This window comes from Castor canadensis, chromosome 11 (genome assembly GCF_047511655.1).
Source record: "Castor canadensis chromosome 11, mCasCan1.hap1v2, whole genome shotgun sequence".
In the NCBI taxonomy this organism is placed as follows: Eukaryota; Metazoa; Chordata; class Mammalia; order Rodentia; family Castoridae; genus Castor; species Castor canadensis.
This window is the reverse complement of record NC_133396.1, coordinates 103891569-103963657: the sequence shown is the minus strand read 5'-3', so window position 1 is coordinate 103963657 and position 72089 is coordinate 103891569. Positions and strand designations below refer to the sequence as shown.

At 41.0% G+C, this 72089-nt stretch overlaps 1 protein-coding gene across 1 annotated transcript; it reads left to right on the top strand.

The window, feature by feature from the left end:
- Positions 1-26775: 26775 nt before the first annotated feature.
- On the top strand, positions 26776-40858 carry LOC141413895 (SLAM family member 9-like). Its single transcript, XM_074047784.1, has 6 exons — positions 26776-26971; positions 32976-33344; positions 34863-35159; positions 36409-36546; positions 36751-36842; positions 37127-40858. The coding sequence occupies exons 1-6, from the start codon at positions 26902-26904 to the stop codon at positions 37217-37219; spliced, it is 1059 nt and encodes a 352-aa protein (XP_073903885.1). The 5' UTR covers positions 26776-26901; the 3' UTR covers positions 37220-40858.
- The last annotated feature ends 31231 nt before the right edge of the window (positions 40859-72089 follow it).

The following is a 72089-nucleotide window of genomic DNA, read 5'->3' as shown; positions in this document are numbered from 1 at the left end:
GCATGGAAACAATGCTAGGAATCTCTCTGTATAGCTATCCTTATCTCAACTAGGAAAAATGCTTTCTCTTTCTTATGTCTTCTCTTCAACAAAATTGGAGAAAAGGGCAGAACAGGTTCTGTCTGGAAGCAAGAGAGGGTGGAGAGGAGAAGGAGGGGGCCAGGGACGGGGGAGAAATGGCCCAAACAATATATGCACAAATGAAAAAATGAAAAAAAAAGATTTTACCTCACCCTGGTTAAACGGCTATTACCAGGAACACAAAAAACAACAAATTTTGGCAAGGATGCAGTGAAATAGGAACCCTTATACAATGTTGATGGGAATGTAAACTGGCACAATCCCTATGGGAAGCAGTATGGAGTTTCCTCCAAAAATTAAAAATGTAACTGCCATACAATCCAATAATACCACTCCTTGACATTTATCTGATGGAAAATAAGTCAGGACACAATAGAGACACACATATATCCATGTTTGTTCTAGCACTATTCACAATAGCCAAGCTGTATAAATAGCCCAGATGCCCTACAACTGAGGAATGGACTGAGAAAATGTTGTATAAAACACAATGGAGCATTAACTATAAAAAAGGATGAAATTATACTGTTTGCAGGTAAGTGGATAGAACTGGAGATTATCATGTTAAGTGAAGTAGGCCAGGTTCAGAAAGACAAAGGTTGCATCTTTTCTTTCATGTGTGGAGAATAGATCCAAAAGATAAACACATACACAAATACAAATACAATCATATGTACACATACATTTAGAACATGTGTGTAGTAGTAGATTTGTTTGAGGGGACGAGGAGGAGGGGTAGAAGAAAACAGAATTATAGTCACCAATACTGACATACATTGCTTATGTGTAGGAAGATGGTATAATAAACACAGTGCAAGTTGTTGAATAATAGAGGGTAGAGAGGCAAGAAGGGTAAGTGAGAGTAATAAAGGTTTTCACCATGGTGTCCTTTGAACAATGAACATGAAGTTAACAAATGAAGGACAGAATGTAAAACAGATCCTGTTAGGGGGTAGAATTGGGGGAGTGTGAATAGAGAGGTAAAGGAAAGTGAATATTGTTGATGTACTTATACAAAAATAGAACAAGGAAATTTGTTAACTTTGTTTTACATAGTGGAGAGGGGGCTGAGGGAGAGTGAGGGTACATTGTAAGCACATATGGAAAAGTCACAGTGAAACCCCTCCCTATGCAACAAATATATTCTAATAAAATGTTAAATTAAAACCTTGCAAAAGAACTCTATGTACAAATAAGTTCACTGCAGCAAGTTTTTGTAATTAGAAACAATCTAAATGCCTAGCAATAGGAAATGTTTACAGATTTCAAGAAACATAAAAAAGAAGAAAAACAGTCATTGTAAAGAAATGTGAGTAACTCTAGGTGAATCATTAGATTAAGATGTTCAAGATACCTTTGCTGCTGGTTTAGTTTAACTAAACACCTGACTTGCCAGAAGAGCATTGGTTGTTTTCTGGAGTTTATCTTTAAGTAATGCTGAAGCCCAGATAGTCATGATCTGATTCTCCCTCAATCAGTAATTGATCTTTTGGGTGTCACCAATTTCCAGAGGAGAAGGAGCTCTGGTCCTTATCACAGTCCTGACTGCACCATCCTCACCCTCCAGATGAAATCTCCAGCAGCAGGCAAGCCTCAGGGCTATAGGGAAGTTTCCTTTGCTCACCCGAGTCCAGGATACCCAGCCAATCTGCATCTGTGCCCTCACCATAGCCCTTCCTGGACTTCCCTCCCCTTGGTAATTAGGGTACAGTGGGACCACATGATTGCCACCATGGGGCTGTACATCTGCAGCAGATTTCCTTTCATATTTTTATTCTTAATGTGTAATAATTATAGGCTAAAAAATAAAATGATGCAAAGTAGCAGTCCCTGAGCTGACCTTCTCCATTTTCCAGACTGACTCTCCAGCAACAGTCACTGTCAACTGTTTCTTCTGGTATTTGCCTCCAAGCTTACGCTTGTGGTACTGTTTTCCAGTCAATTTTACATTAACTATTGCCTTCTTATCAGAATAAATGAGGTTTTCCTCTCTCACACCTTTCCTTCCCCTCCCTCCATCCAATTACCAAAGATATGTGGCATTTTTGGTTTAAATTAAGAGAATATATAATCTACCATTTTCTAACTAGCTAACATTATTTACCACTTATTATGGGCCACATGCTATTCTGAGAACCTTTCACACAATCACTAATTTAACATGCGGTTTATCTTATCACATATCATACTATAATTATCTGCATTTCGCAGATGAGGAAATGACATGCCTCCTGGTGATCTGTCCAAACTCCTGAAACTAGGAAAAATCCAAACTGGGCTCTGAATCCATGGGATTGGATTCTGAGCCATGGGAATGGATTCAGCCACTAGGCAAGCCTACCTCTAAAAACTGCTTATTGTTTTCAGTGCTAGCCATGCTAAAGCAAATGAGGTAGATAATTCCCAGCTCCCATGAACTTGAATTTTAGGAGGACATGGGCAATTATTGAATATCAGAGTAGGTATATAAGGCTAAGTAGAGGCAGGTGGGAAAAGAGGAACAAGCAGAGTGAGGCAGAAGAGCTGCTAGTTTAGATGGCCAATCATAACAGTCTTTTCGGGGAAATGGCATTTCGGTAGGTTGGAGGTCATACTTGAAGTTGTCTTTGAGAGGCACTGAGACCTCCAGCTGGGACTGAAAGTAAGCAATTGCACACATGAATCTAAGGTTTAGGGGGAAAGTAGGGTTTGGGGGGCAGAGTTCCAGGGATTAAGGCAAGACTCAGAATGGTCAGGAAGGAGGCGACTTAAAAGGAGCCACCAGTGAGGTAGGAGAACATTCAGGAGTCTCTGGTGTCCAGGAATCCAGGTAAAGTGGGTGTTTGTTGATGAAAGGTGTGAGGAATTGTGCCAAAGGTTGCTGAGAGTCAAGTGTGGTAACACTCAGAGTGGCCCACCAGTCTTGGTCAGGTGGAGCTCACAGTGACTCCTTACAGCCAGCCGAGTCTGTAGACTTCACAAACATATTTAGAAGGGAATGAAAGTGGTTAAAATAAAAATATTAAAGGTATTGTCATTTGTCCTCCCAAATATGGAAAAGGCAAACATAATGAGTGTGATTTTTTAAAAAAGACTGGATTATCTCAGTAATTGTTGTCACATTTCAGCTATTACTGTAAAGGTTTTTTGATGAAAACAATCAAGATCAAAACAGGACAAAAGTGAGTGCTCTGGGCATGAATCCTTAATTTCTTTTATCTTCCTGAGAGTTTGGACAAGTCACTTTACTTCTCTCAGCCTTACTTTGTCATCTGCAAGCTGGATATTATGACCATGCTTGCCTCGTAAAAGTTCTTTGAGGGTTAATGAGATAATTCATGTCAAGGGTTGAGCCTCAGCACTAGAACATAGGCAGTGCTCATAAATGTTGACTGCCTGATATAGGCAACAGAGCACCAGGCCATGAGGAAGCACTAGGGCAGATGCCTGAGGTCTGCAAGGCTTATTGGATGCCTATAAGTATTTTGTCATAAGAGAGTTTGACTTTTGGGAGGAGAGCTCTAGGGGATGGATTTAAGCTGTTTCAAATAGGAATAGTTTGACTTCTTCCTTTCCTATTTGAATTCTTTTTATTTCTTCTTCCTGTCTTATTGCTCTAGCTAGGTAAATCAAGACGATACTGAACAAGAGTGGAGGGAGTGAACATCCTTTCCTTGCTCCTAACTTCAGAGGAAATGGTTTCAGTTTTTTCACACTCAGTGTGGTGTTGGCTATGGGCTTGTAACATATTGCCTGTATTTTATTGAGATATGTTCCCTCAATTCCTAGTTTCATCAGAGCTTTTATCATGAAAGGATATTGAATTTTCTTGAAGGCCTTTTCTTTATCTATTGAGATGATCATGTGGTTTTGTCTTTGCTTCTGTTAATACTGTGTGTATGACACTTAATGATTTGCTTATGTTGGACCATCGCTGCATCCCTGGGATGAAATCAACTTGATTGTGGTGTATGATCTTTTGATATGTTGTTGAAGTTGGTTTGTCAGTATTTTACTGAGGATTTTTGCATCCATGTTCATTAAAGAGATTTGCCTCTAATTCTCTTTTGTTTGTGTGTGTGTCCTTGTCTGGTTCTAGGATTATTTTCAGCAAAGTAGCAGGATACAAAATCAATTTGCAATAATCAGTGTCCTTTTTATGCAACAACAATGAACCAACTGAGAAAGAATACAGGAAAGAAATTCCATTTACAATAGCATCGAAAAAAAATACCTAGGAATGAACTTAACAAAGGAAGTGAAAGACCTCTACAATTAAAACTATAAACCACTGAGGAAAGAAATAGAAGACTTACTGAAGATGGAAAGATCTCCTGTGCTTATATGCTACCAAAACAATCTACATGTACAATGGACGCTTCATCAAAATTCCAATGACATTCATCACAGACATTGAAAAATCAGTCCTAAAAGTTCATTTGGAAGCACAAAAGACCACAAAAGCCAAGGCAATACTGAGCAAAAAGAGAAATGCTGGAGGTATTACAATACCTGAATTCAAACTATGCTACAAAGCCATAGCAATAAAAACAGCATGGTACTGGCACAGAAACAGACATGAATACTAGTGGTACAAAATAGAAGACCAAGATATGAATCCACCCAGTTATGCTCACCTTATTTTTGACAAAAGTATCCAAAACATATGATGGAGAAATAACAGCCTCTTTAACAAATGCTGCTGGGAAAATTGGATATCTGCATGTAGAAATCCAAACTTAGATCCATGCCTTTCAGCTTCTATAAGTATCAACTCAAAGTAGATTAAGAACCTTAATATAAGACCTGCAGCTTTGAAGCTAGTGCAGAAAAGATCAGGGAATGCACTGGAATTTATAGACATAAGCAATAATGTCCTAAATACAACAGAAATGGTTCAGCAACTAATAGAAAGGATTGACAAATAGGACTACTTGATACTAAAATCTTCTGCACAACAAAAGAAATGGTTACCATATTGAAGAAGCAGCCCACACAATGGGAAAAAAATCTTTGCAAGCTACACATCAAGTCAAGGGATTAATAACCAGAATATACAGGGGGCTCAAAAAATTAGCTTCCAAAAAATCAATGAAAGGGGCAAATGAACTGAACAGAACTTTTTCTTTTTCCCTTTTATTTTATTGTATTGTGCTGGGGAGGGGTACATATGGCATTTACAAAGGGTCTTACAATATATCAAATATATCATACTTGAATTCATCCCTTCCACCATTCTTCTTTATCCTCCTCTCCCCCCATTCCTGGAATAGATTCAACAGGTATCTTTTTTGCATTTACATTCATGTGTACACAGTATTTGCACCATATTCACCATCCTGCACCTTTTCCCCATCTCCTCCCTCCTCCCACTGGTATGAATCCCTCAAGGCAGGACCTGTTACTCCCACCTGTTCTCCAGTTTTGTGAAAGAAATGACATTATTCTGTTTATTTAATAGCTACATAGGGAATTTCCTTGTGGCACTCCCATGAATATATGTACTATTGCCTGATTTTGCTCGTTTCCTCTATTATACTTCTTTAGTCCCTTTTTTATGGCTGCTTCAACCACTTTAAAAGTTCAATATTCATTCTTGTATTGAGAGTACATCAACCATATTCACCTTAACTTCCTTTTTTTGACCTCCCTCTCTCATATATGACCTCCCATTAGCATTTCCTGTTTTTATAATATTGCTACATTTGTATTAGGTCAGTCTTTGTATATGAGAAAAAAATTGAGGCTTTTGGCCTTCTGAACCTGGCTAACTTCACATAAGATGAGGTTCTCCACTTCCATCCATTCACTTGCAAATGACAAAATTCCATTCTTCTTAATGGCTGAGTAGAATTCCATTATATATAAGTACCATGTTTTCTTAATCCATTCATCAGCAGTGGGGCATCTAGGCTCTTTCCATAGCTTAGCTATAGTTAATAATGCTGCAATACAAATGAGTGTGTATGTATGTTCATTGGAACCTGACTTACATTCTTTCAGGTATATCCCTAGAAGAGGAATTGTGGGATCATATGGCAGTTATATTTTAGTCTTTTGAGGAGGATCCCTACTGTTTTCCATAGTGGCTGTACTCATTTACATTCCCACCTTGAGTATATGAGAGTTCCTTTTTCTCCACATCCTCACCAATATTTGTTGTTGTTTGTGTTCTTGATGGTAGCCATTCTAATAGGAGTAAGGTGGAAACTTAATGTGGTTTTGATTTCCATTTTTTTTATGTCCAGGGATGTTGAACATTTCTTCCTTTTTAGCCATTTGGATTTATTTCTTTGAGAAAGTTCTGTTCAGTTCTTTTGCCCATCTCTTCATTGGGTCATTGGATATTTGGGAGTTTAGTTTTTTGAGCTCCCTGAATATTTTGGTTATCAAACCCTTGTTAGATTTATAGCTGGCAAAGAGTTTTTCCCATTCTGTGGGCAGCCTCTTCAATTTAGAGACCTATTTTTTGTTGTGCAGAAGCATTTTAATTTCATATAGTCCTATTTGTCAATACTTTCTTTTAGTTGCTGAGCCATTTGAGTTCTATTGAGGAAGTCATTGTCTATGCCTATTAATTCCAGTGTATTCCCTGCTCTTTCCTGCACCATCTTCAAAGTTGCAGTTCTTATATTGAGGTCCTTAATCCAAGTTTATACAAGCTGAAAGACATGGATCTAGTTTGAGTTTTCTGCATGCAGCTATCCAGTTTTCCCAGCAGCATTTGTTAAAGAGGCTGTCTTTTCTCCATCGTATGTTTTTACACCTTTGTCAAAAATCAATTGATTGGTGGATTCATATCTGGGTCTTCTATTCTGTTCCAGTAGTCTTCATGTTTAGTTTTGGGCCAGTACTATGCTGTTTTCATTGCTATGGCTCTGTAGTATGTTTGAAGTTGAGTATTGTGATGCCTCCAGCATTTCTCGTTTTCCTCAGTATTGCCTTGGCTCTTTGCGTTCTTTTTTGCTTCCAAATGAAGTTTAGGGTTAATATTTCAATGTCTGTGATGAATGCCATTGGAATTTTTATGGGAATCTCATTAAACATGTAGTTTGCTTTTGGTAATATAGCCATTTTCACTACATTGGTTCTACCAATCCATGTGCATAGGAGGTCATTCCATATTCTGTAGTCTACTTTGATTTCTTTCTTCAATAGTTTATTGTTTTCCTTGTAGAGATCTTTCACATGCTTTGCTAAGTTCATTCCTACATATTTTTTGAGGCTATCATAAATGGAATTATTTTGCTATATTCTTTCTCAATCTGTTCATTGTTGGTGATAGTAAAACTACTGATTTTTGTGGCTTGATTTTGTATCCTGCAACTTTGCTGAAACTTTGTGATGTCTAGGCGTTTTTTGGTGGAGTTTTTGGGCCTTTTAGGTATAAGATCATGTCATCTGCAAATGGGAATAGTTTGACCATTTCCTTTCCAATTTATATTCTTTTTATTTCTTATTCTGTTCTTATTGCTCTGGCCAGGAATTCCAAGACTTTGTTGAATAAGAGTAGAGAGAGTAGATACCCTTAAATTATTCCTAACATTAGATGAATGTTCTCAGTTTTTACCCATTTATTATCATGTTGGCTATAGGTTTGTCATATATAGCTTTTATTATGATGAAGTACATACCTTCTGTTCCCAGTTTCAATAGTGCTTTTATCAGGAAAGGATTTTGAATTTTATTGAAGGCTTTTTTCTGCATCTAGGGAAATGATAGTGTTGTTTTTGTCCTTGCTCTGTTAATATACTATATTACATTTAATGATTTGTGTATGTTGAATCACTCCTGCATCCCTGGGATGAAATCTACTTGATAGTGGTGTGTCAGAGCCAGCAGTGGGAACTTGCCTGTGTGAGTCAGCATCTGGCCTTGTGACAAAGCTCCAAGGAACTGGGGCAAAAGTCTCAGACCAAACTGTGCCTGTGTGAGTGTCAGCATCTGGCCTTGTGAGAAAGCTCCAAAGAACTGGGGCACAAGTCTCAGACCAGACCTTGCCTATATGAGTTGATATCTGGCCTTGTGAGAAAGCCAGAGGTTCAGAAAAACAGTGTTCAAGGTTTCCAGATGGCTTCGTGTCCTTCGGATGTAAATAAGAAAGTTATGTTGACCATGTGCTTCTCCTGCTTCTCTGTTCCCATTTTAAAGGAGACATAACAAAGAGTTAATTTTAACTGTGATTCCTTGTACTAATGTAACCTTGACACTTGGCATGCTTTTTCTGACCAAATGCTCTCTGTGTAAAAGGAGTTTATAAAAAGCAATGTATACTTCATAAAAGTGACTATTGAGCAGGACTCAGTAGTCCTCTCATCTTTTTACAGCTTCAGTCACCCAGGTTCCTCTGGTAAACGGAATTACAGTGGTGTATGATTTTTTTTGATATGCTGATGAATTCATTTTGCCAATATGTTATTGAGGATTTCCACATTTATGTCATTAAAGAAATTGGCCTGTAATTCCCTCTTTTTTTGATGTGTCCTTGTCCAGTTTAGGGATGAGTGTAATACTGGTTTCATGGAATGAGTTTGACAGTGTTCTTTCCCTTTCTATTTCATGGAAAAGTTTGAGGAATATTGGTGTTAGTTCTTCTTTAAAGGTTTGGTAGAACTCAGCAGTGAAATTGTCAGGTCCTGGACTTTTTTCAGGAGACGCTTTATTGCTGCTTCAATTTCATTTCATGTTATAGATCTGTTTGGGTGATTAATATGTCTTGGTTCAATTTTCGATGGTCATATGTATCCAGAAATTTGTCCATTTCTTCTATATTTTTCCAGTTTAATTGAATTCTTATGGCCAGCATGAGCAGGTCCCCTTGACCTCACTGAAGAGTGATTGGGGGTTGAGAAAAAAGACACAAAACAGACATGTAGAGAAAGTTGGGATCAGGTGGGTCCAACACTCCTGATGGGAGGTGCTGACGACACCCTTCACTTCCAAGAACATTTATTTATGCAACATGTATGGGAAAGTGGGATGAAATGCAGGTTGAGTTCTCATGGGTCCAGTCATGTAGGCAGCAGGAACAGTGCAGCTGTGGTATGTTGTTATTTACTACAGACTATCCTGACTAGATCACCATGTCCAGTTTTTCTTGTAAGGCAGCCTTGCTGAACCTTGCCTCCCTTTGGCTGGGTCCATGCCCTTTGACAGAGCTGAGCTGATACCTCAGTCTCCTCTCTTGCAAGGCAACATTGCTGAACCTTGCTCACTTCCTTCATACTGGGAACTTGCCTTCTCAACACAAAGGACCTTTGACCTGGCCTTGTTCATGTCAAAGTTTCTTCTCAGTCTATTTAGTTACTGGCCTCCCACAGGTTATCAAACTAGTTCTTGATGATTTCCTTTGTGTTTGTTATTATCTCCCCTTTTTCATTTCTAATCTTATTAATCTGAACCTTTTTCAGATTAATAAGTCAAATTTGCCAGGAGTTCATCCATCTTGTTTATCTTTTCAAAGAATCAGCTTTTTGTTTCATTGATTCTTTGTATTTTTGTTGTTGCTTTTATTTCTTTGATTTCAGCCCTTATTTTTATTGTTTTCCTCTTGCTGCTAGTTTTGGGTTTAGCTTGCTCTTGTTTTGCTAGGAGTTTGAGATATAGCATTAGGTCATTTATTTGAGATCTTTCTGTGTTTTTAACATGTGCACTCATGTCTATAAACTTCCCCTTAGGACTGCCTTTGGTGTGTCCCATAAATTCTGAGAGATTGTGTTTCATTCTCATTAAGTTCTAGGAACTTTTTGATTTCTTTCCTTATTTCTTCAATGACCCCCTCATCATAGAGCAACTTGTTGTTCAGCCTCCTATTGTTTGAATATTTTCTCCAGTTTCTTTTGTTGTTGAATTCTTGTTTTATTGCTTGTGTTCAGATAGTGTGCAGAAGGTTATTTCAATTTTCTTACAGTCATTAGGACTTGTGGACTTGCCTTATAACCTAAAATGTGGTCTATTTGGGAGAAGGTTCCATGGGCTGCTGAGAAAAATATATATTGTGCTGTTGTAGGATGGAATAGACTGTAGACCTCTGTCAGGTCCATTAGATTTATGATATCATTCAATTTTAAAATTTTTTGTTGATTTTTTTTTTCTGGATGATGAGTGTAAAGCAAGAGAGTTTATTGAGTTAGAAAAGTATAAAGGGGAAGAGTAGAGTCCCCAGAGATGGGAGGAGGTTCCAAGAGAGGTTATTGGAGAAGGGATGTACTCTGAGGTTTTTATACATTCTCTGCAGGGCATTGCTCAATCTTTATGATAATGAAGAGTGCAGAAAGCAGCATTTTGGTTAACTGTGCCTACAATGTTCTTATTGGTCAGTCCTGATCCTCACATGTCTTTCCTGCCTTTCCTTCCTTCCACCCTCCAGGGTCACAGGGAAGTCAATGGAGGTTTCCATGGGCCCTTCTGTCTTTTTCCCACCTCTGAAGAAGTAGCCCTAACTACTTTAGGGAAAAGGGGTGTTGATTGTTCATTGGCTACTGCAAGGTAGAAAGGGGCATCTGTAGGAGATGGCAGTCAGGGTGTTCTCACAGAGGCCTATGTAAAGGTCTCCAGTAGATGAAGGCTCTTATTTGAGGCTCCTATTTTTATTTTAAACTTAAGAGGTGACAAAGGAAATTTAGTTGCCAGGTTGCCAGGACCAGGACCAGGAGACATCCAGTTATTCTTTACTAAGAGAAATCAAACAGAAATTAGTGACAACCATCCTTTAAAGTAAAGGATGTTTTTCATATGTGGAGAAAACCAATAGGATTTTTAGGCAGAATAATATAAACATTAAGGAAAATGTATAAAGTCTACTGAAAACACCTGCCATTTATAGAACCACTATAGTCAATTGATAGCTGCCAGTTTGTAATCCTTGCTTTGCATTAGGCCTTGGAGTATATTGTCTCTGGTAAGAAAAAGCTGTGCGGTCTTTATGATGGACTTTTACAGGGGTGACATAAATCACTCTGTTTATTTTACCTTCCAAGAGGCCCATACATCTGTATCCATATCTGTTTCCATTAAGCGTAGACATAATTGCCCTAGAGCCATGAGAATTGTAGTATGCATACAAGCCTAAATATCTCTCCCCAGTGCAGGGGGTGGACTCTCTGGCATAATTAGGAAGGCATGTGTGAAAAGAGAGACATCCCATTTATAACCCAAAGGCTGAGAGAATTATCTGGTTAAAAGCTTTCCTGACATACCCTTTTCAGTTATTTGGCGGGTAGAGAAGTCCAGATTTTGAGAGAAATGCTGAATATTTCCTCCTTATTAAGGAGGAAATTTATGGGCATTTCTTCCACATTTAAAATTGCCTGATGTTTTAGTTTGGAGATGTCAGTCCAAATATTTGGAGCTAATTGACAACACCTTGGGTCCCCTCAATCCTGTTGCTGAGCCACTCTGGAGGGGTCTTGCCCCAGAGACCTTTACCACTGGGGACAGTCAGACTTACAATGGTCTTAGCTGTAGATGGGACAGGGTTTTGTAAGCTAAATTTTCTTGAATTGTATTTTATAACTACATTTAAAGCAGGTTCAACTGGATGGAGGGTGTGAATTCAACTATGATGTATTGGAAAACTTTTGCAAATGTCACAATACCCCCAGCACAAAAATACAACATTAATAAGATAATAAGGAAGAAAAAAAAACCACAGTGGCATTCTGGCACAGCAACTAGTAGTAGATATTTTCTCACAGAGGGGGTAGGGACAATGAACTATTGCTTAGATTCTGATATGTTCCTCCTAGACTGCCTACTGTATAGGGAATGAGGTTAGTGTCTTTCCTGCTCCTCTATAATTTTCCCTTGCCAGAAGGTCTAGGGGAAGGAAAGGGTAGACAGAGTAGAATCCTTACCATAACAGAGTGGTCAGAAGTCCACTGCCACTCCAAGTTGTCAGCAGACCCAGAGGTACATTTAAGTAGTCAGAGAGTCCAGCCCAGGGCAGAGCCATCTCTGGTAGGGGAAGTTCTTCTGTCACTGTGTTGGGGTGGGATTGGAAGAGTTTAATGATAGATGCCATTGTCATTAGCAGGGCACCCACTGGCTCTGAAACCACTGGGGGGGGGGGAAGCTCCCACTGCTTATTGGAGCTGGTGATCTCAAATGATTGTGGTACCAGAATGGGACTGCTCTCTCTGAAACAACCCCCATGCAGGAGTGAGGGCTTCTGTCTCATCACACACTGGTCTTGTCTCTTTTGTTTGGGAAGGTACATGGGAGCATATGAGAAGCTGTAGCAGGGAGGAAGATCAGAAAAGAGTCAGACAAGTCTGTGTCCTGATAATGTAGCAGGGTGAAGTGATGGCATAGCAGATAGATAAAACTTTAAAAATCTAAATGTGAAGAAGGTTACACAACATATTGTTCTCCTGTGTGTGTGGAAGAAGCCCCCCTTCCACCTCTCCTCCAAAATCCCTACCCCTCTGTGTCTGTCTTGACATCTGATAATGGGATGAAATGGGTGGAAATCAGAGTAAAAACACTCCCTTGGAGTGTATGGCTAAGAATTTTAAAAAGGGATTTAATGGAGACTGTAGAATTAAGCTAACTCCTAACAAGCTTAAGGCCCTTTGTGAAATAGATTGCCTGCTTTTGGTATAGGGTGGCTCCCAAGAGGGTCACTAGATAAAACAGTGGTTAATGAAGTTTAGAGGGATCCTGGGCACCCAGATCAATTTCCCTATATTGACTGTTGGCAGGACGGTCCTCAGCCAGCCCACATGGCTAAGACCCTGTCTGGAAGAGGCTTGTAGGATTATGGTAGTTATGGTGTCTGCCACTTCCCAGTGTAGAGAGAAAACAAAGGAGTCTATATTGGCTGAGGAGCTGAGAAAATGCCACCACACTGTATGCCATTTTATCCACCTCTCCACCACATTCCACACCCTCTCCTTCTGAAGGTGCACACAAAAGTTTTCATCAGTCGAGATCAGGAGGCTAAATGGAAGGCCAATAGGAAGATGAAAAGGAAAGTGGACTTATTGCAGCAGCCCTTGCTAAACAGTCAGATGAGTCCCAGAGAGCTAATTCAGTCAGAAGCAGAGGAAATCTGTCACCCCAAGGATGGTAAGAAATGCCCCCAGATCACCCCTGCCTTAGGGAGAAACTAGGGCAAAAATCAATGTGCCTACTGTTGTCAGGAAGGCCACTGAAGATGAAGGTCGTCAATGGGCCAGGGACTCCCAAAGTCCCCCCAGACCAGAGGCTGAGGCCAGGGTGTTAAGGGAAAATATCAGCTCACCTTCAGGGGATCCAGGCCTTGAGAGGAAAATATTGTCAGTCTGGCAAACCTGCAAGGCTAGGAGGAGGAATAGGAAGGACCAGGCTCCATTTTACTGGGCCCCCAGGAGACAATGGTCCAAATGAAAATAGGGGGCCATCCCATTGATCATGAGGTGGATATGGCTGCAGACTACTCAGTTGTGACCCAACCAGTGGGTCCTCTTTCCAAAAGGCATATAACTATTATCAGGGCTACAAGGAACTGGACATGCCACCCCTTCTTAGTGTCCAGACAATGCAATCTTGAGAGTAGTGAAGTAAGGCATGAATTCCTTTATCTCCCCAATTGCCCTGTGGGCCTGATGGGCAGGAACTTATTTATGCAAACTGAGGACACAGAAAACTTTTGATTCTGATGATACTGCAGTATCATCAGATACTGAGGACCTGAGGCAGACTCTAATCCTCATGGTTGCACAAGAAGAGAAATGGCAGCTCTATCAAGATTCCAGGTGTATGGGCTGGAGATAACCCCCAAGTCTGGCCCAAAATGTGTGCTGAGTGTGGTGGAACTAAAGCCAGGAGCCACCCCTATCAGCCCAAAACAGTACTTCATCCACAGCAAGGCCCCAGTCAGAATTCAAAAACACTTTGCAGACTCCTAAAATATGGGATTCTCTGACCTTGCCAGTCATCCTGGAACACCCTTATGACTAGTCCAGAAACCAGGGGGACTAAGGATTTCAGGACAGTTCAGGACCTCTGGGCAGTAAATGCAGCAACTGTCACTTTGAACCCATAGTCCCTAATCCATATGTGATTTTAGGACTTGTCCCTGCTAAGGCAAAATTTTTTTTAACTGCCTAGATCTTAAGGAGGCATTTTTCCACATCCACCTGACCCCACAGAGCCAGCCTATTTTTGCCTTCCAATGGGAAAATTCCAATACTGGGAAAAAGGGGCAACTAGCTTGGACTTGGTTGCCACAAGTTTCCAAAACTTCACCCACTCTTTTAGGAACTGTTTTGGCATCTGACCTCAAGTCCTTCTCAGACAACCAGCATGGCTGCACAATTCTCCAATATGTAGATGACATCCTTCTGGTTAGACCAACTCAGGAGGGCTGTGTGGTAGGGACTCACCTTCTCTTTTCTCTTTTATGGGAGGCAGGATACAGTCTCTAGGAAAAAGACCCAGATTTGCCAAAACACTGTCAAATACCTCAGCTTTCATCCATCTTAGGGGCAATGCAGGCTTAGCCCTGAGAGGAAACTGGCTGTCTTTTCCATCCAACCAGAAAAATTAGAGTTTTGGGGAGCTGCAGTTTTCTGCTGAATCTGGGTCCCTAAGTATTCCCTCTTGGCCAGACTCCTCTATGAAGCCACAAAGTGGGAAAAATGGGAAACTTTAATATGGGGAAAGAACAAGAGAATGCCTTTAAAGAAATCAAGAAGGCACTCACAAATGCCTTTGCTTTAGGCCTGCCAGATGTGATGAAGCCCTTTTTCTTGTATATCCATGAGTGAAAGGGAACAGCTATTGGGGTCTCGATTCAGCTACTAGGCTCCTGGCACCATCCAGTGGCTTAATTGTCAAAACAACTTGATGCCATTTCCTGGTGTTGGCCACCTTGATTGCGTGCCTTAGCAGCCACTGCTGCACTGGTATGGTAATAGAGGCAGAAAAGCTTACCTTAGGACATAACTTAGAGTCTGGCTTCCCCATTCTGTCCTGAGACTCATGGAGTATAAGGGAAATGATTGGCTGACTTACTCTTGGATGGTCAAATACCAGAGTATGCTATGTGAAAACCCATGCATCTGGCTGAGGTTGTTAAGGTTCTAAACCCAGTCACCCTATTGCCAGTTGACTCAGGGCCCCCTGGAGCATGACTGCTTAGAGGTTATGGATGTGGTTTTCTCATACCCCTCAGATCTAACCAATCAGCCTATCAGCAATCCAGACATTGAATGTTTCACAAGTGGTAGCATTTTTGTCTGGGATGGCACACACTTTGTGAGATATGCAGTAGTATCCCTGGATGCTGTCACTGAAGCATGTCCACTGTCAGCTGGGACCTCTGCACAAAAGGCTAAGCTTATCGCCCATATGTGGGCACTCCAGCTCACTGCAGGAGTACAGGTAAACATCTATACACACTCTAAGTATGCCTTTACCACTATTCATGTCCATGGAGCCTTATATAAAGAAAAGGGGCTCATTAACTTGGGAAGAAAGAATGTTAAGTATGGACAAGAAATCTTGGAGTTGCTAAAAAATGTATGGGCCCCTAAGTTGGTGGCAGTTACACTCTGCTGAGGGCTCCAAATGAGATGCCACAATTGCCTGGGGATACCAGAAAGCTGACAAGGAGGTCAAACAAGTGGCCCTCATGAGGAGACCGACCCCAACTGTCCTGACTGCTGCCTTGTTTCCATGCTCCTTAACTGAATGGGACCCATGGTACACACCACAAGAAGAGGCTTGTTTTAAGACTGAGGAGGGAAATTTTCTATCAGATAGATGTTGGAAGTTTGCTGATGGCTGCATTGCCATACCTGAGTCACTGGCCTCAACATTTTTCAAGCAGTTTTATGAGGGAACTCAGTCAGGGTCAACAGCCCTCAAGACCACCCTGGCCCCAGCATTTTTATGTCCCCATGCTCTTCAGGATAAATAAGTAAGGCAGTATGTGAAACTTGCAGCCTATGTGCCAAAAATAACCCCAGACAAGGGTCAAGAGCACCTCCCCAGGTGTAGAGCATTGTTGGAACTCCTGTTGAAAACTTGATTGTGGACTTCACTGAAATGCTGCAAGCTTGAAGAAACAAATATCTGTTGGTGTTTGTCTGTACCCTCTCAGGATGAGTGGAATCCTTCCCCATGTGGACTGAAAAGGCCCAAGAAGTGGTCTTTTTTCTGCTAAAGGAAATCATCACTTGGTTTGGAATATCTGTTCTATTGGGTTGGATAATGGGCTAGCCTTTGGGGCCGTGATTGTACAGCTGATGGCTAAGGGCTTAGGAATCCCCTGGAAGTTGCATACAGCCTACAACCTCCAGAGTTTAGGAAAAGTGGAATACATGAATAGAACCCTTAAATTACATTTGGGAAAACTGTGTCAGGAGATCCACCCACAGTGAGACCAATTACTACCCATAGCACTACTGAGGATTAGGTCTAGTCCCACAAAGTGGACAGGGCTCTCACCCTTTGAAGTTTTTTATGGTCACCCATTCCCCCTTAGTCAAGGGCATAACAGGGGACCTTAAGGGAATAGATGACCTCACCTTGAGGCAACAGATGCAGGCCCTCAGGTTGACTCTCTCAAAGATCATTGACTGGGTCTAGGAGGGATTTCCCGTCAGCTTGACCATTCCCATGCATGCTTACAGGCCAGGGGATGGCCTGGGTAAAGGAATAGAATGTCCAACCATTAAAGCCCCATTGGAGAGGCCCTTTTGTTGTTATATTGTCTACCTCTACCACAGTTAAAGTAGCAGAGATTGCTCCTTGGATTCAGCACAGCCGAGTAAAACCAGCCTCTTTTGAGTGGCAATGCATGCCTGATCTGGCTTCACCATGCAATATCACCCTCCGGAATGCCTCTGATCCTTTTTTGGCAAGACTCTACTTCCCAGGAGAAAACAGGCCTTCCCACAACAGCCCTGCTGTAGTCACTCTGGAAGCTGACTAGTCTATGCACTGTAGAAAGTTGAGGTGTATTTTCTTCTCTCTCCAAGGATGTGTCTTTTCCATGTTTTCCTTTTATTGAATTTAATCAGTCCATTTCTTGGAACCCACAGATCTCAAACTGAGATGTATGTATGCATACTACTTGGGCAGGAAGTGTTGTCACCAGGACTTTGCTTTTCCATACTTACTACTCTTGTGCAGGCACTGTCATTGGGTCGTGCACCCTCAAACGTACCATCTGTTCAGTGTGCTCCCATGATAATCAGCATGTCTTCTTCAACCCCACCAACAGCCTTCAGGAGCAATGGTTGGAGGTCTGGCGATTAGATGGTGCTGTCTGTGGGGGAATTAGGGACTTCATTAACCACATCCAGGTGTTCAATTCTGATAAGCCAGTGTCAGTGTTTTTTGATGTATGTGCAGTCATAGACCAGGGTGGATGTGGAGGTATAGGCTGTGGCTCTGTAGGCCTAGCTACCCTGGGAGAGAGCCTATATGTTAAATGGTAAATACATGTGCCTGGACCTATGCAGTAGGTCATGTGGTAGTGCAGGTTGACATTATTGCACTTACTGGATTTCTGTCTCATGGGCTACTTGGCAGAGAGTAGGACACTTGGCTGTCCTCCACAAGGGAAAATCTACATCACACTGTACCCTCGGCAATTGTAATCCTCTAAGTTTTACTGTACGTAAGCCCTCAGATTGGGAACAGGGACATACAGTTGGTATAAAGATAAATGGAAAGGGTATGATCCTGGGACCCTATTTGTCCTCAAGTTGGTAACTATCAACCATGAGAATTCCTCTTATCAAGTCTTTCATTCCTTTTATGAGGAAATGAAAAGTGAGTTCCTTATTCTGACAAGACCAAAAACTTGTTCCTCTCATTGGCTAAGTCTATAGCCCAGACACTTTATATCACTTCATGCTATGTTTGTGAAGGAACCAACATGGGAGACTACTGTCCACTGGAAGCAAGGGAGTTAGAACCATGGGTGCTGTGTAATGAGGTTGCCTTCCTCAATCACAGGAAAAGCATCTGGGTCCTAAAACTTCTATCATTAGAAATTACTGTATCTCCTGCCCAAAAGGACAGTTCTCTACACCAGTAGGGGATTTAACTTGTTTAGGACAAAAGTTTTACAATGACATGGCCCAAATGACCCAATTGTGGGGAGCTCCAAACCACACAGAGCAACAGCCTACCCGCTGGCCAACTTTTCTAATCTCCAGAAGGGTTGGAACAACCTTACCACAAATATAGACTGGTGGGTGTCCAGGAGCTGTACTGAATCTGTGGAAAACAAGCTTATATGGTGCTACCTAGCAGCTGGTTTGGGTCTTGTGTACTAGGCTCAATCAGGCCATCCTTCTTCTTGCTTCCCCTCAGACAAGGTGAAAAACTGGGAGTCCCCACATCTGAAGAAAAGTAGCCAAAAGTGGGTGCCTTACAAATTGGCAATTGGAAAGATAATGAATGGCCTCCCAAGTGAATCATCCAGTACTATGGTCCTGCCACTTGGACAGAAGATGGGTCCTGGGGCTATCGCACCCCTATATATATGCTCAACTGCATCATAAGGCTGCAGGCTGTTGTTGAAATTATAACTAGTGAAACCACAAGAGCTCTCAATTTGCTGTCAAAACAAGCACTAAAATGTGCAATGCTGTCTATCAAAACCGCTTAGTTCTACACAATCTTGCTTCTGAGGGAGGAGTTTGTGGAAAATTTAACTTAAGCAACTGCTGTTTACAGATTGATGATGAAGGGAAGGTCATAGAAGAAATCACAGACAGGATGAGAAAGGTTGCCCATGTCCCTGTCCAGACTTGGAGAGGATGGGATCGCAATGACCTCTTTGGAGGATGGTTCTCTGCCTTGGGCAGATAGAAAACCCTGATGGGGCAATGGGCCTTGTCCTGGGAGCATGCTTAATATTACTCTGCCTGCTTCCCCTGGTAGTGTGGTCTATCAGGACCAATATGGAGGCCATTATAGAAAGGAAAATGGCTGCAAATGTAATGATGCTATGGATATACAAACCTCTAGATCAAGATGATGCTCTTTGACCCTAGGTGGGTATGAGCAGCAAAGGGGGGAAATAATGTAGCAGGCAGAAGGACCAGAAAAGAAACAGACAAGTCTGTGTTCTGATAGTGTAGCAGGGGGAAAAGGATGGCATAACAGAGAGAGATAAAACTTAAAGAATCTCAATGTGAAGATGGTCACGTAGCACTGGGGGAATGAAGTAGCCAATAGAGTTGCATGCAACCATATATGGGTTAAACTTTGCTTTTGCTTTCGTAACCTGCTTGCAAGCATGTTTAAGGTAAGCCCCCTTTGTTCTTGGGGCTCAGCCTTGGGACTTGAGTCCTTTGATACTGTGCTGGCACAATAAAACATTGCTTCCTGCTGAACTGCCTCAGTGTCCTGTGTCTCTGGAGTTTCCCATAATAAAGCTACAACCCTGGGGCAAACATTTATTTAGCCACGTCATGGTTTATTCTGATGAATGTGTGAAGTAACTGCATTTCTTCTTTTGTGACCTGTTTGTTCCTCTTCCCTGGACAGAAGGATATCATTTATTCTGCTTATCTACTTGCTTAAGCTTGGTGGCAAGCCTTTCTGGTGAGTGAAGGATTTCCAGTGTGCATGGGCAGGTGCATTACTAATGCACATCTACATTTCTCCATCACTGTGAATGGGTTTCAGTGACTCATATTTTTAAGTGAAGAAGTGAGCTGCTGCAAGAATAGTCATCCTCAGGTGTTTCCTATCCTCCAGGACAGTTTTATTTTGTATAGAAAATGCAGTTACAAGAAGGGGCCCCACTGACATTCTGGTCATGTAGCAAAGCCAACCAGTTCAGAAGGGATGTAGGGGATCCCGGGGAAGGAATTCCTGGCAGAATAGAAGCATTTGTTGCAGAATTCCAGTGACTGCACTTGGAATATATGCAAGGCACCAGTTACTAAATCCAGAAACTGTCTGACATCTGTGTGTTTTCTTATTGTTCTCATATACTCACTTGCTTGGATAGGTTTGGGAATTTGTCAAGAGCCACTAATGTAATCAGTGAAAAGTGAGACTCAGACCTAATTCTGGCTAGTGCTAGAACCAAGCTTTCCAGGACATCTGGCCTGGGCACTGGCTCATCCAGAAAGGGCTGAACAGTCTGAAAGTCAGCACAGAGCCCTGCAGGAGTGAGTGTCCCTTAAGAACTATATTTGCAGTGGGAAACAGGAAGTCAGGTGTTCCTGAACATGGAGAAGTATTTTACCCCACATCCATCTCCGTCTCCTTGATAATGAAGAGCTTGTTAATGAGAATAGAGTTGCTTTGTACGTAACATAGCTGACCCCGACAAGGATGTGCTCTGTTATAAGTGTCTTCTTTACAATAATATTATAATATCATATACAGTAATATATCAATAATTGTATGTCATGAATATTAAATTAATATAACAAAATTGTATAGAAATATATAGCATATACAATGATTAATATGATAAAATGTCTTTTGTTATAAGCTTAGCATGTTTACTTATTCTTTACTTAATTTTGTCACAAGTGCATCACCAGGAGTCTGACTACTATTAAATATTGTAAAAATTAAGAGGTGTGGACCTGAAGTGCTAGGACATGACTATGGGTTTCACAATATCCCTCTGAGAGGTTAAGGGTCTTGAGGGAAATTGGTCAGTAATCCCATAAACAGGGTTGAGAAGATACGGCTATGTGGGAACTACTGAGGGGTACAAGAGCTAGAAGTTGAGTGCCATTTATCAGGATCTGTGAAAGTGGGGACAGGAGCAAGGGGTAGACTAGGTTAAGGGCAAAGACACTTAACCAGCTCACTCTCTTCCTGTGAGATTGAAAATGTGCTCTTGATTCTCACTAGAATCCCAGCTCCCTTCCTCTCTAACTACATCTCTTGTTTCCTCCCTGGAGGACATTTGCTTTCTGGGCAATTCTAGAGTAGCCACTAGGTGAAATCATTGCTTGACTGTGGCTCAGAGTTATCTGTCTTAAAATGAGAAGAGAGGAAGTGGTGGGTGTGGCACTGCTGCATGTTGTGCTGTACTAGCTGCTTTTTCACTTCTTAATTTAGTTCACCCAACAATCCTGAAAAGGAGGACTTACTTCATTTTGCAGAGGAGGCAATGGAGGTTCTGCTGACGATGATAGCTTAGTGGTAGAAGTGGGGATGGAATCAATGTTCATCTGGGTTCCAAGTCCTGTCTCCAAGCAGGCTGAGGTCCCAAGGAAAGGTTCTCTGTGCTCTCAGACTAGACAGTTTTGTGGGGAGGTATAGAGTGGGGACCTCAGTTGAGTCTCACCAGGGGACAACCTACTGATGGAGGAGGATGACCAAAGAGTAACTAAATCTTACCCATGGTTATTGAAGAGAAGAGATACAACTTAAGGTGGAAATCAATACAGTTAAAAATCATTCTTCTCAATCCCATAGGAGAGCAACAGTATGCTTTTCCCCCTCCTTTGGAAGAGCCAGCCTTTTCCTCCTGATAAAGTAGGTGGCAGGTGTTTAGGGACCTTGATGTGTGAAAAATTTGTCCTGCATATTTCAACAATAGATTCACCTGAAGACAGTAGTGTAGTGGAGCCAGCTGGATTGAATTGTGAGAACTGGTTTTGTGCGTCTCTTCCCAATTCTATTTTTAGTATCAGGATGTTAATTTTTCATGAAGTTTGTAGCTTGAAATCAGCCTTAGTGGGGGTATTTACAGCACAGAATTGGCAAGTGCAAGAAACCAAGGCTTTTCCCTCCTGAAAAGGCCTGCTAACCAGCACTTGCTAACAGTTACCTGTACTTCAGTGCCCATGGGTAGAAGGAGGTTCACAGACCTGAGTATATCCCGTGAATTTCTTACTCCTATCTCATACCTGCTTTGGGGCCTGACTAGAATTATTTCACAAATTCAATTATTATTTCTGTGTCTCTCTCATTTTTTGTTGTTGAGGGCAGAAAGTGAATTTGAGAAGTACAGCATATGAATAGTGTGTCAACTCTGGAAAGCAAGATGGCTGATCCTGAAATTTGGGCCCATAGTTGTCATGGAATTGTGTTTGTGACCTAAGAAAGTAGGGCACCACACAGGATTGAGGGGACCTGTGGTGTCTGTCAGAGAAGGATGGCTTAGATAATGTAAGATGGTGGTGCTGTGAACTGTCTCAGGGCCTTAGACTGCAACAGATGGTGACCAGTACCGGAAAGATATGCCCTGGCAATGCAGAAGCACAGGTGTGCCTAGTAAATATTTGCTGACTAGAAACCAGTTCAGGCTGCTGCATAGGTTGTTTACTTGAAAGCTGTTGGCATTGTGCAGGATCTTCAGAGGCTGGGTTGAAGCTACAGATACTAACTCTCAGGTGCTGACCCCATACTTGTACCTGTTCACAAGGTACAAGTGGGCCTTGCATAAGAGGGGATCAACAGTATGCAAAGTATGCTTGAGAGCCCATAGTCTAGGATTCTAATTCTTTCTGGAGCAGGTCAGGGTCAGCTGACCATTTGAGGGGCCATCTGAGCTGTATGTGGATGAGTTAGCAGACAAGTGACAGGGGCTGTCAGGGAAATGTCTTACTCCAGAGATGGGGAGAAGGTAGGGGGATAATGGGGTCTATGTCAAAAGTCTACAGGGAATGGAATGGATTCCCATAAGGGGGGGTTATTTTCCCAATGAACAGCTCCTGCTGGGTCACCCTCTTCCATTTGTGTCCCATCAGGAGAGGTCTAAAATTCTGTGGGCTCATTCTGGGACAGTGGGTGTAGGTGTGGACCTGCAGAACCACCCAGTAACTCTTGTCTAAGTCCTTAGGCTGGATAGAGGTTGTGCTGTTTTGAGATATGTCTTCCCGTACTTGACAGAGATGCTAAGAACCATGGACTGAAGAACCACTCAGGAAATCAGTGTGGCTGGACTCCTATTTCTCTAGAAAGAAAGTGCAGCAAAGCTCAAGAGAGTCTAGTAGAAAGGTACCTCTTGGATGTGGCTGTGGTGTGAGTGTAGCCTACACATTGAGGTTGGGCAGGAGCCCTGGGAGGGTGTGTGGTATGAGATTGAGCCTTCTCCACCAGTGGGGCCTTCTCTAGGTTTAAAAGTTAATGGAGCTGGTTGCTGGTGGTTCAGGTTTGTAACTCTATCTACTCAGGAGGCATAAATTAGGAGGATTGTGGTTCGAAGCCAGCTAGGGCAAATAGCTTGTGAGACCCTGTCTCAAAAATACCCAACCCAAAAAAGAGCTAGCAGAGTGTCTCAGATGGCAGAGTGCCTGCATAGCAATCATGAGGCCTTGAATTCAAACCCCAGTACCAGCAACACACACACACACAAAGATGATGAAATAATGGACAGGATGCTTAAGACTATAATGGAAAGACCTCATGAGACTCCTGTGGAGGACAGTGTTTACTGACTCAGAGAGGCTGGCAAGACTCACATAAGATGAGGCTTTTGGCTTCTTAGTCCAGTAGCCCTTGTAGGTCTGGGCTGGAGAATGGAGCTCAAGGCATAGGCCTGTTGGTGGCACACTGAGTTCAGGGGGAGGGGAGTGTGGTTGACCTAAGGCTGCTGAGATGCATCCACAGGCTTGGAATCATCTTCTGGGGCTGGTGTGAGGATGGGAAATGCTGCCTAGAACAGGCCTGGCTTCCCTTCCCTTCAGTGTGTTTTCTCAGATTCTCTTTTTCTAATAGATGAAGGATCTTAGGGATTTTAGTTAGGATCCCTGCAAACAGAGTTGAGAAGATGTAGACATAGGTAATTTCTGATGAGTGCAAGAGTCAGAAAGGTGACAATTATCAGGGCCTTGGAAGTCAGGGCGGGAGGGTTGGGGGAAGTTATGAGCAAGGTAAAGAGCAACAGACCCTTTTCTCTTTTTCCTAGTATAAGGCATTGAACCCATGGTCAAGTGCTCTACCACTTCAGCTATGCCCCCATGCTGGTAACACATCTTCATGACTGTTTTTCTATTGAGATAGAAACCATTATACCCACTTTCCAAATGTGGAAATGGAGATTTAGAATAGTGTCTTAAATTGTCTAGTGTCAAACAGACAATATTTGACCAAGCTTGGATTTGAACCTATCATTTTGATTGCCATCTTAGTGTGCCATGGACAGGGAAGTGCAAGGTCAGGAACACATCCTAGCTGTGCAGCACCTGTCCCAGCAAAATAGGTGCCCTGCACTTTGTCACAGTTATGGTAACCAAGGTGTCAAGATGAAGGTGCTAGCAGGCTTGGTGGTCTGGTTCATTCTCTATCCCTCAGATGGAAGGAAACCTATGTACATACATGGAGAAATTTTAAGTTCTCCATTAGCGCAAGAGATGAAAAAACTGGGTGAGGTCTCTTCATAAAGGGCCTTAATCATTTATGAGGAAGGTGCTCTTATGGCCCAATCACCTCTTAAATGTGCTATCTCTTAATATCACATTGGTAGCACCTGAATTTTGGAGGACACACACTTAAACCACAGCAGTGCTTTTCCATGTTTGTCAATACTATGTTGATTTGCCCCTGTGACAGCAAGAGCATGATAGTCACAGATAGTGAGACTAAAAAGGAACTTGGAAGACAAGTATTTTCAGATTGAGGATCTCAGGGAAATTGGAAGGCAGGAAACCAAAGGCTCTCAATAGGTAATGGAGGTATGCAATTTTGAGGCCTTTTAACATCTCTTGTTCTTCCTGGACCTACATCTCCCTGAACTCTGTGTTTCTTTGCTATCTGGCACCGGGGGGGAAACACATACTTCTACAGCCATCTTTTACTTCCCCAAACATTATGAATATAGGCCGTTGGGGATAATAAACTCATCGAGATTTCCATGGTGGCCATGTGTCCTTATGTGCATGTTGTGCCTTAATTCAGGATGCCTGGATGTCTAAATGAGATTACACATCTGGGGTTTTAGTAAATCTCTAGTACACTGGCAGCCAGGAGTATGTATCGGCTGAATCCCAGTGTGCCTAGATTATAGTCTCATGCTTGCTTCCCTCTTTGTAGGCTCTGCTTTCCATCCCTCTGATTCAAAATGAAATAGTTACCAAAGAAGAAATTCTTTTAACAGAGCTATAGGGACATAGCAGTAGTGGTATCATGACTGTGGATCCTCATCACCCTGAGGTGACATTTTGTTTCCCTGTGAAAGTCTCTGACTCATGGACTGTCTCAGGAAATAATTTTCCAACTGCTTGGCAGGACAGGAGAGTCAGGTCATGGTAAATGTTGTCTTCCTTGGGATGCTGCAGAGCAGCATGAAGTGAGAGCACAATCTGTTACCAGGGGACTTACTTGAGTCAACAGAGTGGGAGGAGGGAACAGCTTTCATTCTGGGGATTTCTAGAGTTTGCTGTCAGGGGTTCAGACCTGCAACTTGATTAGCGTGTGACCTTTTTATAAGTTATAGAGCCCCTCTATGACTTGGGGGTCAGGAAGAATTTAATATGACACAAAAATGAGGCCACAAAGACTTTAGGCAGGAAGAGGCCTAAGGTTTGGGACCACAGTTACCAAGTCATGGAGTAGCAGACTTGGCAGAATTCTTGTCCTGCTGACAGCAGTCAGACTAAGTAAACAATCACCAACCAGTTGGTTGTGCTGTTCTTATCATATGTAACTGGAATAAGCAAATAAGTATTTTACATTAGCCTCCCTCCTGCTTTTTCTTTGTCCATAAACCCAGACCTCTCAGATCCTACTGGAGCACAGCAAAAACTTATGACTCTTGGACTCTTGGGTGACCAGTCTTACTTTTCTTTTCTTTTTCTGCATTGTTGGGGAGGAACACAGGGCCTTGCCCATGCTGGGCTTGCTTACTACTGAGCAACTCCCCTAGTCCTCCAGCATGTTGTTGGCTTGTGTTTATCATCTTGTCTCTTAGGTTGGCAGGTGTTGCTTTCCTAAAATGGATTAATGCTCAGTGCCCTGACTCCCTGTGTGCAGGACTGTGACCGTCCTGAAGATCTAGCCTGGGATTGAAGTGGTACCTGCTCCTCCAGAGTAGAGGGATGGATAACATTCAGATGTCATGCAGTGCCCAGGGCTGGACAAAATGGCCAGTGCCAGAGTGTCAGTTGGAGGTGGTGAGCTTGAGGCTGCTGGCCTGTGACAGGAGTGTGGGTTCTCTTCCTTTACTCTGTGTGGCAAGACAGGACTGGAAGAGGCTTAAAGATTCTTAAAGGAATGCTGCTTGGAGCCCGCTGGTGTGGGAGGCTTATCTTTCCCTAAATATACGCAGAGGAGGACTAGCATTAATGGTAGTTGAGTGTCATTTTGCTAAGGGCAAAGGTAAATGCATATATTTGCATGGGAGATGTGGGAGTTAATGCTCTCAATAAAAGCCTTGTATGTTTTTTTTTTTAACATAGGTTCTTCTTTAGGCAACTGACAGTTGAAGCTCTTGGAAATTCAAAACAGACATTTCCCTTATCGAAAGGGGTAGTGACTGAACTCAGGAGGACATAGTCCAGGTTTCCAGTAAGAGTATGATTTCTTTGCCTGGCCACAGGCTCCCATCTGGGAGTGGGAGTGCCCAGAGCAGAGCTGTTAGCCCAGAGAAGCAGGTGGGTGAAGATGGGAATGGGAAGTTTTATCAGTAGCCAGGCTACTGTAGGGAGGGAAGTTGTCAACAGGAGGTCAGGCACATCCTAGAGCCAGGATGTTTATCCATATGTTCTGTAATTACTCATTACAGAATGTATTGTGTATTACAGGATGTATTGTGGGTGGTAGTATAAGAAGAAAAAGAAGGAAGTCTGATTCTTCTGTAGTACTTATAGCTCTGCCCTTGGGTTGGAGAACACATGAGGGCTCTAGTGCTTTTGCTTTCCTAGTCTCTTCTTCCTCTAATGTTTCCTCTGCAGGTGAACAGGCCAGCAGGCAGCTACGATGGGCTCCTGCTCAGAAGATCCCCAGTTCTGCTGGATCTCCAGGCTCCTGGGAGTCATTACTTTCCTCAGTGAGTGGACTGGGCTCTCTGGCAGGGAAGAACAATGGGAATGGCTAGGAGAGCTGGGAACTTTTATTCCTGGGAGGATTGTTACACTGTGTCTTGGAAAAGAAAAAGAGAAAACGACTCTGCTAAAATTTACACATGCAGGGTGTTTGGTAGAGATGTTTGATGAATGGAAAGAAGGATATGTCTTGGTGGTAAGGAGGATGGGGCCTCTGAATTCGGACAGTAGGCAAGAAGGGAATCTTTATCAGGGTGCTGAGGCCTCCTGTGCTGCCCCAGCAGGGAGGGATTGGAGCTGCCAAGGGAGAATGATGGAGGGAGACAAGAAGCCTGTTCCTGGGGCAGAAGAGTGAGGACACAGCTACATAGCTACTCTGGCCTCGAAGGGAGAGAGTCCTTACTGCCTCTACAGCCATACTATTGGGGGGATAGGTCCAATGTAGAACCCTGCTCTTTGAGGTGGAGAAGGCTACACTGGTCAGGTCTTCCTCAGCTTCTTCACTGAACAAGGAGAGTGTTGTGCACTCCTCAGCAGAGCTTGGGGATCAGCTCCAAACAAAACATCACCAAGGAGAGGCCCCTCAGGCCTAGTTTTCATTTAAAATGTGGAAAGGAAATGATGTGTGGGTGATATGAATAGCTTAGTAGGAAGGACTTTATCACTATCATCCCTGTGTGTTGCCTCTCCCTCCACCCTGAAATGCTTTTGGGCTTGGAAGGTCTCAATGATGCCTTATTTTTTTTTATTCTTGTCACTGTTCCTAACAAAACACTGGAATAACAGGACATGCCCATCAATTTTTGTATGATCAAACAAATTGAGGAGTATCTATATATACCATGAATATGTTGGAAACTTAAGGAAAATATTGCAGCAGTCATAATGGAGGAAGTGCAAAATTCTGTCACAAATGTTTTGTTCACCAGAATGATCCCTGAAAAATTCTTTGGAAGGGCTACTTTGGAGTTTAAAATAATGCCTCTCAGTGAGTAGAATAGCCTAATTTCCCTTTTAGAAAAGAGGGCAGTTTCTCTTAATCCTACATTAAATGAAGCTCACTGCCTGACATGGATGGAATCCATATGATGGCACCAGTTTTGGCAAAAGGGAAGAGCTTTGTTGTAGGTTGATGACAAGGAGATAGGATGCATGCTCACCTGACTCCCCATGGGCAGATAGGGAAGGAATTTCAGTTACCTGCATAAGGAATACAGGTGTTAATAGTGCTGGCACAATCTGTGATCAGAAGATTTCCAAATTCTTTGTTCCCTAAGGAAGAATCCATCATAGGACACATGGGGGTAAATGGAGTTTATTGAAAGTTAGGAAATGAAAATACAAAGGGGAGCATGGAGGGGACCGGTGAAATGTGTAGGCCAAGAAAGCATGCTCCTGCTCTTCATGTGCTTTTATACCTACAATAATCTACGGGTCGTGGAGAACCAGGTGATTTCCATCCAAAATCAGAGCGTGGACTGGCATGGGAGGTTCCTGGCCAGGTGAGGGTGCTTCCTGAACCAAAGCATGGTTAATCTAAGATGTAATATTTTTCTATGAGTCCTGAATCTTCCATAATTTTAGCCTATATCAGAGGGATGCTGGCTGTAACCTGGAATGTTGACGGGACAGTGTGGAGCACTGGTCTGGGTAGAATTAGTGGACACTTTGTAATTGGGGAATTTCTGTCTTTTGGTTACTCTGGTGGGTCCTGAAACCATGAACAGTCCTCCCGGCTTCTAATCTGATCTTGCAAAAGTGTAGATCCTATCTGAAAAACAAAACTAAGAATCACAAAAAGGACTGGGGTCATAGTTTGGTATTGACTGAAGCACAGGCTCTGAGTTAGTTCTGCATACCAGTAAAAAGGAAAAAAAAAAAAGAAAAAGAAAAATAGAATTAAACACTTTTGAAGTGAGTGCTTCCTTTTAACAAAGTTATCAAACTAATAAATTGTAAAAATTGTGATATATTTGACTGTGAGAGTAACTGCAACAGATTCAAGGGAATTACAGTAAAAATTCCAATGACATTTTTCACAGAAGTAGAGAAAATATCCTTAAATTCATATGGAATCAGAAAAGACTCCAAATAGTGAAAGGTAAACCAACAAAGGCATATGTATCATACTCCCTGATTTAAAATACATTATAAAGCTTTTATAATCCAAAGCAGAATAATACTGAAGCTGGAGTTTGGGACCCCAAGCCCAAATTCCAGGGCTTCCACAAGCCAGGTCTGGGCACTCCTATATGTCAAATACAGAGATGAGGTGACGGTCAAAGAACAGAGATTTATTGCATGGCTTAGGACACGCCTTGGGAAGACACAAAGTAAGCACTTAGCTTGTCTCCAGCCATCTTTGGGGTACAGACATGAGCTATAGGTTTAAATAGACAAAAAACTGGGGTCAGCAGAAGATAGATATGTACAGTTAAACAGTCCAGTCACAGGTGTGGCATTATTCTTCAGGGTTTCTGGAGAAGTTGCTATCCAGAGTCATTGCTGCCTAGCAGGTGGTCTATCCTAAGGAGGCTCTACTGCTAGGGATAGTTTCCATTCCTTGTCAGATGAGATGTCAGTTCTGTCCTTCTTGGAATCCAATATGATTGTAAAGTGACTGCTGAGAGAATGGCTTACAGCAAAGACAAATACGTAATATCCAAGATATAGAAGCAACCCAAAGGTCCACCAATGGATGAATGGATATATAAATATGGTGTACAACAATTGAAACTATATAGCATTAAAGAAGAAGGAAAGGCCTGATAAAAGAAGGATTTACCAATTTGTGGAGGGATTGGGAGTGGCACTTCCAGGTGCACCCTGCCTTCTGAAAGGAGGAGATTATTCTTCCTTCCATGATAAGGTCATTCTGTGGAACTTTGCCATGGTCAGTTCTGCCCTATCCTGGTTTCTAGGAAGAACAGAGAGTGTCCAGGTACACTGGGGCTGTGCCTGATGGATGACGAGGGGTTGAGCAGGAAGATAAGGATGAAGCCTTAATGTTCAAGGCTTCTGCAGGGATCAGAAGTGACACAGATCTAATGGGGCCTCCTGGGCCCTGTTCAGTGAAGTGCTATCTTGGTGTCAAGGACATGTTCTCACCTAACAGTGTATTTATTATACCACATTTTCAATCGCTGGCAGTTAGGTGGAACCTCCTGTCTATTTCTGGCCACAAAATACCAACACCGATTGTCCCCTCTGATCCGCTACAGTGAAAACTACCACGTGTTTGTTCTGTTTTCCTTCCTTACAGCTGGGTCAGAGGAAGCTGTGAGAACACCATGGGCTCTCTGTTCCTCAGCTTCAGTGTGATGGAGTCCTACTGCTCCCATGTTTGCCATCATCCCTCCTGCACTGGCTCTTTTTTTTTTAGTTTGTTAAACCTGGTAGCATTGTTTTTAAATTTTTTTCATTTTTATTAGCATATATTCACTGTACAGTGTAATTCATTGTGCCAATTCTGAATAAGCTTACATCGCACATTGTTTAGATTGCCCCCACCATCTCTTCTGTGCAACCCCCTCCCCACCCCACTTAAAATAATTGCAAGAGGTTTTATTGTTCTAGTTCATATATGCATATGAAGCCCATCAACCATATTTCCTCATCTTTATCTCCCCATTTACTCTTCCCCTCCCTCAAGTATCTCCCCTCCCTCAAGTATCTCCCCTGCCACTGTACCTATTGTGAAGTCCTGTCTTACATTTTTAATTCCAAAATCAATGTTCACAGGGGTTTCTCAGTGTATTCCAGTTGTGAATATGCTTTACTTTGGTCAGTTCAATCCCCCCCCGTTGCTCTCCCTTATCCCTTCCCTCCCAGCATCCATTATCAACAGCTTTTATAACATATCATTGTGCCCCCTACCTGCACAGATATAATATGTTTCAACATTGTATTCAACAACTCTATCATTTTCTTTTTCTTTCCTTCTTCCCCAAGTGCTATATAGTAGTTCCATTATTACTAACATTTTACACATAAATGCGTACATTATCATGTCTGGTTTTGTGTATACATTTATCTTTTGGATCTATCTTCCACATGTGATAGAAAACATGTGGCCTTTGTCTTTCTGAATCTGGCTTATTTCACTTAACATGATGTCCCCCAATTTCATCCATTTACCTTCATACCACATAGTTTCATTCTTCCTTATAGCTGAATAAAATTCCAATTGCATGTATATACCACATCTTCTTAATCCATTGGATATCAGTTGTAGGGCATCTGGGCTGTTTTCACAGCTTGGCTATTGTGGCCAGTGCTGCAATAAATACCAGTATGCAAGTGTCTTTATTGAATATCACTTATACTCCTTTGAGTATATTCCTAGTAGTGGTATCCCTGGATCATGTGGCAGTCCTATTTTTAGTTTTAGTTTTTTTAAGGAATCTCCATACCACTTTACATAATGGTTGTACTAATTTACATTTTCACCAGCAGTGTATAAAATTTCGTTTTCACTGTATCCTCCCCAACACATGCTGTTGCTTGTGTTCTTGATCATAGCCATTCTAACTGGGGTGAGATGAAATCTTAGTGTAGTGTTGATTTGCTTTTCTTTTATGGCCAGGAAAGTTGAGCATTTCTTCATGTATTTATTAGCCATTTGTACCTCTTACTTTGAAAATTCCCTATTCAATTCATGTGCCTGTTTTTTTCATTGGGTTGTTGATTCTTTGTGAGTTGAGTTTTTTAGCTCCCTATAGGTTGTAGATTTTAGTCCCTTATCAGATGAATAGTTGGCAAAGATCTTCTCCCATTTTGTAGGAAGTTTCTTAAGGCAAGTGACTGTCTCTTTTGCTGTGCAGAAACTTTTTAATTTGATGCCGTCACATTTGTTCATCCTTTCTCTTACTTGCTGAGCCATTGAAGTTGTTTGTGAAGACACTGCTTATGCTTGCATGTTCCAGAGTATTTTTTAGTACTTCCTGTAGTTGTTTGAAAGTTTCAGGTCTCATATTAAGGTCTTTGAACCACTTTGAGTTGATATTTGTATAAGGTTAGAGACTTGGATCTTGTTTCAGTTTTCTGCATGCAACATTTGTTGAAGAGGTTGTCTTTTCTCCATCATATGTTTTGGGTGCCTTCATCAAAAATCAGGTAGGTGTAGCTGCATGGATTCATATCTGGTTCTCCTATTCTGTTCCATTAGTCTTCGTGTCTGTATATGTGCCAGTATCATGCTGCTTTTATTGCTATGGCTCTGTAGTATAGTTTTTAGTCAAGAATTGTGATACCTCCAATGTTGCTCTTTTTTGCTAAGTATTGCCTTGTCTACTCAAGGTCTTTTGTGCTTCTATGAACTTCAGGGTTGAGTTTTCAATGTCTGTGATGAAAGTAATTGGAATTTTGATGGGATTGTATTGAACATGTAATTGATTTTGAAATAAGGCCATTTCCACAATATTGTACCTGCTAATCCATGAGCATGGGAGATCTTTCCATCTTCTGTAGTCTTCTTTAATTTCTTTGTTCAATGGTTTATGGTTTCCATTGTAGAGGTCTTTCACATCATTTATCAAATTTATTCCTAGGTATTTTGCTACATTCTACTCATCAGAAGCCAGTCTTGGGGGCCTCCCACACCAAAGAGAGGGGAGTTCACACAGTGTGAACACAAGAAATTGGCTCTTTGGGAGCCACTATCAAAGATTCCTCCCTCACTTATGCATTTAGCATGAGACTTGCAATGTGTCTGGTGCTTTGATGCTTGATCTCATTATGTTCATAACATAATTCAAGGCAGACAAGGAAACTGAAGACTAGTCCCATAAAGTAACTACTTCAAGGTTACACTGCTTTAGAACCAGGACTTGATCCCAGAATAGCTTCCAGTCCACAGTTCTAGATTATCTTCCTAGAATCAAGATGATGTATTGTGTCCTGACCTCAAGGGTTTCTCCACAGGGCAGCTCACAACATGGCTGCTTTACTCCATATGTTTTATTTGTTCTCATTGAGGAAATACTCGTGTTCCCTTTTCCAATGCCCTAGGTATTTACAGTACTGTACTCAAGAGCTCTGGAGCCTATGATCCTGGAACCAGCACTCATCTGAGGAGGATCCGAGGAGGTTCTGTCTTGTTCCAAGTGACAAAGGAGACAGCAGGAGCTGAACTGGAGGAGATCTCTTGGAGCTTTGGTCCTGACTCAGGCTACAGTGTCATGCTGAAAGTCCACAGAGGGGCAGACACTCCAACCTGGGTCAGCCTGCAGGACAAGTACAAGCAGAGAGTCCATGTGCACAACATGACATCGCTGAGGATTGACAACTTGATCTTACAGGACAGTGGACAATACAAGGCTCAGACTGTATTAACTAATGGAAAAGGATTTGACCAAATTTTTTATCTCACAATTTATGGTAAATGTCACTACCTCACTGTAATCACATAGCGTGTTTTGATCCTAAGAGTTTCACAGGGCACAATTTGCAGGACGCTATTCGAATACCTGCCCCAAGTATGTATTTTCTCTCCTGCAAACAGGGTGTGTTCATCACAAACAGAAAACACAGCTGAGAGTTACACCAGGGAGAAAATCAATTCAGTGTTTTGGGAGAGGAAAATGACAATCTGGAGAGATTTTGCAGTAAGAATTATTTTTATAGGTTTAAGTTTACTTATTTTTCTATTTCTTTTTAAATGAATTAACTCAAATTAGTGGCTAAAACAACACAAATGTATTATCTTGTTGTGTGTAGGTTAGAAATCAGCATGAGTCTCATTGAGCAAAAATCCAAGTGTTGACAGTGTTATGTTTCCTTGTGCAAGCTCCATGAAAAAATCAGTTTGCTGGCTTTTTCACCTTCTATTGACCACCAGCATTAATTGGCTTGTGTTTCCCATTTCTACCTAAACCAGCAAGGGGGAGAGTTGCATGCTTCTTGCATTGTGTTCCTCACACATGCTCTTTTCCTTCTTTCTTCTACTATCAATCATCCTTGGGATTACACTGAACAAATTCAGATAATTCAGAATAATCTCCCTATTTTATGGTCAACTCATTGCCATGTAGCATATTCCTAGGTCCTGAGGATTATGACGTGGATGTCAGTGGGATCACTATTATCCTACCACATTTGGAATCCATGTGTACCCAGTCTTCCCTTCTTATGCTCAGCACCAGCATGAGGCCAGCCTCACTCCCACAGGACTCCACAAATCCAGCTGTTCCAGCCTTCATAGATGAAGGAGAAAGCTCACTGCTGTACTTAGGAAATCCTTTTTGCCAGCTCATTCATTCTCCAAAGTTCCTCTCCGCATAGAGCAGTACCCTGGTATAGAGAGCAGCTTTTGCAACTCTAGGTCCCATGTGATTTCTAAGACTGGCTTATGAATCTAGTTGCTCTCTTTCTATCTGTACCACAAGTGCAGGACATGTGTCACCCACCACATGCAAAAATATCACCACTGGTCCCTACCACTACATCTTCCACACAGGCCTCTACTGTTGAGAGCGTGGAGCTTTTCTCTGGCCTCTGCTCTGATTTTCTGTCTAAAAAGGACAGTGCAGTCCCAAGCATTGTCACAGCTGGAGACGCAGTGCCTGAACCAGGACAAGCTCTTCTGTCCAATACTTCTTCCTTTTTTAGAAAAGACCTGAATTTCTTCCAAATAATGGTCCCTGGAGGGTGGAATTCAGTCATAATTATTTCATGGGAAACTTTGAAGACTTGCTTTGAAATCACATAAGGTTTAATGTAGTGGCTACTGTCACTTGCATAATATTTTGCTTTGAGCATATTATGTTTTATTTGTGAAGTACTCCTAATTTCATATAGGGTTATTTCCTATGCTTCAGTGTGATTCTGGATGAGAACATGTGACATGAAATGTCCTCCACACATATGAGGCTCCATTTTTGTTCTTTTCTTTCCCAGAACCTGTGCCCCTTCCCCAGATCCAGACCAACTCAATATCTCTCACACTTGATTGGTGCAATGTCACCCTGGAATGCACAGCCACAGGGGCCTCAGAGCACCTGAATGTGACCTGGAAGAGCAAGGGTCTTCCTAGGGAGCTGGAGCAGAGAGGGACACCAGGACCAGCTCCCAACCCCTGGACATTAACTGTGAGGCTGCCCCACAGCCACCTGCATGCCAGCCTCACCTGTGTGGTCAGCAACTATGTGGACCAGAAAAATGCCACCTTAGAGCTTGGCAACATTTGTGCCCAAGGTGAGTGCCACCTGCTGGAGTGGAGGGGCAACGTGGAGCTAAAGTAGCACAGGAGTCTAAGGTCTTTGAGTTTTTCTCCCTGCCATGCTTAATGGCACCACCACTTTCACCTGATCACCCAATATAGAAGTTTTGGAGGTACATTCATCTCACACTGGTCTTTAAATGTCTCCCAAGTCCATACCATTCCCTGCTGGTCCAGCAGCCACCTTCCAGAACCTGTCCCACCCCATTCATCATACATTGTTGGTCCAGAATAGTCTTTGGAAAAGTGGATAGATTGTGTCACTTGTCTGTGTTGTCTTTGACCTACAGTTGCTCTGTATAGGACTTAGCAATTCCTCTGCCCATGTTGTTAGCCCCATGTGCACACTTCACACAGAACAGTTTGATATAGTTACTTGAATGTGTATACTGCCATTGTAAACATCTCTTCTTTTAAAGAGCTGTCCATGTCTCATCCCAAATACTGAGTAATTTTGGTCCATTTATGTATTTTATTCCTCCATAGACCAGAACACATGAGTGGCAGAGGCCACATCTCTGTCTCCCTTGATTTCTTGTGCTAAGCATACCTTCCTGCCTGAGTTGACTCACAATGGTTCTTTCATTGAATGAATGAATGACCTGGGACCCAGTATGCAGCCTTATGCTCTTTAACTCTCCCCCTAGGAGCTACTGGAGGGATCTGACATGTAGGTATCAACTATAATCTGTTGTCACATCCTGATCCCTCTTTCAGTCTTGAAGTCTCAGGGAAAGTTTACTACTTAGCAAGGCCCACAGGACATTTTGGACTTAGCTCTTGCCTCCTTTTTACCCTCACCACCTACAGGTCCTCTGTGCCCTGTCTCTCCCCTGCTGTAATGCTCACTCCACCAGGAATTTCTGAGAAACTCCTACTCCCCCCCATGACAGTGTACCCCACACCACTTCTAGGAGGTATTTCCTGAAGATCTATACAAGGTTAACATCTAGGGCTGCGAGATCTGTTTGTCTGGCAATTGGTATTTTCTGTCTTCTCTACTGAATAGTGAACTCCTCAAGGACACAGACCTTACCTTGTTCATCACAGTATCCAAAGCTCCATACAGAAACTAGGTAACTGGTTGAATGAGTGAATCATCTATACTATTCCTTCAGCTTCTAAGCAATGTCTTCTGACTTTTTTCTATTTCCCCTTAGTATTAGCTGTTTCATCTTTCTCCTACCTTAACCTTTCTTCATTCTCTCATTTTGAGGAAAACAGACACCCATCAACAGTCTACAACAAGCCTCTTGGGAGGCATCCTCATGGGCTGTGTGGCTGTGATTTTAATTCTGGGAACTGGATTGTTCCTTTGGAAGACATTTGAGAAGAAGAAGAAGAAGATGGAGATGAGAAGAGGCAGGTTGCACTTCCCCTTCTGAGCCCAGATACATACTCCCTCCCCCGTCCTCTTTCCTCCATTTCTCCTGCATTTTGCTGCCAGGAAATTGGCTCTGTAGTGGGAATGGTGGGCATAACCATGGTGGCCTTGGGTTCATGGGAATGTGGAGGGTAAGAGGTTTCCCAGGCTCAGATCCAAGTTCCACTCTGTGAATGACTCAGGTGCAGGATTGCAGGAGGACCACAGGGTTGACGAAAGGAGCATCTACTATGCACAGCTGATGGAGCAGGAGTCTCAGAAGGCCAAGGACAAGGTGAGAGCTGGAGGTGGTAGCCAGCCTGGACACTCCCTGGTGCCAACTGCCCAGACCTGGGATTTTCAAACTCAGGCATCTGCTGTTTCTGACTCCACTCTTCTTTACCTTATCTTGTAATGTCAACAGTATTAACTAAGAAAATATATCATTGACCAGTGTAGTTCTGGGTGGTTTGGGTGATTCATAGCAATTTACATTAATTGGCTTTGATTGTATTCTGGTCCTTCTGTGGACACTCCATGCCTCAGCTCCTCCAAGCACCCTCTGTCTTACATTCTCAGGGTATTGGTGAACAAAATCTGGAAGAAGAGGGACATGTCACTACTGTCTATAGTGAAATCCGTAACCAAGACAAAGCCATAATGACCATTTAATTAATGGAACCAGGAGATTTTTCACTTGACCCTGACTGCTGGAGACACCTATATCCTCCAGATTCCCTCCAGATCCATCTCCCCACTGAGCGTGCATCAACTTGTCTTCTATACCCACATCTTGCTGGACACACATAGTCCTGTCACTTCTTTTTTCACCTCCCAAGTTGCCTTTAGCATTGGGATCCTAATGCCTGCCAAGAGATTGCTCTTCCTATGTCACTGATATGACTCCTGACCAGGCTCCCTCCAGGATCCTTCCCAAGAGAATTATGTCTGATTATCCTGGTGGCAAGTCCCCACTACCTCTACTGTGTCACTGTTGTGTTTTTCTGAAAACGGGAGTCCAGGCATTGGAACTCCTTTGAGTTCCAGTTGAGTTCCATTGATCATGCTCTAGAGGAGGGAGTTAGGATGCAATTGGATGCTGAATTGGGTGTGAGTAGGGGTAGCATGGGAGGATTGGAGTTGGAGATTCTTTGCTGACCTTGTGTTGGGTTCTCTTGAGGGAAAAACATGATTCCAATATGAGCAGTCTGTGGCTGGGGCCTTAGTGATTCACAAGAAGTTTGAAGATGTTGCCTGTGGGAGATTTCGTTTGCAAACATTTTGTATGCAGACAGGCCCCATGAAAGAAGTGACTTGAAAGAAAGATTTGGGCAGTGTGTTAGTTAGACTGTCATCACTGTGACAGAATACCTTACATAAAGAAGTTAAAGGAAGAAAGATATATTTTGACTCTTGTATTCAGAGGGTTCAGTCCATGGTTGCTTGGTCCTTTAAGCCTGGGCAGAATGGCTATTATATCATCATCATCATCAACATCATCACCACCAACAACAAATCAAAACAAATAAAAAATACTGGTAAGATTTTGGGGAAAAATAGTTGTTGGGAATATCAATTAGAACATCTACTAAGATTCCTCAAAAAAAGTAAAAATAGATCTAAGATATGATCCAGCTCTACCATTCCTGGGTATATTTTGGAAGGAAATTAAATCATTATACAAAGGACATATCCATGTACACATGTTTATTGTGATCATTAATAGTAGCCATATTATGGAATTAGCCTAGGTGCTCATCAACAGTGAATGGATTAAAAAATAGATTATAGTCATTTTCCATTAAGCCTTATCCTAATTGCATTTCAGAAGTGAAGTCAGCAGAACAAACTCTATGAAAATGTGGGTGCCTGCAAATTATTATTTTCCGAGTTTCTCTGGGGGAAGCTCAAAAGCAGCATGATATCTCAGGCTCTATAGAGAAAGAAGAGTCCATATCACCAAGGCCAAGCAGAGAGCTGATATAGGTTCTGTACTCCCCATGAGAATGACTAGCTGCATCTTCTAGATGCTAGTGACTAGGATATTTTCCCACCCTGGCAATGAGGAAGAGAAGTTGGAGAAGTCCCAGCAGCTCTGCCCATTCAGGACACTACAGGGACTTCAGGGCTATGGCAGTGAAGGAGAACTTTTAACTCCACTGGATTTTGCAAAAGCATAAAATATAATTGCATTAAGAATGCAGGGTGAATCCTTGGACTGAGCTGGTGCTAAGGATCTTTACACTTGCCCAGAGCTCACCCCTGGCCAGTCTCCATACTGGAGAAAGATGATTCCAGGAGATCATTGTCTTTCACTATCTTTCTATATCCATCCAAATGTCTTCATATATGTCTGTATCTGGAGACAGATGTGAAAAGTGTAGAAAATTAGGAGACTAGCTGAGACTCTGAAGGCAGACAGGTTTACCAGGGAGGGAAAGAGAAAGAGGAGCCAAGATGAATGGTCTGAAAACTCGATGAAAAATGGGAGAAGGCACTGATGAAGATACCTTGTATGGTACCCTTGAGAGAGATTCACCATGAAATAAATTTCTTTTTACTCATGTATCTTTTAATACAAATTCTGCCCTTACCAATGACCATGTTGTAGCCCAACTGTTCTTTATTAAACTCTTTTTGAAGGGTGAAAAATAGAAAGAAAATATTGTATATGCATGATAGAGTACAATTCATCCATGAAGTAGAATGAAATCCTGTCATTTGCAGGAAAATGGATGGAATTTGTTGCTGTTATGCAGTAACAATGGTAGGATAAGTAACAGGTCAATATATTTGAATACTTAGATTAATTAAGTAATTTCCTAGTAAAACAGTCTCATGAAGAAATACAAAATACTAAGTACAACTGTTAAAGAAATGTCAGGCTTTTTCTCTCACTGTTTAAGGAACATGTTCTAAAGTTCTTCTGCATTGCTTGGTATATTCCACTGATCCTGCTCACTTGTGTACTGCAGGTCTTAAACATTCTCAGTTCTCTCCCTTCTGCACATTTCCTTTAACCACTCACCTTCATACACGCTTCCATTCATGGACACACTTCTACTTGTCCCGAAGATAGTCTTTGACCTTCCTCTACCATCATCCCTCAAAATGCCATCAGGTCACCAGCAACTGCTCAGCATTCAATACTATTTTCCCTTCCTCCTTTTTGAAGTACTCTCTTCCTCATCTTCCCTGATATCACACTCTCCTGGGTCTTTGTCTTCCCCTCTGCCTTCCTAGTCTCCACTACAGTGGTTTATCTTCTGTATTTCTAATGGTGATGCTTCTAGGTTTTTGTCATAGGCTCCTTCTCATCTCATTTTTTCATTCTTTTGCTAGGCATTTATTCCCTTGGCTTCCATTAGGATCCTTATGGGAATGCTAATGACTAACTCGAAAAATTATCAAAGTCCATGTTTTCTTTTCACTCTTCAGTGCAACCTCTGCCTCTGCTTCTCCCTGTGCTCACTGATATGGTGAGGCAGGAAAGTCTCAGTGACTATAACTTTTCAGGAGGAGGCTGAACAGGGATGAAAACCTGGTTAAGCTGCTCTCAGAGAATTAATTAGAAGAGGCACAGAAGCATCCACCCCTGAGGGCATCATAGGGCAGGAGGAGGATGGTCTTGTGTCAAGACTCAGGCAGTGAAGGGAGGTAGAGTGTGAAAGTGCTGGCAAAGTGGGAAATCTTGTGTGTAGCCAATGAGACCTGATACTTCCCTGTGATAGGCTGATCTGTAGAAATGTCACCAACCCATCATATTCTTGGATTGAAACTGGAGTTTTAGATCTTAGGCCCAAACTCCTGGAATTCCACATGTCAGGTCCAGCCACTCGCCCCTATACACCAAATAAAGAGACATGGTGAAGGGCAGAGAAAGGATTTTTATTACATATCCCAGATGTTACATGGGAAGAAGCAAAGTAATCACTTCAGTCCATCTTCACACATCTTTGGAGTACAGACATAGATTATATCTTTAAGTAGACAACTAGGAGCAGGGCAAGAGAGGTATTCATAATTATTAAACAGTCCTCATTAAAGTATGGCTTGGTTGCAGATACCTTAAAAGCAACTGAGGCCAATAGGAGAAGGGGACCAGGAACTAGAGAAAAGGTTAGATCAAAAAGAATTAACCTAGAAGGTAACACACATGCATAGGAAATTAATGTGAGTCAACTCCCTGTATAGCTATCCTTATCTCAACTAGCAAAAACCCTTGTTCCTTCCTATTATTGCTTATACTGTACTCTCTCTTCAACAAAATTAGAGATAAGGGCAAAATAGTTTTGGCTGGGTATCGAGGGGGCAGGGAGGAGAGGGAAGGTGCGGAGTGGGTGGTAAGGGAGGGGGTGGGGGCAGGGGGGAGAAATGACCCAAGCATTGTATGCACATATGAATAATAAAAAAATAAAAATTAAGAAAAAAGTATGGCTTGGTTGATCATTATTGAGGGGTTCTGGAGAAGTTGGTATTACTGTTATCACTTGATGGTGAGTTATTACTTACCTGGCAGATGGTCTGTCCTGAGGAGGTTTTGGTGCTCTCATCCTTTGCAGGAAGTTTCTTCTATCCCTACTTGTAAACATGCTATGGACAAATCCTGTCCTTTTGAGGTTCCAAGGTGATTGCCTAGTGACTGCACAGAGAATGACTTAGATCAAGGAGAAACACAAAAGGAGGTAGGAATGCCAAGCTTTTCTCCTGCTTCTAGTTAATCTGTGGGCCCAAGGAAAAAGCAGAAGCAATTTAAGTACCTACTACAGGATCAATTTTTTCTGCCATAAAACCAGGTCAGAGGAGAATCTAGGTAGTAGGTGTGGATGCATGTGTGAAGAAGTTAGTGTGGGAGGTGATGGAGTTGGGCGGGACCATGAGAAAGGAAAGTTGAATATTTATAGAAGCCTCATGGGGACTTTGTTTTGCCAAACACCTGATAGTAGTCAAACCAACTTCAAGCAGATTTCCAAAATTAACGGATGCCATGAACTGACTCATTAGATATCCATACAGTTCTGATCTAGGATGTCTTCTTGTAGTGCAGAGGACAAAAGTTTCAAAGCTACATTATAAAGATTCCTTATGACTAATTTTTCACCAATAGTTTTCACATACACAGGACTTTTATTTGAGGGTGAGTTATTCTGAGGTGGGGGTGAAGTGTAGGGCATCTGCTTGCTGGCATGAGTACAGACAGAGATTAAGGTAGGCTAGGTTAGATATAGTCTGGGACTGCTGCCCTTCTTGGTTCAAGGGCTCCTCCCCTTAGCCTATAGATAAAAGGAGCCAGGAAGATGACATAACATTTCCCCACCTCCAAGTTCAAGGTGGTATAAAACTGACCTACCAAGAGACCTTGGCTGTTCTTCTTCCCTTTCCTCACCTGGCAGAACAGGTGACTCCCCTTCCTTCAATAAAGCTAGAAATATTCTACCTTACCCTATCCATGTGCTGGGCTTGCATTATTCCATTTGGAGCACAAAGACTTAGATCTTCTGAGAACAATGATTGCCAATAACATTTTATGTTCTATGAAAATCAATATAATACAGCATTTTTGCTGAAATGAAGGTGTCACTCAGTGCAAACAAATAACAGCAGGGGAGGATTCAGGTAAAATACAGATCCAACACCCAGAGTTAAAATTATTCTCAGACATTCAGCCTACTATCTAAGTTGTGAAAGAATTGGAGTTACATGTTTCTTTAAAAACCAGTAAAATATAGCAGTTTGTGCTTAAATGAATCTGTCTCTCGGTGTAAACCAGTAATAGTTGGGGAGGATTCCTGTGAAATACAGACTCAATATCCAGAGTTAAACTTATTCCCAGATACTCAGTCTACTATCTAAGTTGGTGAAGGAAATGGAGTTATATGTTTCTATGAAAATCAGTAAAGCATGGAGTTTTGAGCTGAAATGAATCTGTCTGTGAAAGTAAACCAGTAATACCTGGGGAGGATTCCTGTTAAAAACAGACTCAACACCCAGAGTTTCGCATGTCCCCAGACAGTCAACCTTCTATCTAAGTTGGTGAAAGAATTGGAAAAACATATTTCTATGAAAGTCAGTAAAATACTGCTTTTTGAGCTACAATGACTGTATCTCTCAATGCAAAACAGTGATAACTGTGCAGGATTCCTGTGAAATACAGACTTAATAGCCAGGAGTTTAAAAAGTTAAAATGCTATGTTTATTAATTTGTTTTCTTCTAAGTCATTTCTACCTGGTCTTTATGCGTCAGCATCTCACCCAGAGCATGCTGCTGGGAGATGCTGGAATATACTTTATTAGCTCAGCCCCATGAGGAAAGAAGCATGAGGGCCTGTGTGCACCTACAAGCTGCTATGGCCATGTCCTGACAGACATGCAGCCAGGAAGGGCGGAACTACAGAGGTGGGCAGTGCCACAGGGAGCAAGTTCGCTATCTGGCCCAGGTGGAGAGGGCAAATGGGTCTGCTCATGAGGCCTTAAGTAGTTGCTTCCTCTTTCCTGCTCTTGGTAGCCACTGCTTCTTTCCTGCAGCTGCCATGCATCTGCACCTTCCGTCCCCCTCCCCTGTCCTTTCCTTGGCTGCACTGTGGTCTCTAACCCACACCCCCCTACCCACCCTCTCACCCCTCCCCACATGGCTGAGGACAATTAGAAATGCCCCTACCATTTGTGCTGAGTTTCTCCATCCCTCCCCCATCTTTCCTTCTTTTCTTTTCTTTCTCCCCCTAACTGGTGGTTTTAAAAAACAATAAATGGGAGGCACACCTGGTCAGCCCATCCAGCATGCAACAGGCTTTTAAAAAAGCCTGCCCTGAGAAGCATGGCTACTCATAAAAATAAGAGAGGGAGTTGCCTGGACAGGGAGCAAATAAACTGCTACCTGCGGGTTGGGAGGCTTGAGTGCCCCTTACAATCTGGGGGAGTGGAGGTCTGGGGGTTATAAAATGACTAGCCTTACACCTGTCAGGCAACACAATAGCGGTAAAGAGAATGGAGTTTTGCTGCCCCATCACAAGTGCAGCTGCCCTGCCACTCCTGGCACCTGGGGACAGGTAAACACATATGCCTCTGGGAACACCCCTTGGGGTGGGCACATGCAGTGTGGTGAAGGCTGCTCGGCTTCTTGGCTGGCCACTCTAGGTAACCACTGCCATTTTCTGCAACACATGCACAAGATTTCCCAGATGGCTAGCTGAAGCAACCACGTGCACGGTTCCACCATTCGGTGTGCACACTTGCATTTTTCTCAACCCACCCCTTGGGGCGGAAGGAAGTCTTGCCTCTGGAGGTCATGTCTCCGGAGAACCGGAATTCCATCTTAGCCGGCCATGGAGTTCAAAGGCGCAACCCTAAAGCTCACCATGGAGGCAGCAGTGGTGGTGGCATTTGTGGTGCAATAGTTACAGCTGTGGCTGTAACAGACTAAAGAGGCTGCAGCACCTGCATGTACATATGTACATGTGTGACTGCTCAGGGCGCTCCATGGGCCGCCAGCTTCTATCCAGCAGCTTCCAGATAAAAGGTTCCCAGTGCCTGAGCTGGCTAAAAGAAGAAATACGAAGGCACAGCAGCCTGCCGGGACCACATGTACTCTCCCCAGTCATGCCTTGTGCAGTTCCCCAGCCCAATGGCAATGATGGCAACAGGAGGGGGCTAACTGCCCCCAAGACTTGGGTTCTCAGCCCCTGCTACAGAAAGGGGGATAGGTACCTTCTCTGGTGAGCAAGGGCTCATGCCTACTAAAACCGTCTTCTGCCTATCTGCAACCTTCTCTGTCTCTCTCCTCTGACCCACTCCTTTGCCTCCCTGCCTGCCATGGCTGTGTGTCCTAAACACCCCATCCCAACTGTCCTTGTCCCCTTAGCCTACAGGAGTCGCTGAAACGCTCACACTGAGGTAACACTCTCTTGTCCAAGAGTTAACAAGAATTTGTCTGTCTCTCTTAGTCAAAGATTCTTAATTGCGTTCAAAGGTAGAATCTGAACATACAGGATACATTTGTGTAGCTGTGACGTTAATTGTTGCTGTCCTTAAATGTTAAATACATTTAAATTCTCTTAAGTATGTTTTCTAAAATTAAAAAACCGTGCTATTTAATTAAGGATTTGACATTGGTCACCATAAAGTATATCTATATTAAAAAAATTGTAACTTAATTAAAATTCATTTACTCTAAAGGCAAATTAAAAGGGAAAATTTATTAATACAATGTCATCTTTTTACACTAAAATATACTTCTAATTAATACTGTCCATCATAATTATTATTCTAAAATGCAATATGCAATAAACCTTTTAAAACATTCTAATTTTAACTATACTCTTCTGATAAAATTAGGCTTACAACCAAGAGGTTAAAGAAAATGGGTTATATGTGGGCATTTTAACTAGACAATTTAATTAGGGGTTTATTCTTAACAATTATTATTTTTAAATTAATAAAATTTTGTTCTCAAAATTTATATGTCAGATTGTAAACTTGCTTAAGGTCCTTTCCAAACTGTAGATCTGTAAATGGCTGGATTCTACAGGGTTTAGATTCTTGGCTTTCTAGGTAGTAACAAAGCTTAAAAGTTACTGCCATTTGCCCTAGTAATCCTAAATTTATATAAAACTTTAAAACTAAAAGACAGGATATGATATTCGAAGAGGAAAAATTCTACAGCTTGTGATTATTTGCTGTTTTCATTATCATGCCCAACTCATGGCCACCTGTCTCTCAGGGGGAGATGTCTTTTACTGCTATAACAGATTGCTATTCTGAGCCTGTATATTGCATGTAACTTGTCTTTGTGTTTCATTTGAGAGACCCTTTGGAAAGGCCATGTGGTCACAGGAAATGCTGCCATCATGATGGAGCCACCATGTGTCCAGCACCCATCTTGCCACTCTCTAAGAATATGAAACTCATGGGTGATGCTATCTTACCACCCTCTAGGAAAATTATAACTAACTTGTGGTTAAAAAATTTTCTAGATTAATATATTTTCTATACATGTTGTTTTACTGTATTGGTCTGTTAAGGATTGGATGAAGAATAGAGTATTTATGTTCAAGGTCTATTATAAATTACTTAGGAATCTGACTAATCTTCTACAGATAATGACAAAGAAATGGTTTAGGAGAGCACACTGAATAAATGTAATTGCTTTGTGTGTTATTATGTGTTTTCAGTGTACGTTTTTGTCTGTTATTAATTGTGGCCACTTAATTTTTACCTTTTTTTTGAGCTCATGATACATGCTTATATTCTTTGGTATGCCTAGATCAAAACATCTCTCTGTTTGTATGTGTGTGTGTATATGGGCATGTGTGTGTGTTTAGATATGTTTTGGATGGTTCTCAAACTGTTTTATAAAGTTAATGTACACACTATTTCGAAAGTTATCTAAAGTTGTAATCCCAATCAGGCCTAATTATTCTCTTCCTTAGGACTAAAGAAAATTTATAAACAATAATCTCTGTTTCATTTTAGCATGAGTGCAATTTACATTTAACTCTTATAATTAGGTTTATTGACCAATGTGTTCTCACAGATTGCTATTATTGAAAGATGGTTTAATTTAATTTTCTTCCTAAGTCTTTTAAGGTATAAGGGTCCTAAGAGTTTTGTTTAAAAACAGTGCTATCTAAGTTCGGGTTTTTACCAAGGTTATTGCACTATGCAAATTAAAGCTTGCCTAGAAGCTTTCTAAGGTCAAAATTCAAGGTATCAATGCGTACTTAAAGAATGGGTTTCTATTTTATCAAAATAACTACCAAGAGCTTTTGGTGCTGTAGGCTGATACAAAATTTTACCAAGACCAAACCAAATTTACCCTCCAGGTGTAATGATAAAACCTTAAGCTTTGAAGAGTCTACAAAAAAGTAATTAATCCTAAAATAATGAATTATGCACATCATTAACTTCCAATAACTAAGCCTGTTAGTTTTGGGCTCCAGGGGCTACATGCAGGTCAACAACAACCCTACCATGTGTCAAAAGTCATTCTGTTAGTTAACATCAACAGTCTAGGATGTAATCTCTTAACAATGGCCCTCAGTCATTGGGTCTCCTAATATGCTCACCCCGTAATCTAATCAACAGATTATCTTCCTACATATTGTTATCTTTTCATTTTAGATGTTTTGGTATCAGACTCTGCTGAGTGCATAGTAGTTCTGATATTTTGGTGGTTGTGTCAACATTCAGGATTGGCATCCCATCTAAAAGAACCCTTTTGTAGGGGTGAAGAGACTGACCCTTGGGGGAACACTTGACTCAAAAGTCCACGTGCCCTGCTACTCACTTGCTCCACAGACATGTGATGGAAACAGATTGAAGGGACCTGTGTTGAGGCTTCCTAGAGACAAGGAGAATGCTCCAAGGATCTAGAAGTCCCCCTCCCTTTTTTTTCTCTCTTAAATGGTAATTTCCTCCTTCCTCATTTCCCTCTCTTGCTCCACTGACTGATATGTGGTTAGCCAACTCAGTTCTAATGGATTCTCCACTTGGTTGTATCCTTAAGTGTTGGGAGATGCTTTGATCCTGCTAACCAAAAATAAGATGAATAGTTCTCTTCACAGCCCATTTAAGATTATTCACTATTCTTTACATCCTGCTTAAATTAGTCCCTTGTCAGACACAAAAACCTTAGGTTTTTTTTCTGATAACACTAAAAAAATTAAGTTTAAACTAAGTAAAAATTCTTTTAAATGGTTCTAATACTCCTAATGCCTTATAAGTGTATCTAGATGTCACAAAATCATTTATAGAGTTAAAAATGTAGACATGTAAACAGCTATAGTTCTTTTATCTAAGGTACCTGCTAATAAGGTCTTTAACATTTCTGTTCTTAATGACAAATACTCAGAGTTCTGTCATTTAGGCCTGACATCTGCTCATTGTATAAACATCAGTTTATCTGACATTGGCTAGATAAACATTATATATATAATTGAGCATCAAAACAGGGGCTATTTGAAACTAGTAACACTGCTTTCCTGTAACCATTGGAAAAGTTAGGGTCTTTAATTGTCATTACTGTGTTGACAGTACAGACAACCACTAGTCTGTTACTTTAACCAAAATTCAAGGTTTATATTGTAATTAACCATGGTTACTTTAAGTTTTGTCATTACAGTTCTGATCCTTCAAGAACATTCACAGGCAAGCCTATGAAAAATGACTCTGAAAAGTACTTATCTATCAATCAGGACAGACATTCTTAAGCATTGTGGTTGTTTTGTATTTTCCTTGTAAAAACTTTATAACTGTTACCTGCTAACACTTTGCGGCAATTTAAAGGTCAGTACACCTCGCTATGGGACAAGCAATTAGATTTAATTAGGTCCAACCTAAGAGCCACATTTTTAAGTAAATCTCTTTGGGACAGAATCTCTATGGGACAGAATCTGACTTTCTGGACTTTCTGGGGGTGCACTCTTGTACTGGTGGACAAAACTGCCAAACTGGCAACATCTTCAGAGATGGCTGTTCAAAAAAAAAAGAAAAAAAAACAGTTTAAGAGGTTGCAATCCTTGAGTGGTAAGCATCCCCAAACTTCTCAGTGGCAAGTTGAAGTGGCATTCACCCACATGGGATAGTTGAAAAGGACTGCACAAATGAGGACTTCTCCAAATCCAGATGGAGTCAATTATGCCAGTCCTCTAAAAATAACTTTAAAAAGGGGCTCTTACACATGTGCTTTAATATTTAAGCCTTTGAGGCTTCTGGCAAAAGGCAAACTCAAGTCTTTGGCCAAGGCCTTCTGTTTACACAAAGGCAATATAACTTTCAAGGACATCTAACTTCTGCTTAGGGACACTGCAAGTCTTCTTTCTGTAGAGAACTGACTCATTAATGTTTACTCTCTTAATTGGACTGACACCTGCCCCCTGGTACACCTGGCCCCTAATACAGTCAGCCCTTAACTGCCCACTATAATGACAGTCCAATATAGATGGCCATCTAAGAATTAAAAATAGCTACAGATATAAACACCTTTAGACAAAGTAACCATAAGACTCTCTCAGTCATTTTTCAAAAAATTTGATTACAATCTTTATCCTTCCTGCTATACCTGGCAGGGCCCTTTCTGATGCTCCTATCATTTTTAATGTTCAGGTCATGCCTTCTAAATCAGATTTATCTCTTCCAGAATAAAAGACTTTAGCACTCAAATCATAAGGCAACAAGACTATTGATCTCTACAAATGAATGAGATCTCCATGAGCAACCCAAATCTCCATGAGAAATCTTAACTGTAATAGAATAGATAATAATTCAGACACCTTGTGTCAAAATGAGCCCCCAAGGGAGAGGAAATAAGAGAGACAGTCTCCCTCTATAGGTAGGATCTGCTGCCCCTTGTCAGCTCAAAGCAGATACTGAAGATGGACATCCCCCCTCCTTTAGCAGCCCCCAAAATAATTATTTTGGAATATCGTCTCTCCTGGGGAGTTTGTGGCAGGCCAGGCTAGAGATAGTCTGGGACTGCTCCCCCTCTTGGCTCAAGGGCTCCTCTCCCTAGCCCACATGTGAGAGGAATCAGGTGATGACTTAATATCTCCCCACCTCCAAGTTCAAGGTGGTATAAAAATGAGACCCCAGCCCTTCTTCTTCTTCCCTTTCCTCACCTGGCAGAATGGGTGAATCCCCTTCCCTCAGTTAAGCTATTCTACCTCACCCCATCCACATGCCTTGTTTGGATTCTTCCATTTGGAGCACAAAGACCTAGATCTCCTGAGAACAATGATTGCTGATAACAAGATGGCATGATTATGTACCCACAGCTCCTGACTTTTCAGTTTCCTCTCCATGGCATGAGAAAACAGCAGTTTTCTCAGCCACTCAATGCACTGTGGCTCTGGAAGTCCTTTCTGGTTCTCTGAGTTTGTTTCTCCAGCTCTAGCAAGAAAGTATTTTTAGAGTACTTAAAGAGAATCCTCTTGTCTTCACTAAAAATTTTGACTAGTATAAAATTAAAATAGTATAAAAATTCCTGCTGACAAGAAACTTTAAAGAATAATGGAATGCTCCATGTGATCTGAATGGGGTTGAAGGATCTGGCATTTTTATTTAATTGATTTAAAATTATATAATGTTTGCTGTGCAATGGGAACATAGCTGAGAAATTTAGAAATAATAGTATGATATGATAGACACTGGTAATTGATAGTGTTCAGTTCTAAAACAGTTGCTTAAACCATCACCTGTAGTTTTCTGGGGCAAAGGATTTATTGAAGGTGAAACACAGGCAGATTGATTGGCTCTTGTGATAGATAATTATGGGGAGGGGGCATAAGGACTAAGTATAGATTTATGGCATGACCTGGCTGGCTCTAATTGTGCTAGAGATAAGTTCAATGTAAAAAAAATTCTGTTTAATGAGTGGGCACACAACAAGAGACTTTTCATATTTACTATAAAGCAATCTCTTATAACAAAAATCCAGATGCAGAGTCAGGTCCTGCAGGTTGTTGTAATTCAAAATAGGTTGGCTTCTCAGATTCTCAATTCTCTAGTGTTAAAAGGTAGCACATTATGTGGGCAAGAATTGTACCCTGAGATCTGGGATCCCACTTACCAACTGAAGTGGTCCCTATATCCACCTGGGAAACAAGAATTGTCTTATCAGTTTGTAGCAAATTCACCTCTTCATCTCAAGTAGAATTTTCTTGAAGGAAGATTCCAATTTTCCTTTTTCCCTTCTCATATTCCTTCAGGCTTATAATTAAGTCCCTGCATGTCCCAGGTACAAATTATGTAGTCCAACCTTCGAGGGGAAGTCTTCCCACTTAAAGATTTGCAAGATTTCGTTAATTTATACCAGCATATGTTTGGGGAATACTCTTAAGAATAGATTATCAAGGTATTAGACTAGTAAGGCAGAAATGCAACAAAGAGATTGATCATATCCTACACAATGTAAAAACATGCAAGCTGATCCAGGGATTACATCATGTTGATTTGATGCAGAGAGAAGCAAACAGCAGGTACCTAGATGCCCAGGTGTAACACAAAAAGTACAAGAAAATGGAAGAAAAATCTTTTGAAAGTTTAGGAGCCCAATATTGGTAAAGTTTTTAGGAATCAAGCAGTTTGGGGGATATAAGCACATTATCTCAAAGACAAAAGCAAATTTGCTTCAACTTGATGCACTGTCTTTAAGAAAGAATAGTCACAAGTCCTCTTGTATTTGGAAGCAATATGCATGTCAAGTGGATGTGCTGTCAGGACATTCACTAAGGTGTACATAAGATAATCAAACAGGAATGTGTGCAAAGCAAGAGAAGATTCTTCTTTGGAGTAGGCTACAATATGAAAGCTTTGCCATTGACACCTATGGCATGCAGACCCAAAGGTGTTTAAAATGACCTTGAGTTAATTTATTGCTCTTGGGAGCTATGGAAAACCATGATAGAAATAAAACTAACAGAAGGTCCTTGAATATTAAGCATTACCATGTCTTCCTTGGAAAGTAACTTTTCTCAGATATTTTAAATTTCACTAATTAATTCTAGAAGAGTTTTGTATGTGACCATGGGATTTACCAAATGACCATGCAATCTAAGCTGACAATCCTTACCTAGGTAATTTCTAATTCATGAAACCTTACAATCAGGCACATCCAATAACATTTTATTATCAAAGGGAAGCTATATACAGGAGCAGGCTCAAGCAACACTTGAAAACACAATTAAGTCACATAAGCAGGTCTCTTATAAGAACAATGATCTTAGAAGCATTGATGATCCTGCTGCCAAGACTATCTCTAACAGACTCAGAGCAAGAGAACAAATAGAGATCTACACATTATATATGTACATATTGGAGTTATAAATCAAACTAATATATATTACAAAATGTTTGATTCTCTTCTTGTGTAATTTTGTCATGTGAGCATACAAAATGAGTAAATGCTAAGATATTACTCATGAAACTGAAAAATGGAAACTGCCCAAAGGAATCACAATTCCTTCAGAAACTGAAAGCTTTCTTAGAAGAGAAATGGATGTTGTGTTATTTACTTGCGTGTAGCTATGACCAAAATATCTGATAGAACAATTTAAAAGGAGGAAAGGTTTGTTCTGCTCCCAGTTTCAGAGGGTTCAGTCCATGGTTGATTGGCTCCTTGCACTTGAGATGAATATCATGGTGTATGTTGGAGTAGCTCACATCATGGCAGACAGGAAGCAGAGCAAGGAGAATACAAGAATGGGCCAAGGTAACATATAGCCTCCAAGGACATATGCCCAGTGACCTTACTTCCTCAAACTAGATCCCTGCACCTACCTTTCACCACTTGCCAATAATGCAATCATATTTGGAATCCATTTCTTAGGTCAAAGCCTTAATAATCTAATTATCTCTGAAAATGCCCTCAAGACATCCACAGATGTGCTTTAATAATCTCCTGGGTGTTGCTCAATCCAATCAAGTTTATAATCAAAATTAACTGTCACAGAGATCAATGCCTAATGTTGGGATGACTTGATTTGCCACTGACTTTACTTGGTGAAACGGTTTGCCAAAAATCTTGGCTATTGCTGGTGTAGAAACAACTATAAGCAAGTCTTAAAACTGTGCTGAAGGAGACTGGTTACCAGAGACAAGAGACACTGGAAAGATGTGCAGGGCCAACCACTGGAGTGGCAGACTAAGAGGAGGTCTGCAGTGTTCAGTATTAGAAACAACTTCTGGATTTAAAGCTACAAACATCTCTTTCTCTGTGAAGTTAATGCCTGACAGGATTGTCACTGGTGTGGCATGGCATTGATAGAGAAACTCCCAGATTTGGTTTCTGATCACACACCAACTGAAAGGAAGAAGAGGTCTTTATATGGGTGTTTTGATTAGAGAATTCATTCTAAGAGGTGCCATAGGTGGTGAGGGGATTGATAATGGGACCAGAGCATTGTGGGATAATTTGTAATGAATTATTACAGAAAAAAACCTGGATATCACCAGAAATACTTTCAAGATATTGTTCTTAGTGAAGCTATTTGTGAAGGATGAAGAAACGTTGCAGTATTTGTCAAACAGAGCAAATGAATGGGTTGGACTAGGAGGTATCTGTTTTGATCTGGGGATATCAAAAGTGGGTTCACTGAACTCTTAAAGTTAGATTTATGCAAAGCAACATAGTGGTTGGGGGATTAAAAGCTCCATCTCTATTCGCAGGAAAAGCCTCAGACCAAACCTGTAAAAGCTACTGTCACTACTTAATCTTCATGTATGTGAAGTTGGGCAAGGACTTACCATTAGTATTAGCACCCAGCTCTTAGTACGCAGCTACCCTAGTATATTTGGAGTACTTCTGGGTATATGAAATCATTGCCTGGATTCTGGGTATCAGAAAATCCACCCTATTTCAGTTAAGGCATGAAAGAATATCACGCAGTAGAAGGAAGATGGAGGCAACTCCCATCCAGAAATTTAAGGTCAAGAGGTAAGAGGGGAATTAGGATGTCCGAAGTTCTAGAGTGATAAGACACTGTGTTAGTCTGCTTTATATCACTGTTAGAAAACACCTCAAGAGAACCAACTTAAAAGGAGGAGTGATCTATTTTGGCTAATGGTTTCAGTCTGTGGTTGGTTGGTCCTGTTGCTTTGGGTCTTGAGAGGGAGACAGAGAGATAAGGGATTGGGTTCTAATATCACCACTAAGGTATACGCTCAGCTACTCAACTTCCTTTCATAAAACTCAACCTCTCAGAAATCCCATCAACTCCCAGAAGTGCTACCTTTTAGGCACATTCGAGATCCAAACTGTAGCCAAACCTTAGAGAATAAACTATTTTGGTCCTCTTGTTAAGAGGAAAGGATGCTGGGAGATGGGCTGATGCAGACAGGGCATTCCACTAAATGATGCTGTCTTTTAGTGAGTAGGAGATGATAACAGCATGGTATCTAACTTTGAAGAGGGAAGATATGGCAGAATATTAGCTGTGAACCTGAAATGGTAGCAACGTTCACCAAACGATAGTTGTACTCAACTATTGTTATATTAGCACCTCCTAATAATTAAGGGGACCTCTGCCTAGCTGGGTCGTATGGATAAATCCAGATGTTATGAACTGGTACCCTGAAGGAGAAAGAAAAGCTGTTAAAGACCATAAAGTTACAGGCACATTAAATGTGCCTAGAGAAAAGTTCTTTCTCCACCATTAGAAAAAGGAGGGAGTGTGACATTACACAGGACAGAGGAATGCAGTGTCACAAGCAAATATTATGGTTATCTTCTTGCCCACCCCTGGAGGTGAAAATTGAAAAGGGATTATAAATATTTTTCTGAGAATATATAATTAGATGGAGAAAGTTTCATTTAACAAAATTCCAATGAGGAATACAGGAGCTAAGCAGCTGGAACAGAAAGGCCATAGTCCCCTTGAGGTTGCTGGGCAGGATGGGAAGTGTCACAGGAAAGGAGAAATGGTCTTTGAAAGGAGAGAGTGAGGTAAGTGCCAACAAGACAGGGGAGGTGATTTGGGGGTGTAGCTCAGTGTTAGAGTACCTCCCTAGCAGCACAAAACAAAATAAAACAGAATAGAACAAAACAAAACAGAACAAAACAACAGGATATGCAATATAATTCTTCCTTCTATAACCTCCAGATGTTGGGTAAATGTTTTTTTTTGGGGGGGGGGAGGTGATGTAAATTTAACCCAAAAGCCATGCACATTTTAAGTATACACCCTACCACTGAGCTACATTCCCAGCCAGACAAAGGATGGCTTTTTATCACCCTGGACTGTAAAACAGTGTTTCAGACTACCTTTAGTCAAGTTGATCTGAGCAACATAAAGAGGAACATTACAAAACGTACCAGACCAGATGGCCTCCTAGCTTTGGGATTGTTCAGTGACAATAAAACCATTAGTCAGTGGTGCACTAGGGGAAGTGTTTTCTGTGTTGCATAGAAGATCTGATTCCATGTGATTTTAACAGCATTTGTGGGGCAAGCCTTCAGCTGGGGCTGAGCTGGTCTTCCTCTTCTCTTTTGATGATCAGAGCCCTTCAGTATGAGCTATGTATGGGAACTATACAAGCTTCCCAGAACAACCTAAACAGCCACTTCTCTGTCTCTCTCTTCATGTGACCTCAACTCTCATCAATAAACATCTCCCTTGGCCTTTTCTTCTTGGTTTTGATTTATTTTGTCCAGAAGAAAATGTGGTTCTTCCTGAGGCAATGTCACAGAGTCTGGAGCAGTTCCACTTTGTAAACTATCTAGTTCTGAACTCCCTGTCAGCCAGATTTTGTCTGGAGCCATTGGGGTGAGGAAGAACGAGGGCATGGATGGGAAATAAAGGGAGAGTCTTTTCCCTGGACAAAGCCCCATTTGTCTAAGTCAACAAGTTATAAAAAGATACTCATATTCACTAGTTGTCAGGGAAATAAGAAGTGAAATAGGACACCATTTTTCATATATCAAGTTGACTTGGTTAGGTTGAGAATATCCAGTACTGGAATGCTTCTACTCTGTGGGTGGGAATGTAAAAATGAACAGCCATTTTGGATGATGAATTGATGGCAAATTGTTGTAAATGTAAAATGCACTTTGATCTTAAAATTTTACCTCTAGGTTTATATCTTTGTTAGGCTTCAAATTGACATAATTTATGGCATCTTATACTCTTCTTGACACTAAAGCTGTTTGGCTCCAGTAGAGATGAGCCCCACAGAGAAAAATTATTTTTTTTCAAGCTCTTGTACCAGAACACAAGACCTGGTACCTTGACTGCCTTAGCAGCTTCTTATTCTTGCCATCGGTCTGGGACTGAAATGTCCTGTTTCCCAGCACCTGTACCAGAACACAAGACCTTATTCTTTGTCTACTTACAGCAAAGGACAATGCACAAGACACAATAAAAAATATTCCCCAACCCTTTACCTGGTCCTTCCTATCCTATAAATCCTCAAGTCTCTAAGTGGCAGTAAGCTCTAGCATCTGGTGAAGATCCCCTCCACAGATTTCTTCTCCTGAGTGAAACTGTGCTGACGGTGAGCTGTCTCCTTGTCTATCTCTATGTTTTTTTAGTCTAACAATGCTCTTTTATTTTTTAAATAATTTTTATTATTTTTTGTAAGGGAGAGATACAGTGACAATTCTTTGGATATATTATACCTTAGTTACATTCCCTATCTTCTTTCCCACTCAGACTCCTCCCTGCCCCACTTAAAGCAATTGCAAGAGGTTTTTTAGTTCTATTTCATATGTGTGTATGAAATCCATCAACCATATACCATTACCTTAAACTCCTTCATTCACCCTCCCCACTCCCACTAGTTCCCCCACACACACACTGCACCTATTTTACAGTCCTGTTTTCCATTATTAACATTTAAGTTGATGTTCAAAGGGGTGTCTCAAGGTATGCCCACTGTAGTATACTTTAATTTGGTCCATTCAACCCCTTCCATTACTCTCCCTAACACCTTTACCTTCCTGCTTCTTTTTCAACAGCTTTCAATATACATCCTTATATCCTCTACCTTCACCTTTTTATATTACTGATGCTCTGTCATTCTCTTTTCCTTACCCTCTTTCCCCAAGTTCCATAAACTAGTTCCACTGTTACAAACATGTTGTACATCTGATTTTGCATATGATCATGCTTGTTTTGTGTATGTTTACAAACACAAAGATCTTTTGGGTCTATCTTCCACATATGAGAGAAAAGATGTGGCCTTTGTGTTTCTGAGCCTGGTTTACTTCACTTAACTGGATGTCTTCCAATTGCATCCATTTACCTTCAAACCACATAGCATTATTCCTTTTGGCCGAGTAATACTCCATTGTGTATATATATCACATTTTCTTGATCTATTTATTAGTTGTAGGGCACCTAGATTGTTTCCATGCTTGGCTATTAGTGACTGGTGTTGTGGTGAACATTGGTATAAAGATGTCTCTATTGTATCCTGTCTCACATTCCTTTGGGTAGATTCCTAGAAGTGGTATCTTTGGATCATATGGCATTTCTATCTTTAGCTTTTTGAGGAATCTCCATACTGCTTTCTATAGTGGTTGTACTATTTTGAATTCCCACCAACAGGGTATAAGGGTTCCTGTTTTACCACATGCTTGCCAGCATTTGTTGTTGTCATTCCCCTTGGTGATGGCCATTCTAACTGGGGTGAGATGAGATCTAAGTGTTATTTTTATATGTAACTCTTTTATAAACAGGGAAATTGAACACTTCTTCATGTATTTACTGGCCATTTGTACCTCTTCCTTTGAGAATTCACTGTTTAACTCATGTGCCAATTTCTTCACTGCCATGTTGATTCTTTGGAGGATGAGTTTTTTGAGCTCCGTATAGAGTCTGGATATTAGTTCCTTATTGGATGAGTAGCTGGCAATGATTTTCTGCCATTCTGTGTGCTGTCTCTTGAGGCTGGTAACTGTTTCTTTTTCTGTGCAGAAGCTGTTTAGTGTGATGCAGTCTCATTTGTTCATTCTTTCTCTTAAATGCTGAGCCTTTTGTGTTCTGTTTAGGAAGTCATTTCCTTTACCTGTCTATTCCAGTGTATTTCCTACTGCTTCCTGGAGTTGTTTCAAAGTTTCAGGCCTTATATTAAGGTCTTTGATCTACTTTGAGTTGATTTTGGTATAGGGTGAAAGACATGTATCTAGTTTTAGTCTTCTACATGTGGATATCTAGTTTTCCCAGCAGCATTTGTTTAAGAGGCTATCTTGCCTTCATCATGTGTTTTGGGCTCCTTTGTCAAAGATCAGTTGGCAATAGAATGTGTGGATTTATGTCTTGGTCTTCTGTTCTGATCCATCAATCTTTCTGTCCATTTTTGTGCCAGTATGAGACTGTTTTTATTGTTATGACTCTGTATATAATTTGATATAGGGTATTGTGATGCCTCCAGCAGTGGACTTTTTTCTCCATGGAAATGCTTTTGCTGTGGGAGGTCTTTTGTATATTCATATGAATTTCAAGAATGATTTTTCTATTTCTGTGCAGAATGTCATTGGAATTTTGATAGGGACTGCATTGAACATGTAGATTGCTTTTAGTAGTATGGCCTTTTTTACAATGTTGATTCTACTGATCCATGAGCATGGAAGATCTTTCCTTCTTCTGATGTCTTCTTTGATTTGTCTCTTCAGTAGTTTATAGCTTCCATTAAAAAGGTCTTTGGTTTCTTTCATTAGATTTACTCCAAGGAATTTTAGGGCCTCTTTGGTGTAGGATCATGTCATCTGGAAATGGGGATAGTTTGACTTCTTCCTTCTATATTTGAATCCCTTTTATTTCTTGCTCTTGTCTTATTGCTCTGGTTAGGAATTCCAAAACTATACTGAATAGAAGTGAGAAAGTGGACATCCCTGTCTCATTCAGGAATGGTTTCAGTTGTTCTCCATTTAGTATGATGTTGGCTATAGGTTTGTCATATATAGCCCTTATGTCAAGAAACATTCCTTCTATTCCTAGTTTCTTCAGATCTTTTAATATGAAAGGGTGTTCAGTTTTGTCAAAGACTTTTTCTGCATCTATTGAGAGGATCATATGGTTTTTGTTCTTGCTTCTGTTTATATAATGTATTATGTTTATGTATTTATGTATGTTGAACCATCCTTGCATCTCTGGAATGAAACTGACTTTGTCATGGTGGATGACCTTTTTGATGCATTGTTGAATTCTGTTTGGCAGTATTTTGTTGAGAATCTTTGTATGTATATTTTTTAAAGATATTAGTCTATCAGTGTCTTTTTTTGGTTGCATCTTTCTTGGGTTTTGGAATGAGTGTAATGCTGGCTTCATAGAATGATTTGGTAGTGTTCCTTCCCTTTCCATTTTCTGGAAAAGTTTGAGGAGTATTAGTGTTAGTTATCTTGAAAAGTTTGGTAAAATTCAGCCATGAATCTATCAGGTCCTGGGCTCTTCTAGTCTAACAATCTTAACAGAAACAAAACCATATGCATGCTCAAACAAGCATGTTTAATTAAGTCTGCTATGACAAAATTTCTAGTGGCCTATACTATCAATTTTCTCACTTTCTTTGTATTTAGTGGCAGTGATGTACCTAACTAAAAGGTCAGTTAAATGTAAGCAGAAGTCAGATGGAACTTGAGGGATAACTCTCTCTCCCGCCTACTCTTTTTGTCTTTCCTGGAGTCTGGCATGTATACCTGATGACTAGAGTTCCAGTAGCTTTTGGGTGGAGTGTGAAAATAGAAGCCACACAATAAGGAAAAGAAAATGTAAGGAACCTGGGACTCTATTACTTAATAGAGTTACCATTCCTACCTCGTTCTGCTCTTCTCCAGTATGTATTTTTGACACAAGAGAAAAATAATCCTGTGATTTGATTAGGTCATCATGATTAGGTCTCTCTTACTTGCAGCAAAGTGTGTCTAACTGACACAGATGTTTGTTGTGACATTTCTTTAAAATAGTATAATGATGTAAACAGCACAAATATTCCTGGCTTCATCTTCTTGAGGCTTTCCAGATCCAATTCCTGTATAGCCAAATTTGTAATACAAATATTTTAAAACTTCAGAAAAAGAAGGCATAAAGTAAACAAGAATCAATAATTATAACCTGAATATAAATCCTTAACTATATCAACAAAACTGAAGGAACTTGGGGAGAAATGGGAAGGGAGAGAGACAGAAAGACTAAATTTTCATCTAAAGGAGAAATAGATTTTTTTCATGTCATTGACAATTAGAGGAGGAATAGACTCAAACTCTTTAACTTACAAGATGTCACTAATAAAATTGAAAATAGGAAAATGGAAACAAGCATGATCATATACAAACTCATATGTAGAACATATTTTAATTGTGGAAATACTCTATGGAACTCAGAGAAAAAAGGAAAATAAGGAGAATGATAGAGCATCAGTAATAGAGTAAAACATAAGATGTGAAGGTAGAGATATAAGGATGTGTTTTGAAAGCTGTTGAAAAATGGGGGATGGTGGAAGGTAAAGGGATAAGGGACAGTAATGAAAAGGGTTGACCAGATCAAAGTAACGTATACCCACAGTGGGCATACAACTGAGACACCCCTTTGCGAATGAACTTAAATATTAATAATGAAAAAACAGGACTGAAAAGTAGGTGCAGTGTGTGGAAGAAACTAGTGGGGGGTGAGGGTGGATGAAGGAGATTAAGGTGACATATATGGTAGATGGACTTCATAAACCTATATGAAACAGAACAAAGAAACCTCTTGCAATTGATTTAAGAGGGGAGGACAGGAGTTGAGTGGTAGAGATGATGGGGCAATATAACTAATGTACAATGTAAGTCTAATCAGAATTGTCATGAATCCCCCGTGTAAAGAATATATCTAATGAAAGATTTATAAACAAAAATAAGAGGATGTTTACCTTCAAGATCAGTATGTTTACATTGAAAAGAAATAGAGTTTATTAGTGGTCAAGAAACATTTCAGGGCTGTAAAAAAATCAAAAAAAGTTTTATCAGGAAATACCTCAATATGTATATTAATTGATTTGTGAATTGTGCAGTTGGAGCATACATGGAAAATAAAATCTTTAAAAATATGATATAACCATATCTAGGAAATAAACAACATTTTTGTATCCTGCGGTGTGTGATGACTTCATACAATATTTGCTAATACCTCAAGGCTCAGAATGCATTTAGAATAAGGGTTATTGCTAACAGTAATAGTAGAGGCAGCTCCACTTTTATAGAGCCTTCTTAAATATTTTTAATTTTGGATGGGTTTCTTGCAATGCAATTGATCAGTTATGCTTCAAAGTATGCTGAGAAAGTACATACTTTCTCAGGTGTGGGAGAAAGGTTGTCTCTGCCTCTTTTTTGTTGTTTTGCTTATGTGTATTATTTTCAGTCTGAGGCAGGTTAGCACAGGGAAAGGTGGAGAGGAATACCTCTGCCAGGAATCAGGTAATAAACATGCATGCTGCTTTACTAATGCATAATCTTAAAAGCAAAACCATTGTTGCTATTATGCTTAATTTTAACAGCAAAACTTATTTGCTGGCCAGGCAAGGTGTTTCATACCTTAATCCTAGCTGCTTGTGAGTTGGAGATGGGGAGAATTGCCATTCAAGGCCAGCCTGGGCAAAAAGTTTCTGAGATCCTTCTCCTCCGACCCCAGTCTCCACCAATTAAAGCTGAGCATGGTAGCACATGACTGTCATCCGAGCTATGAGGGAAGCCTAAATAGGAGGATCATGGTCCCAAATGACTTGGGTGTAAATGTGAGACCTTATCTCAAAAGTAACAGAAGTAAACAGAGCTGGGGCATGGCTCGAGTGATACAGCGCCTACATAGCAATTGGAAGGCCCTGAATTCAAATCCCAGTATCACTACACACACACAAAAAGCTAAACATTAAGAGCAAAACACTCTCCTAACATTTGATCTTAAGAGAAAAATATATTTGTTATTTTGATTTCCACTGGTAGCAAACAATAATGTATAATTGTGAGCACCAAAGCATTGTTCTTTTCTTTTAGCCTCACTGAATTGTATGCAACCTGATATAGAAAACAAACTCCCTTCTTTAACCTTGTCCCAGGTCATTAAACCACATAAGCAAACCTTAAAGAAAAACCACCTACCTAAATAGAAAGTCTGAGGTTACTCCATGACTTATTTTCACAGCATGAATTCCCTAATGTTAGAGGCTTGACACTCTTCTTCTCAGGCATTTTTGCCCCCGTAATTGGGTTGTTTCTTTTTCTTCTTTGTTTCACTATGTCAATAAACTTTCTTGGTCTCTACAGTGATGTGTTTTGTAATTCTATAATAATATTATAAACATGGACCCCAAATTTGAGAACCCTTGGCCACTGAAGGACCTCCTTGGCCCACCTTAGTTCCTCCTGATATGTATATCAGAAGAAAATATTTTTAAACAACTCAGACACTCCCTGTGGGCTCCTTCAGTGGTATCCATTTTCAAGAGATAGCAATTGTCTGAAATGACTGGAGTGAGACACTGTCATCTTGGCCTTGGAGTCTTCTTCTCTTGGGGTCTTTCACACACACTCCATCGTCTGACGAACATTTTTTTCTATTCTAATAACACTACCATCTCACATTATCCATTTTGGAGATGAGTACTTTATATAAAAAAGCAACTTTAAAAAGTTGTATTTAAGGAGGCCGCTCAAGAATGGTGGATAGCTGAGGGGCCTAGAAATCATGAGCTCTACAATTTCAGAAAAATACTATAGAGTATGTTAGCAAAGATTGGCTAACCATGATTGTTTTGCCAACTAAAGAACTGCCAACACATAGGGTGCACAGCTGCTTGTTTGCCCACTGGGAAGTTGTTCACTCCCCTTTCTTTTTTCTTTTTCTTTCTCTCATTTCTTTTGTTCACACTGGGAAAAGCTAAGATGTAACACAGAACTGCAGAATGAATTGAACAAACTTCTGGGACATCCTGGACCCACCATATTACATGTGGACACAGAACCTTGAATTCCTGCCTACCTGAGCCTTGCTGGAGCTGACCCAATTTGACCTGAGTGAATCTGTAAACTTGCCAATGTGAACTTGACATATCACCTGTCCTCAAGGGAACTACATAGTCCAGTGCAGCTGGTGGGCTGGGTGGAGGTAAAGAGGTAAGGGAGAGTAATGGAAGGGGTTAAACCACCTAAGTAAAGTGAACCCACTATGGGCATATATTCAGACATCTTTTGAGCATGAACTTAAATATTAATAATGAAAAACAGGACTGTAAAATAGGTACAGTGTGTGTGTGGGAGTACTACTGGGAGAGGGAATGGTAAAGGAAGGAGATTAAGGTGACAGTATATTGTAGATGATCTTCATACATCTATACGAAACAGAACTAAGAAACTTCTTGCAATTGCTTTAAGTGGGGAAGGGATGGGTTTGAGGGGGAGAGATGATGGGAGCAATATAACTAATGTACAATGTAAGTCTAATTGGAATTGTCACTATGAATCCCCCTGTATGATGAATATACCCTAATGAAAGATTTATAGAAAAAAAAGAAAATAGGATGTTTTCTTTCAGATCAATATGTTTACATTCAAAAGAAATAGAGTCTATTAGTGGAAAACAAACATTTCAAGGCTGTAAAAAATAAAAAAAATTAAGTAATACCTTAATGTACACATTAAATGATTTGTGATTTGTGCACTTGAAGCACACATGAAGAATAAAATCTTTAAAAATATGATATACCATATCCAGGAAATAAATAACATTTTGTATCTTGCAGTTTGTGATGACTTCATACAATATTTGCTAATACCTCAAGGCTCAGCATGCATTTAGAATGATTATTGTTGACAGTGGTATTAAAGTAGTATTAAAGGCAGCCTTCTTTTTTTATTTTTATTTTTTAATTTTTCTTTTTATTTTATTATTCATATGTGCATACAAGGCTTGGGTCATTTCTTCCCCCTGCCCCCACCCCCTCCCTTACCACCCACTCCGCCTCCTCCCTCTCCCCCCCAACCTCCTCAATACCCAGCAGAAACTATTTTGCCCTTATCTCTAATTTTATTGTAGAGAGAGTATAAGCCATAATAGGAAGGAACAAGGGTTTTTGCTGGTTGAGATAAGGATAGCTATACAGGGAGTTGACTCACATTAATTTCCTGTGCGTGTGTGTTACCTTCTAGGTTAATTCTTTTTGATCTAACCTTTTCTCTAGTTCCTGGTCTCCTTTTCCTATTGGCCTCAGTTGCTTTTTTAGGTATCTGCTTTAGTTTCTCTGCCTTAAGGGCAACAAATGCTAGCTAATTTTTTAGGTGTCTTACCTATCCTCACCCCTCCCTTGTGTGCTCTCGCTTTTATAATGTGCTCAAAGTCCAGTCCCATTGTTGTGTTTGCCCTTGATCTAATGTCCACATATGAGGGAGAACATATGATTTTTGGTCTTTTGGGCCAGGCTAACCTCACTCAGAATGATGTTCTCCAATTCCATCCATTTACCAGTGAATGATAACATTTTGCTCTTCTTCATGGCTGCATAAAATTCCATTGTGTATAGATATCACATTTTCTTGATCCATTCGTCAGTGGTGGGGCATCTTGGTTGTTTCCATAACTTGGCTATTGTGAATAGTAAAGACAACCTTCTTAAATTTTTAATTTTTGATGGTTTTCTTGTCCAATGTAAATGATCTGTTATGCTTCAAAAAAGTATGCTGAGAAAGTACTTATTCCAGGTGTGGGACAAAGGTTGTTTCTGCCTCTTTCTTGTTTTGCAGCATGAGTATTATTTTCAGTCTGAGGCAGGTTAGCACAGGGAAAGGTGGTGAGAAATGCCTATGCCAGGAATCAAAGAATAAACGTGTATACTGCTTTACTAACGCATAATCTTAAAAGCAAAACCATTGTTGCTATTATGCATAATTTTACCAGCAAAACCTGTTTGCTGTCCAGGCGAGGAGGTTCATGCCTTAATCCTAGCTGCTTGTGAGATGGGGAGAATTGCCATTCAAGGCCAGCCTGGGCAAAAAGTTTTTGAAATCCCTCTCCTCCCAGTCTCCACCAGTTAATGCTGAGCATGGTAGCACATGCCTGTCATCTGAGCTATGAGGGAAGCTTAAATAAGAGGATCCTCATCCCAGCTGACCTAGGCATAAATGTGAGACCTTATCTCAAACGTTACCAAAGTGAAAAAGAGCTGGGGCATGGCTCAAATGATAGAGTACCTGTATAGCAGTTGGAAGGCCCTGAAATCAAACCCCAGTATCACTGCCAAAAAAAAAAAAAAAAAGCTATGTTAAGAGCAAAACACCCTCCTTATGTTTAATCTTGAGAGAAAAATATATTTTCCATTTTGCTTTCTGCCCGTAGCAAACAGCAATGTATAACTGTGAGCACTGAAGCATTGTTCTTTTCTTTTAGCCTCACTGAACTCTATGTAAACTGATATAGAAAACAACCTCCCTTCCTTATCCTTGTCCCAGATCATTAAATAACATAAGCAAGCCTTATAGACACACACCTACCTGAAGAAAACGTCCAAAGCTGCTCCATGCCTTATTTTCACAGCACAAATACCTGTAATGTTAGATGCTTAGCACCTTCTTATCCGGCATGTCTACACCCATGTCTGGGATGTATCTTTCTCTTCTTTATTTTTCTCTGCTAACAAACTTTCTTGGTCTCTAAGTTGATGTGTTTCATAATTCTGTAACAGTGTTATGACCATGGAACTCCAAGTTTGAGACTCCTTGACCACTAAAGGAACTCCTTGGCCCACCTTAATTCTTGGTGATATGAGTATCAGAACGAAATATTTTTAAACAACTCAGTCACTGCCTGTGGTTTCCTTCAGTCTTACCCATTTCCAAGAGAGGGAAATTGAAATTGACTGGGTGACACTATCTCCCTTGGCTCTGAGACTTCTTCTCTTGGGGTCTTTCAGAGACACACTCCATTATCTGACAAATAGACATTTTTTTCTATTCTAAGGCTACTATTATAACACATAATTCTTTGGAGATGAGTACTTTATATAGAAAATCAACTTTAATAAGTTGTATTAAAGGAGATGAATCAAGGTGGTGGATAGCTGAGAAACCCAGAGATCCTAAGTTCCCTGATTTCAGAAAAATACTTCAGAGTTGTAGTAACAAAGATCCGGTAACCCTGATATTTTTTGCCAACTAAGTTACTGTTGATACATAGGGTACACATAAAGTTCAGTAACTGACCCTTAAAATAGCTTTTTTATTGCACATAACAGCCAGGAAGTTCCCAGTGCAGTTTCCTTTTTTTTTTCTTTCTCCTGACTGGGAAATGCAATAATGCAATGCAGAGAACCGCACAGCAAATTGAGCAAACTTCTGGGATGTCCTACACCCACCATATTTTGAGCAGATACATAACTTGGATTCTTGCCTAACCATGCCTTCCCTAGAGCCGACCCAATCCCATCAGAGTGAATATGCCACCCAGCCAGGTTAGCACAACACATCACCTGTCCTTGAGGGAACCACATAGTTCAATGTAGCTGATGGACAGATTGCATCCCCTTGGACAAAACTGGTGGCCAAGGGAGGGAACAATTCACTTCTGCCTGGTAGGGGTGGGTGGAATGCTGAGCTGACCTAGCCTGAGTGGTGATGGAGAAACACAGCTGCAGTATGGGGAGAATAATATCACATATGACTACCTTGGGGACACTGGTAGTGTCTGGAAGTGACTGACTAAAAGCTCAGTTCTAGCTTGCCCTGTGGGCAGAAGGTACTGGCCACTGCTCCAAACCAGCTCCTGGTGGGACCACTTTGGAGAGACTGCCTGCACCGAATGGCCCATCCTAGCAGGGAAAGACTGGGCTCAAACACTGCGAGCTGATTCCCCCAGGGAGGGGCAGCATCCTTGCCACACAGCCCAGCACACCAACTTTAAGAAGGGAGAGAGACACTGAGAAAGCCCCTGTCAAAATTGTCAGCACCTGGATTCGAAATCGAGAAAAGAGTCGAGAACTTTCAGTGAACTTATTTTTGTCTTTTTTCTTTAATATTTATTATTATTATTAATCTTTATTTTCTTCCCTATTTCACAATGTATTATAACCTATCTCCCTCTTCCATTCTGCTCAAATAATTTTGTTAGTCCTCTCTTGCCCCATTTTTCTTTCTCCCAATTTTTTCTTCTCTTCTCACCCCCTTTCTTCTTCTCCCTCTCCTCTCCCTATTTCCCCCCATTGCCCTACCTTCTCCATGCTCACCACTCAGTGCATACTCTTCTATACCAACCTTATGTGTTATCCCCATCCTTCCTATTCACCTGCAATCTCAAACAATAGCACCTTCTCTCCTGGAATGAACCACACCTTCACACTCGTTAGGGCCCTCTTACCCTACAACCCCAACATGTCACACCTCTTCTGCCCCTCTTCTCATTCCCCCTCCCTGCCCCCTCTTCGAGTGCCATCTTTTCAACTATTAATCTCCATCCAAATAACTGTTATCTCCCCACACCCACTGTTGATAGATAATATGGCCAAGGGGTTTCTTATATATTATGTAAATAGCTAGTTTGGCATTGAATTTGTGAATTTGTTATTGTCTAATTATACCTCTAGGTCAGCAAACAGAAATATTGCAACAACTTGGCTAACAACTAAGCTAGTTGGAGCACAGAAAACAAGTCAAGGGAAAGAAAACAGGTGATTAAAATCCCCAACTAACTAATCAATAGCACACATGCAAAGCACAAATTAGAAACAAGGGGAGAAAAAGAAGACAGGGGAATGCAGCTCTTCAAAAGGTTGAAAATACCAAAACAGAAGATTTGATGGAAAGGGAAGGGAAAGAATGCTCAGTTGCTGGCCTCAGAAGAATGATGTTAAGAATGTTCAATAAGCTTGAAGATGAATTTAAAGAACATGAAAAACCCTTACACAAGCAAAAACAACTAAATGGAAGGAATCACCATACACTTCACAGTATTAACACTGAATGTTAATGGACTCATCTCCCCCATTGAAAGACATCATTTGGCAACTGGATTAAAAACAAAGACCTGACAATATGTGCTTACAAGAATTTCACCTTATTGACAAAAACAAACACTGTTTTAGAGTGGAAGATTTACCAAGCTAATGGCCATTGAAAACAGACAGGAGTAGCAATACTTGTATCAGATAAAGTAGACTTGAAATTCAAATTAGTCAGAAGAGACAAAGAAGTTCACTGCATACTAATAAAAGCTGCAATACAACAACAGGAAAGAGCAATGATTAATTTGTATGTGCCCAACATCAGTGCACCCACTTCATTAAGCATACACTACTGGACTTAAAACACAGACCCCAATATAGAGGTTGTGGGAGACTTCAATATTCCTCTATTACCAATAGACAAGTTATGAAGAAGAAAAATCAGCAAAGAAATTTTAGAATTGAATGAAACCATAGATCTAATGGACCTGACAGACGTCTACAGAGTATTTCATCCTGCAACAGCTCAAATACATTCTTCCTAGCAGCCCATGGAACTTTCTCCAAAATATACTATATTTTAAGATGCAAAGCAAATCTTAACAAATATAAGCAAATTGAAATAATACCCTTTATACTTTCTGAAGATAATGCAATAAAGCTACAATTCAAAAGCAAAAGAAGCAGTAGAAAAAACTCAAACAACTGGAGGCTGAACAACATATTGCTCCATGATCAATAGGTCATTGAAGAAATAAGGGAAGAAATAAAAAAGTTCCAGGCACTTAATGAGAATGAAAGTATGACCTCTCAGAATATATGGAACACAGCAAAGACAGTCCTAAGGGGAAAGTTTATAGCCCTGAATGCATATATTAAAAACAATCTTTCTTGAAGATCTCAAATAAATATCCTAATGCTTCATCTCAAACTCCTAGAAAAACAAGAAGAAGCTAAACCCAAAACTAGCAGCAGGAGAGATGGACAAACTCTTGGAAAATCTGAGTAAAATAAGGGAAAGGACCCAAATTAATAAAATTAGAAATGAAAAAGGGGAGATAAAAACAAATACCAAGGAAATCCAGGAAACCATCAGAGACAACTTTGAAAACTTATATTCAAATAAGTTGGAAAATCTAGAAGAAACTGACAAAATTCTAGGCACATATGACCACCCAAAATTGAGCCAAGAGGGTACTAATCACCTAAACATATCTTTAACACACAATGAAATTGAAGCAGCAACAAAGAGTCTCCCAAATAAAGAAATGTTCAGGACCTGATGGTTTCACTGCAGAATTCTACCAGACCTTTAAAGAAGAACTACCAATAGTTGTCAGACTTTTCCATGAAATAGAAAGGGAAGAAGCACTGGCAAACTCATTCTATTAAGACAGTATTACACTTATCCCTAAAACAGATGAGGACCCAGTGAAAAAGAGCATTACAGGATAATCTCTTTAATGAATATAAATTTTAAAATTCTCGGCAAAATACTGGCAAACAAAATTCAACATTATATCACAAAAATTATACACCATGATCAAGTTGATTTCATCCCAGGGATGCATGGTTGGTACAACATATGCAAATCATTAAATGTAATATGACATATTAACAGAAGCAAAGACAAAAACCACATCATTGTCTCAATAGATGGGGAAAAAACCTTCAATAAAATTCAACATCCTTCCCTGATAAAAGCACTGCTGAAACTTGAAATAGAAGGAATGTACTTCATCATAAAAAAGACTCTATATGACAAGCCTACAGTCAATATCATACAAAATGGGAAAAAAACTGAAAATATTCCTTCTAAAGTCAGGAACTGTCAAAGGTGTCCACTCTCTCCAATCTTATTCACCATAGTCTTGGAATTCCTAACATGAGCAATAAGACAGAAAGAAGAAATAAAAGGAATACAAATTGAAAAGGAAGTGGCCATACAATCTATATTTTCAGACAACATGATCTTATACCCAAAAGATCTGGAAAAACAGTTTCAGCAAAGTTGCAGGTACAAAATCAATCTGCAAAACTCAGTAGCCATTTTATATACAAACCATGAGCAGATTTAGAAAAATATAGGGAAATAACTCCATTTACAGTAGCCTAAAAAAAACGCCTAGGAATAAACATAAGGCAAAAATTGGAGAAATTGGAGGAATTTGCTTGAATGAATGCCAGCCAGCTTCTGGAGGTGGCCACAAAGGTTTTTGTCAATTGAGACTAGGAGGCTAAATGGGTGGCTGACAGGAAGATGAAAAGGAAAATAGACCTCCTTGCAGCAGGCCTTGTTGAAGTCAGCGGGTGCTGGCAGGCTAATCCAGGCAGGTATAGACAATCACTGTGGACCAGTGCCCTCAGATGTCTTCAACCCGGGTAGGAACTAGGGTGAAATCAATGTGTTTACTTTCATCAGGAAGGGCACTGGAAGAAAGAATGTCGCCAACTGGTCAGGGTCTCCCAGAAGGCCCCCCAGACCAGAGGGAGAGGCTAAATTGTCAAGGGAAAGTATCAGCCTGCTTGCAGGGAGGCCAGCCTGTGAGAGGAAAACATTGTCAGGCTGGCAGCCCTAGAAGGCTATGAGAAGGAATAGTATAGACCAGGTTCCATTTTACTAGGCCCCTGGGAGCTTATGGTCCAAATAAAGATAGAGGGCCACCCCTTTAATCTCATGGTGGACAAGGATGCAGAACATTCAGTTGTGATCTAACCAGTGGGCCCCCTTTCACAAAAGCATACAACTATTATCAGGACTACAGAGGACTGTGCCTGCCACCCCTACTTAGTGTCCAGACAATGCAATCTTGGGAGTCATGAAGAAACACATGAATTCCTTTATCTTCCTGATTTCCCCATGGGCCTGATGGGCAGGGACTTATTATGCAAACTGAGTGCACAAATAACTTTTGATTTGGATGGTATGGCTGCCTTAAAGTTGAGAGGATCTGAGGCAAAGACTAATTCTCACTGTGGCACAAGAAGAGGAATGGCGGCTCTATGCCCCTGAAAGAAGGCCTCTTGAGATTCCTGAGCTCCCTTCAAGATTCCAGGTGTAAGGACTGAAAATAATCCCCCAGGTCTGGCCTGAAACATGTCCCCAGTACTGGTAGAACTAAAGTTGGGAGCCACCCCTGTCAGCCAAAAACAATACTTCATTCCCCACAAGGCCCAGGTTGTTAGGACTCTATACCTGGCCTATCGCCAGTTGACTCAGGCCCCGCAGAGTATGACTGCTTAGAGGTTACAATGAGATTTTCTCAAGCCAGCCAGATCTAACTGATCAGTCTATTGGCCATCCAGACATTGAATATTTCACAGATGGCAGCAGCTTATCTGGGATGGCATGCACTTTGCTGGGTATGCAATAGTAACTCTGAATTCAGTCACTGAGGCCTGCCCATGCTAGTTGGAACTTCTACACCAAAGGCTGAACTTGTTGCCCTCAGGTGGGCACTACAGCTCACTGCAGGCATAAGGGCAAACATCTACACTGACTCTAAATATGCCTTCAAGCCATTCGTGTCCATGGGGCCCCATGTAAGGAGAGGGGCCTCATTAATTCAGGAAGAAAAAGTATCAAGTATGGGTAGGAAATCCTCGAACTGTTAGACTCTGTATGGGCCCCTAAATGAGTGGCAGATCTACACTGCCAAGGGCACCAAAAGGGAGATGCCACAGTTGCCTGGGGAAACCATAAAGCAGACAAGGAGGCCAAACAAGCAGCCCTCCTGAGGAGACCAGCCCCAACTGCCCTGATAACTCCCTTGTTCCCATGTGCCTTAGCTGAATGGAACCCAAAGTATACACCACAAGAACAGGCTTGGTTTAAGACCAAGGAGGGAAATTTTCTACCAGATGGATGTTGGAAGTTTGCAGATGGCTGCATTGCCATCCTTGAGTCACTAGCTCCTACATTTGTCAAACAGTTCCACAAATGAACTCACTCAGGGAAAACAGCTCTCAAGACCACCCTGGCCCAGTGCTTTTATGTCCCCAAACTCTTCAGCATAATTAAGGCAGTATGTGAACGATGTAGCATATGTGCCAAAACCAGTCCCTTACAAGGGCCAAAGGCAACTTCCCCAGGTGCAGAGCATTGGTGGAACTCCTCTTGAAAACTTGATCATTTACTTCACTGAAATGCCACAATCTCAAGGATGCAAATACCTATTAATGTTCATCTGCACCTTCTCAGGATGGGTGGAAGACTTCCACACATGGACTGAAAATGCCCAGGAGGTGGCCAGATGTCTGCTAAAGGAAATAATCCCCTGTTTTGGAATACCTTTGTTTATTGGGTTGGATAATGGCCAGCCTTTGTGGCTGAGGCAGTGCAGCTGGTAGCTAAAGGCTTAGGAATCACCTGGAAGTTCCATACAGCCTACCACCCTCAAAGTTCAGGAAAAGTGGAACATATGAATAGGACCTTAAAATTACAGCTGGGAAAACTATGTCAAGAGACAGTAGGATCAGTTACTAACTATAGCATTACTAAGGATCAGGTCAAGCCTCATGATACAGACAGGGCTTTCACTCTTTGAAGTCCTTTAAGGATACCCAGACCCCTTAATCAAGGGCTTATGGGGAGACCTCAAAGAAATAAGTGATCTCACCTTGAGACAACTGATCCAAGCTCTCAGTGTGACTCTCTCAAAAGTCAATGTCTGGGTTTGGGAGAGACTACCTATCAGCCTGACAATTCCCACACACCCTTATAGGCCAGGGGATGCCACCTGGGTAAAGGAAGCAGTTTGACAACTGCTAAAACCTCATTGGAGAGGCCCATTTGTTATTTTGTCTACCCTCACAGCAGTTAAAGTAGCAGAGATTGCTTCTTAGATCTACCACAGCCAAGTAAAATCCATCCTCTCTTGAGTGGGAATGCATCCCTGACCCAGACTCACTGTGCAAGATCAACATCCAGAACACCAGCATGCTTTCCCAGCAGGAGTCTGCTGCCTAGGAGACAGCAGGGGAACATGAACAACGGGACAACAGCCCTGCTCTAGTCACTCCAGAAGTTGACTAATCTATGCACAGAGGAAGGTTGAGGAGTCATCTTCTTTTTCCTTCAGGGATGGATCTTTTCCATGCTTTCTTTTTGTTACATTTAATAAACTCCTTGCTCAGGAACTCCCAGATCTCAAAC

What these genes read in the sequence shown, in the direction of transcription:
- LOC141413895 (XM_074047784.1), top strand. Translation starts at nt 26,902, where the DNA reads ATGGGCTCCTGCTCAGAAGATCCCCAGTTCTGCTGGATCTCCAGGCTC. An exon ending in TTTTTATCTCACAATTTATG is followed by an intron (nt 33,345 to 34,862) that starts GTAAATGTCACT and finishes TTTCTTTCCCAG; the next exon opens with AACCTGTGCCCCTTCCCCAG. An exon ending in TGGCAACATTTGTGCCCAAG is followed by an intron (nt 35,160 to 36,408) that starts GTGAGTGCCACC and finishes TGAGGAAAACAG; the next exon opens with ACACCCATCAACAGTCTACA.